This window comes from Schistocerca americana, chromosome 10 (genome assembly GCF_021461395.2).
Source record: "Schistocerca americana isolate TAMUIC-IGC-003095 chromosome 10, iqSchAmer2.1, whole genome shotgun sequence".
Classification (NCBI taxonomy): Eukaryota; Metazoa; Arthropoda; class Insecta; order Orthoptera; family Acrididae; genus Schistocerca; species Schistocerca americana.
Genome location: NC_060128.1, coordinates 85,681,042 through 85,753,130, shown reverse-complemented (window position 1 = coordinate 85,753,130; position 72,089 = coordinate 85,681,042). Strand labels below are relative to the sequence as shown.

General features: G+C 45.6%; 1 pseudogene; it reads right to left on the bottom strand.

Annotated features, from left to right (window-relative positions):
* Positions 1-35,477: 35,477 nt before the first annotated feature.
* LOC124552898 lies at positions 35,478-35,595 on the bottom strand (annotated as a pseudogene).
* Positions 35,596-72,089: the final 36,494 nt, after the last annotated feature.

Here is a 72,089-nt window from a genome sequence, read left to right as displayed (position 1 = left end):
CGCGACACAGTATGTGCGCGTATTGGGAGAGGGTTTAACCACTATCGCGCAGTCTTTCTTAGTTTCCTGAGTGCGCAGTACTTGTGGAAGTATGGCTGAACTTGCGAATCTTATATGGACTCGGATTCTGATGAAGAAATGAACATCCAGATGTTATAAAATAACACTGAAAAACGGAACGAATTGGAATGGAAAAGAGGACACACGAACAAGAGAAATAGTTAAGGCAAATCTGCTTTGACATAAAATGTTTTCTTTGAAAAAGTTAACAAGCTACTTCCGTTTAGGCCGGAATCAACTCCACGAGGCTCACGAGCTTGTGCGGAAATCTGAAGGGTGTAATGCCCAGAAACGAATTGGAAGTGAAGAAAACCTCGCTTTGTTCTTGAGGCAAGTTTCACTGAAATTTATGGAAAAGTACAGTCATAAGTCAAAGTTATATACAGCGGATAGGCAAAATAATGTGAACATCTGTACTTACTTGGGAACGGTTTATTAATAAGGAGTTGGGCCCCTATTTGCCCATAATGCAGCTGCGATTCTTCTTGGAATACTGGCATCTAATGATTGTATAATCTCCAGTGCTCCAGTGGAACCTCATGCCACTCTTCGATCAGAACCTCTTCTAACTCCAGTAGTGACGAGGGAGGCGGAAATCTGCTCCGGAGTCTGCGCTACAATACCGCCCACAAGGGTTCCATCATGTTCAATTCTGGGGACCGTGATGGCCACGGGAGACGCTGCAGTTCAGTTGCATACCATGATTGCACTGTTCTGGCTGTGTGAATTGGCGCATTATCGTCCTGAAAGATGGCATCATTGTTGGGGGAACAACATTTGAATCAGGGAGTGTACCTGATCACCTAAAATGTTCACCTAATCGTTGGCTGTTACACGGCTTTTTAGAGTAGTAATGGGACCAGCAGAATACCATGATATGGCTGCCCGCACCATTACACTTCCATCTCCATTCTTAGCTGTTGCAATCAAGCAATCGCGATTGAAGGCTTCTTTTGGCGTTCTCCAGTCGTAAATCCCGCTCGATGGTGGAAATAACGAAACCATTGACTCGTCGGACCATGTGAACTGTTTCTAATGGCCAGCCGTCCACGATTTATGCTCCTGACACCATGTTTTACACTTCTTTGCGATGGTTGTCGTAGCTAGTGGGTTCGGTATCGCAGATCATCCATGAATATTCGGTATATGGAGCTCTCGGCGGACAGCATTGAGAGATACGAGGTCTCGAATAAGTCTATTGGGCTCTGCAGTCACTTGAGTAGCCGTAGTTTTGTGTTGTTTTGACACATTTCGTGCTAACGTAAGATCTTTGTCATTTAGTTTTGATTTGCGCCCACTACCATTTTGCACGACGATGTATTTCCGCCGGCCGGAGTGGCCGTGCAGTTCTAGGCGTTACAGTCTGGAACTGCGAGACCGCTACGGTCGCAGGTTCGAATCCTGCCTAGGGCATGGATGTGTGTGATGTCCTTAGGTTAGTTAGGTTTAAGTAGTTCTAAGTTCTAGGGGACTGATGACCTCAGAAGTTAAGTCCCATAGTGCTCAGAGCCATTTGAACCATTTTTTGATGTCTTTCCATGTTTCGTGTAGGCTGTCATGACTGTAGAAACAGTTGCTCTTGAAGCATATAATAAGTTGGCTGCCTTGGTTTCTGGTGCTCCAGCTAATCGGGGCCCCACAATCTGCCCTCTCTGGAACTCTGTTAGGCCTTTCGTTGCACGCATAATTCTGCGTCTGAATGGAAATACAAATTGTGCACTACTCGTAAACAACCTGCACTGATGCCTAGTCCGTACTGAACACGCACAGTCCAGCGCGGCACGTGCCTTACCTGAGTTCTTGACCGTCAAACACAACCACCCCATTACTATCTCTGTTCACATTACTTTGCCTATCGTCTGGACGTTACATTGAAAAATTAATTAGGGAAGTTCTTCCTAGTACTCGTGAATTGAGTGTAAGATCGAGCAACTGGGCTTGAAGGCATGTCCACTGAGTTCTGAAGAAGGGTCACAAACGTACCTCTGGCTTCCGACGAGTACCATGCATACGAAGCACTTGTTCCATCGTAATTCCGGAGAGGTTCGTTCTTGAGCTGAAGGGCTGTTAATTCCTAGCAGAGATGCCTCAGTTGGCGAAATCACTTCAGATAACTAATGAAGAAATCTCCATCTCTCTAGGACCGCCAGTCTGAAATGTTGACTCGCTGGTGGCATATTTTTAGTTGCTTGGTTCGTAGACATGAAGAAACGGTAGAGTTGATCGCTGACAGAATTTTGTTCTTCGACTTTTATGTTCTATCGCTATATCCTTTGACCTTTGCCAGGGCTGCACACTGGTAAGTTGTGTAAGTCTGGAAACATCTAGCTTCTTTTTTTGTTGCTCTTTACAACATCAGTGTGGTTAATTAATGAGGAAATGTCCAACTCTGTAGGACCGTCAGTGTGAGACGTAACATCCTCGTAACTATTAGTACAGGGTGTTTCAAAAATGACCGGTATATTTGAAACGGAAATAAAAACTAAACGAGCAGCGATAGAAATACACCGTTTGTTGCAATATGCTTGGGACAACAGTACATTTTCAGGCGGACAAACTTTCGAAATTACAGTAGTTACAATTTTCAACAACAGATGGCGCTGCAAATGATGTGAAAGATATAGAAGACAACGCCGTCTGTGGGTGCGCCATTCTGTACGTCGTCTTTCTGCTGTAAGCGTGTGCTGTTCACAACGTGCAAGTGTGCTGTAGACAACATGGTTCATTCCTTAGAACAGAGGATTTTTCTGGTGTTGGAATTCCACCGCCTAGAACACAGTGTTGTTGCAACAAGACGAAGTTTTCAACGGAGGTTTAATGTAACCAAAGGACCGAAAAGCGATACAATAAAGGATCTGTTTGAAACATTTCAACGGACTGGGAACGTGACTGATGAACGTGCTGGAAAGGTAGGGCGACCGCGTACGGCAACCACAGAGGGCAACGCACAGCTAGTGCAGCAGGTGATCCAACAGCGGCCTCGGGTTTCCGTTCGCCGTGTTGCAGCTGCGGTCCAAATGACGCCAACGTCCACGTATCGTCTCATGCGCCAGAGTTTACACCTCTATCCATACAAAATTCAAACGCGGCAACCCCTCAGCGCCGCTACCATTGCTGCACGAGAGACATTCGCTAACGATATAGTGCACAGGATTGGTTTACTGACGAAGCTTATTTTTACCTGGACGGCTTCGTCAATAAACAGAACTGGCGCATATGGGGAACCGAAAAGCCCCATGTTGCAGTCCCATCGTCCCTGCATCCTCAAAAAGTACTGGTCTGGGCCGCCATTTCTCCCAAAGGAATCATTGGCCCATTTTTCAGATCCGGAACGATTACTGCATCACGCTATCTGGACATTCTTAGTGAATTTGTGGCGGTACAAACTGCCTTAGACGACACTGCGAACACCTCGTGGTTTATGCAAGATGGTGCCCGGCCACATCGCACGGCCGACGTCTTTAATTTCCTGAATGAATATTTCGATGATCGTGTGATTGCTTTGGGCTATCCGAAACATACAGGAGGCGGCGTGAATTGGCCTCCCTATTCGCCAGACGTGAACCCCTGTGACTTCTTTCTGTGGGGACACTTGAAAGACCAGGTGTACCGCCAGAATCCAGAAACAATTGAACGGCTGAAGCAGTACATCTCATCTGCATGTGAAGCCATTCCGCCAGACACGTTGTCAAAGGTTTCGGGTAATTTCATTCAGAGAGTACGCCATATTATTGCTACGCATGGTGGATATGTGGAAAATATCGTACTATAGAGTTTCCCAGACCGCAGCGCCATCTGTTGTTGAAAATTGTAACTACTGTAATTTCGAAAGTTTGTCCGCCTGAAAATGTACTGTTGTCCCAAGCATATTGCAACAAACGGTGTATTTCTATCGCTGCTCGTTTAGTTTTTATTGCTGTTTCAAATATACCGGTCATTTTTGAAACACCCTGTACTTCCAATAGCTTCACCTCCGTTGTCGTCGTTCTGAGACGCCACCCTGCGTTAGGACGCGTGACGCTGGCCCGCATACTGCGCAGCGAGGGTTAAATGCTGTGGGGCTTTGGGGCTTCCGTCAGGTAGACCGATCGCCTGGTGCAAGTCGTTCGAGTTGACGCCACTTCGGCGACTTGCGTTTCGATGGGGAGGAAATGACGATGATAAGGACAACAGAATACCCAGTCCCTGAGCGGAGAAAATCTCTGACCCAGCCGGGAATCGATCCCGGGCCGTTAGGTTGACATTCCGTGACGTTGACCACTCAGCTACCAGGGGGCGGACAGCGAGGGCTGAAGCAGGCCCTGTGCTGCCCTGCGCCTCAGTCTGGGCTCTCGTATTTGCACCCGTGCGATTAGATTAGATTTAGATTACATTAGATTAGATTAATACTAGTTCCATGGATCATGAATACGATATTTCGTAATGATGTGGAACGAGTCGAATTTTCTAATACATGACATAATTAGGTTAATTTAACAACATACTTAAGTCAATATAACAACTTTATTTTTTTGTGTGTTTTTTGTTTTTCTTTATTTTTTATTTTTATTTTTTTTATTTTTTAAATATTTTTTTTCTTTTTTTTCTTAATTTATATCTAAAAATTCCTCTATGGAGTAGAAGGAGTTGTCATTCAGACATTCTTTTAATTTCTTCTTAAATACTTGTTGGTTATCTGTCAGACTTTTGATACTATTTGGTAAGTGACCAAAGACTTTAGTGCCAGTATAATTCACCCCTTTCTGTGCCGAAGTTAGATTTAATCTTGAATAATGAAGATCATCCTTTCTCCTAGTATTGTAGTTATGCACACTGCTATTACTTTTGAATTGGGTTTGGTTGTTAATAACAAATTTCATAAGAGAGTATATATACTGAGAAGCTACTGTGAATATCCCTAGATCCTTAAATAAATGTCTGCAGGATGATCTTGGGTGGACTCCAGCTATTATTCTGATTACACGCTTTTGTGCAATAAATACTTTATTCCTCAGTGATGAATTCCCCCAAAATATGATGCCATATGAAAGCAGTGAGTGAAAATAGGCGTAGTAAGCTATTTTACTAAGATGTTTATCACCAAAATTTGCAATGACCCTTATTGCATAAGTAGCTGAACTCAAGCGTTTCACCAGATCATCAATGTGTTTCTTCCAATTTAATCTCTCATCAATGGACACACCTAAAAATCTGGAATATTCTACCTTAGCTATATGCTTCTGATTAAGGTCTATATTTATTAATGGCGTCATACCATTCCCTGTACGGAACTGTATGTACTGTGTCTTATCAAAATTCAGTGAGAGTCCATTTACAAGGAACCACTTAGTAATTTTCTGAAAGACAGTATTGACAATTTCATCAGTTAATTCTTGTTTGTCAGGTGTGATTACTATACTTGTATCATCAGCAAAGAGAACTAACTTTGCCTCTTCATGAATATAGAATGGCAAGTCATTAATATATAGTAAGAACAACAAAGGACCCAAGACTGACCCTTGTGGAACCCCATTCTTGATAGTTCCCCAGTTTGAGGAATGTGCTGATCATTGCATGTTACGAGAACTACTTATTTCAACTTACTGCACTCTTCCAGTTAGGTACGAATTAAACCATTTGTGCACTGTCCCACTCATGCCACAATACTTGAGCTTGTCTAGCAGAATTTCATGATTTACACAATCAAAAGCCTTTGAGAGATCACAAAAAATCCCAATGGGTGGTGTTCGGTTATTCAGATCATTCAAAATTTGACTGGTGAAAGCATATATGGCATTTTCTGTTGAAAAACCTTTCTGGAAACCAAACTGACATTTTGTTAGTGCTTCATTTTTACAGATATGTGAAGCTACTCTTGAATACATTACTTTCTCAAAAATTTTGGATAAAGCTGTTAGAAGGGAGATTGGACGGTAATTGTTGACATCGCTGCGCTGCGCTGCCATGCCCTTTGTCGGCTACCTCCCAGTGTGCGGCTGGAACACTGTCATCACAGTACACGTGTGTAAGTGCCAATGAGTGAAGGGCCCATTTAGAACCGACACAACCATTATGTCGGCTACAGTATATCGCACCTTGACTTCTTCGCTGTCATTATTCGTAAAACTACCTTCGCTGGTTCAAATGGCTCTGAGCACTATGGGACTTAACATCTGTGGTCATCAGTCCTGTAGAACTTAGAACTACTTAAACCTAACTAACCTAAGGACATCACAAACATCCATGTCCCAGACAGGATTCGAACCTGCGACCGTAGCAGTCGCGCGATTCCGGACTGAGCGCCTAGAACCGCTCGACCACCGCGGCCGGCCCCTTCGCTGGTTATGTCTCATTTTTCCACAGCGGCGTCTGGTGCTTCGCCCTCTGCTGTTCCAGTCGGCAATGATAGTGCCGATTGTTTGTTCGAAAGTATATCGACTGATTTCATTACAGTTTCACTTTCCTCGTCGAAGTATCTCTTCTCCTGTAATCATCACTTTTCTTACTTTTTTTGCGCCACAACAGACTTTCAGCTAGTATCACAGCTACAGAAGCAAACTAAGCGCCTCGTGTAGCAGTTGGCTTATTTGGGTAATAAGGAGGAGGTCCGGCGTTCGATTCTCGGCGACCACTACAAATATTTTTCGTTGGATAAGTCGGGAAATAGATTCACTTATCCCAGTGAGTACGACTGATGATCTACTTGAATAGAAAATCAGCGGAACTGACAGGCAATCCACCCGCCTGAGGGCGCCGGTGCCTTCCCTCCCCCCACCCCCTCCCCTTCTCTCAGGGAAAAGAAAAAGTATAGTGTAGTCAGGTGTTTTCCTTCCACAGTTTTAAAAATACTCCATGCCTCCAGCTCTAACCCCTCACCCCTACAAACGGTCGAATGGCCGCCCTTGCATTCAATTAGTACTACATAGAAATGTCTACACCAGGCAAGGTGACACGTAGCGCTTATTCATTCAGGGCCAAATCATCAGCCGTTATATTCTGCGGGTTAGAATGTGAGAAGCTTGACGTATTACAACTTCGGATCTGGACCGATTGTATAAGATTTAGGTGTCAGTGGGTAGAGAACCATTTCCTCGCTAAGTTTTGCCAGTGGCATAAACAGTACAACATTGCCGCTTCTTATATAACGGCAAAAGAATGACTTTCAAAAATGGTTCAGATGGCTCTGAGTACTATGGAACTTAACACCTGAGGTCATGAGTCCCCTAGAACTTAGAACTAACTAAACCTAACTAACCTAAGGACATCACACATAGCAATGAGCGAGGCAGGATTCGAACCTGCGACCGCAGCAGCCGCGTGGTTCCGGACTGAAGCGCCTAGAACCGCTCGGCCACAACGGCCGGCATTGACTTTTTCTGCCTGTATGTATTTTTCGTCAGAACCTTTCCTTTTAGAGTCATACAGTGGAAATGACCACGCAACAAAACGCCTGATCCATAACAGTGAAACATTGACTGGCACTGTTATCTGACAATATTCGCTGGACGCTGGCACTTTTCAACATTTATTCACAGTGTAGTGTGCATGAAAAGCAGATAAACCACTGGCCATTTTAATCCTGGAGCTACACTTTTTCGTAAAAAAATGTGTTCTCTCTCCATTATGGCCGGCCGCGGTGGTCTCGCGGTTCTAGGCGCGCAGTCCGGAACCGTGCGATTGCTACGGTCGCAGGTTGGAATCCTGCCTCGGGCATGGCTGTGTGTGATGTCCTTAGGTTAGTTAGGTTTAAGTAGTTCTAAGTTCTAGGAGACTGATGACCACAGCAGTTGAGTCCCATAGTGCTCAGAGCCATTTGAACCATCTCCATTATGATGAGTCGTTCATTCTGGCAACCTCCAAAATCAAATTACATTGATGGAACAGTTTTTCTCAGTGTCTGTTTGCCAGCATGGAAGTCCAGTTTTCTACAAGAAAAGCTACGAATTCCCTGCACAGACGTTTTTCTTTGCATTGTTCATTATATCACAGAAATTACTGGCTAATAACACATTTACCTATGTTGTTGTTGTTGTTGTGGTCTTCAGTCCTGAGACTGGTTTGATGCAGCTCTCCATGCTACTCTATCCTGTGCAAGCTTTTTCATCTCCCAGTACCTACTGCAACCTACATCCTTCTGAATCTGCTTAGTGTATTCATCTCTTGGTCTCCCCCTACGATTTTTACCCTCCACGCTGCCCTCCAATACTAAATTGGTGATCCCTTGATGCCTCAGAACATGTCCTACCAACCGATCCCTTCTTCTGGTCAAGTTGTGCCACAAACTTCTCTTCTCCCCAATCCTATTCAATACTTCCTCATTAGTTATGTGATCTACCCATCTAATCTTCAGCATTCTTCTGTAGCACCACATTTACCTATATCATCAACGAAATACTGTCTGTACTGTGACCATTTTACGTTTTACGCTTCAGGACAGACACTTGAACCTTCCTCGACTAGACCTCGTGTTTCTTTTCCCGTAATGTCGACACCACTCACTCACTTCACTTTTTTTTGTCAACCTCTGCTTGCAGCTTGCCTCGCCTTCGCTGTCGGCACTGTCACAATTATCTCGCTCTCGTAGGCAGGAAAATTTATGACAGCAACAGCAAGTTGTTGTTGGTTCCCGCGAAGTTATTTTGCGTGATAACTTTTCACGCCCGCGCTTTGAGATAACAATGGGTGCCACTCTGGATTGCAACACGACAGTACGCAGTTCCTGCTAAGATGGGTTATCACCTGCCTTGTCGACAGTATACACGGTCAAGTCACACTAATGTGAACACCGCCTATGTTCGATGTCAATGTGCAATAACCACTTACAGACTGCAGGTGGCAGCACTAGCAGTGGGGGGGGGGGGGGGGGGGTATATAAAGTGTGTCGGGGGGACGCGGAAAACAGTGCAGTGCTTGTCGTAAGACGGAAACGGAGCAATTTATCTCACATCCAAAGGGCCTGATTTCGGGAGAAGGATGAAAGCATTTCTCAATCGGCTGAGTTTGTAAACTGTTTACGTGCCGCGCAATCCAAAACTGGCGGCGAGGGGCGCGCGGTGCACCAGCTGTGAGCGACGGTTGCAGAGATGCGTATGGGCGAATGGACACGGAAATTTTGAGAGTCTGACCGCCCAGAAGAACCAAGGGCTACCATCAGTGTCTCCTCAGCGACTGTTCATCGAACGTTGCTGGTACTCGTCTCCGCAAAAGGGGCCTGGTTTATATACCTATGGTGACTGCTGTCCATCGGTAACGGAGGCTGGAATTTGGACGCCAGGACTGCAAATGTATCTGACAAGCCGCGAAGACGATGTGTTAGGAAACAGTCTGAAAGAGGAGGTAACCACCGGTCGCTGTGAACACTGTAGGCGTGTACACGACGTTTGGAGAAGGTTAGGTTGAGATGTACAGTAGTGTCCGAGATGGGGGTGCACTTCGCCACATAGCTGACCAGATGGGTAGAGGTGTCCATTTGTGTTTAGACAGATAATAAGGCAGGAGGGCAGACGAGTTCCGCAGTAGAATGAAATTTTCGCTCTACAGCGGAGTGAGCGCTGATATGAATCTTCCTGGCAGATTAAAACTGTGTGCCGGACCGAGACTCTAACTCGGGACCTTTGCCTTCCGCGGGCAAGTGCTCTACCAACTGAGCTACCTAAGCACGACTCACGCCCCGTCCTCACAGCTTTAATTCCGCCAGTAGCTTGGGTAGCTCAGTTGGTAGAGAACTTGCCCGCCAAAGGCAAAGGTCCCGAGTTCGAGTCTCGGTCCGGCACTCAGTTGTAATCTGCCAGAAGGTTTCATATCAGCGCACACTCCGCTGTAGAGTGAAAATTTCATTCTAGAAACACGCCCCAGGCTGTAGGTAAGCCATGTCTCCGCTATATCCTTTCTTCCAGGAGTGCTGGTTCTCCTAGGTTCGCAGGAGAGCTTCCGTGAAGTTTGGAAGGCAGGAGACGAGGTACTGGCAGAAGTAAGACTGTGAGTACCGGGCGTGAATCGTGCTTGGGTAGCTCAGTTGGTAGAGCACTTGCCCGCGAAAGGCAAAGGTCCCGAGTTCGAGTCTCGGTCGGGCACACAGTTTTAATCAGCCAGGAAGTTTCGAGTTCAGTAGTGTTTGAACTGAGCTGTACGTCGCTGGTGGGTGGCCTGGCAGGTTTCTACATTTTACCCCAACCTAAGGTTATCTTCCTCAAATCAGCTGCTACCAATCATTCCATGATCGTGTACATAATTCCCTTCATCTTCATCTGACAAGGTTCAGACACGTGTGACTCGGTATAAGAACCTGTAGCTATGAACACTGCAGGTATGTAGAGGATGTCTGGAGGAAGTGGAGGGATACACTAACCTTTTTACTGGCCTGTACCTTGCCAGATAACCGGGCAATTTTCTAGAGGGGCTACAGTAGCGCTTTGGTCTGGACCATACCCTGCCTCCTATCTCGATATGTCTGTAGAGATGTGTAGCGGTGTTTGAAACCGGCTGTACTTCGCCAGATAATCGGTAAGATCGGTAGAGGCGTCTTGTGGCGTTTAGATTGGGCTGTACTCTGCCAGATAACTGCGCTGGCCACAGAAGTGTACAGTGGTGTTTGGACCAGACTATACCTCGCCAGGTAATCTGGGACGTTGGCAGAGGCGTCTCGGTGGTTCAGACTGCACCTCATTGTGTAACCAGGCAGGTCGGTAGATGTATCCAGTGGAGGTTTGCAGCGTGCTGCACCTTATGTGATAACCGGATAGATAGGCAGAGGCGTTCAGTTGTGGTTAGGACTACGATTGTATCCCACCTGCAAACATCAGAGGCTGGTAGAGGTGCCTGGCGATTTGGACCTCACCATATATCCTGGCAGGTTGCTTCAGGTGTCGAGTAATGATTGGAAGGGGATGTACTTCACCAGCAAGCCGGGCAGGTCGACAGACGCGTGCAACGGTGGTCTGGACCGGACTGTACTTGAGCCCCAGATAACCCGGCAGGTCGCGGTGGCCGTGTCTCCGGTGGGAGGCCTTCAGCCACGGCGCGGTGTGTGTTGGGGGGGGGGGGGGGAGGGAGAGGGGGAGGTGCGGCCATCGCACTGGCGGAGCACGCCAGAAAAAAGTCCGGACGGGCCGGAGCAGAGCGGCAGCGGCACGTGTACTGCAGATAAGGCCGCCGGCTACTCCCGCTCCTATACAGTACAGGGGTCAGCGCCCGCCGAAGGCACCAGCGTCCATCTGGTTGGCCATCTGACACAGAATTCAGAGAAGGGTGCCTTAACGCTTTGAGGAGCTCCAGAAACTTACAAACATTCCAGGACCAGTAAATTATCCATTTGTGGCAGTGTTGAAAATGTTACTAGCACGTTTCTGTTTGGTGTATGTTGAAGGGTAAAACACACTAAAAAACACAAAGCTTCAGGATTAGTTTTCATATTTATCTTAGTTATTTGATAGACTGATGGATTGTTTGACAAACTACAAATTTTACAACAGGGACCACAGCAAGTATATATACTAATTACATTGTGATGTCTATTCTTGCAAACATGTCCGAAACAACAAACACTACATATATATTTCGGACATGTCTGCAAGAATAGACAATACAATGTAATTAAGGCGAGGACGGCCAATAATCTCTTTAGTGCGGATGCACACCATGCTCGAAGTCTTATGGGAATCTCCGGAATGCCGAGAGCAGTGGGTAAATTGAGAATCTGGGTCTGATGGGAGGCATGCTAGTTTAGTCTGCACGGTTGCAATAAACACTGTGTCGTCCAGATAGCTTAGTGCTCTCAGTATCTGCCTAGTAAGCGGGAGACACGGATTCGAATCCCAGTCGAGTACAAATTTTTAACATTCTCCGTTTATTCAAATCATTGTCCACTTACAACCAGAGTCTGTAATTTTTCGAAGTAATTTCTTGAATAGTTTCAAACGTAACTGATTTTTGTACGGAAAATTCTAAAGTATTCTGGAATCCACAGAAATGTGTAGAATATCAGTGTGTTTCCTCCCCACTTTTTTTGCCAGTAAACTGTCTCATACTCTCCGAACGATCTCGAAAACTCGTGATGGATACAGTTTCTCCATACGATTCATCTATAAAAAAAGACGAGATTAACACAGTAAAACAGAACTAAATTGTAATTACAGCAGCAATATCTGTGTGAACAACATTAGCGACGAAAAACTGCAGCAGACTGCAACTTTCACGTATATCAATCATCATGTGATTGTTCCCAAAAAATGGTTCAAATGGTTCTGAGCACTATGGGACTTAACATCTCAGGTCATCAGTCCCCTAGACGTAGAACCACTTAAACCTAACTACGGTAAGGACATCACACACATCCATGCCCGAGGCGGGATTCGAACCTGCAACCGTAGCAGTCGCACGGTTCCGGACTGAAGCGCCTGCAACCGCTCGGCCACACCGGCCGGCTGATTGTTCCCACTTAGGGATTTCTCCCTCCGATTGAGAATCATTGAATTCTTCCTCTTGAGCTTCCAAAATTTCTTGCCCACTCAATAAACGTAGCACATTTGTAGAAAACTGGAAAACGTAACGAATACACGCACAAAACTCACGGAAACGCAATCATACACTGGCTGAGTCAGTCGCGACAGCAACTTTTCCGTTCACTACCGTTGCTTTCTAAATAATAATAGAAAGTGGCAACTGCACCTGTTAAGGATCAGGTAGTGAGACATCTGTACATTGTTTTCATAAGCAATGAGTCCCGTTGTCGATGACAGGTGCTTCGCGCGTCTACAAAATCGCAGCCCGAGATACACGATGTGATCAAAAGTATACGGACACCTCGCTGAAAATCAGTAACAAGTTCGTGACGCCCTCCATCAGCAATGCTGAAATTCAATATGGTGTTGGCCCAGCCTTAGCCTTGATGACAGCTTCCAGTCTCGCAGGCATACGTTCAATCAGGTGCTGGAAGGTTTCTTGGGGAATGGCAGCCCATTCTTCACGGAGTGCTGCACTGAGGAGAAGTATCGACGTCGTTCGGTGAGGCCTGGCACGAAGTCGACGTTCCAAAACACCCCAAAGGTGTTCTACAGGATTCAGGTCAGGACTCTGTGCAGTCCAGTCCATTACAGGGATGTTATTGTCGTGTGACCACTCCGCCACAGGCCGTGCATTATGAGCAGGCTCTCGATCGTGTTGAAAGATGCAATCGCCATCGCCATCGCCAACGGTGGGAAGCAAGAAGGTGCTTAAAACATCAATGTAGGCCTGTGCTGTGATAGTGGCACGCAAAACAACAAGATGTGCAAGCCCCCCCATGGAAGACTCGACCACACCATAACACCAACGCCAGCTGTTATGACAGCACTTCTGAGCAGGGTTTAACACATTATGGCCTGAGACCGAGTTGGACTCGGACAGAGGCAACTGATGTGTAAGAACGGAACCCGAGTCCTGCTCGTGCTGTGCGTAAGAATTCGTAGCGAACATTGTGCCTCCTTCCCTCTATCGTTTACCATGTAGACTGCACAACGAAGGCACTCTGCACTGTTCTACCATGTAGTTGTCCAGTTCTGAACTATCTATACTACACGAAAGTGCTTTGTATCTTTCTGGTCTGTGCTGAATCGCATACTGTTGTTGTCTGATACCTGTTTCTTCTTTGTTGGCTCACCGCTCGCACTCGACAACACTGGGAACTTCGACGATAGCAATGTTTTCAATGCCCAGGAAGAAGAAATGTGCAATTGTGGTTTAGAAGGGGTAATTGATGACTCTGATATTGGTTCAGATTTCTGTGTAGCTGAATAGTCAGGTAAGTAATATACAAAAGAAAATAATGCAGTGAAGCGTTTAGAATATTGTATTGCAAAAGTCAACATTGATGAAATAACTTTGGTAGTACAAAACATTATAAAAACGGAAGTCAATACGTGCCTGGAAACAGTGTTCTCGTACCAGCAACAGAAAAGAAAGCTGTTTGTGTTCCAACTGGGGACTTAGAAACGACGGAGAGGCTTCGTCCCCGCCGTAGCCCTCAGTGGTTCACAACCCGACAACAGGCCACAGCAGTCCACCCACCCCACCGCCGCCCCACACTGAACCCAGGGTTATTGTGTGGTTCGCCCTCCCCTCCCCCACCCCCCCCACCCCTCCACACACACACACACACACACACACACACACACACACACACACACACAAACACACACACACACACACACACTCTGGGAACGTCTCACACCAGACGAGTGTAAGCCCAATGTTTTCGTGGTGGAGCAAAATATGGTGTGCGCGTACGTGGAGAAAGTGTTTGCGCAGCAATCGCCGACATAGTGTAACTGGGGCGGAATAAGGGGAAAACCGCCTTGGAAACCATCCACAGACTGGCCGGCAGACCGGACCTCGACCATAACCCGCCGGGCGGATTCGTGCCGGAGATCGGCAGGCCTTCCCGCCCGGAAAGCAGTGCGTTAGACCGCACGGCTATCCGGGCTGGTTAAAACGGTGTATACAAGATTTTCTTGGGAATGAAAACATGATTCAGTAAAACATTTCGTTTGCCTGCTAATGTTAATGTTTCCTGTATACATAAAAATGGTTCAAATGGCTCTGAGCACTATGGGAGTTAAGCTCTGAGGTCATCAGTCCCTTACAAGGGAACCTCCCCATCGCACCCCCCTCAGATTTAGTTATAAGTTGGCACAGTGGATAGGCCTTGAAAAACTGAACACAGATCAATTGAGAAAACAGGAAGAAGTTGTGTGGAACTGTGAAAAAATAAGCAAAATATACAAACTGAGTAGTCCATGGGAAGATAGGCAACATCAAGGACACTGGGACCGCACGAGTGTCGTGGTCTCGTGGTAACGTGAGTAGCTGCGGAACTAAAGGTCCTTGGTTCAAATCTTCCATCGAGTGAAAAGTTTAATCTTTTATTTTCAGTTTATGTGACAAACTCTTATGTTTTCATCACTTTTTTGGGAGTGATTATCACATCCACAAGAAAACCTAAATCGGGCAAGGTAGAAGAATCTTTTTACCCATTCGCCAAGTGTACAAGTTAGGTGGGTCGAGGGTCGACAACATATTCCTGTCATGTGACGCACATGCCGCCACCAGTGTCGTATAGAATATATCAGATGTATTTTCCTGTGGAGGAATCGGTTGCCCTATGACCTTGCGATCAAATGTTTTCGGTTCCCATTGGAGAGGCACGTCCTTTCGTCTGCTAATCGCACGGTTTTGCGATGCGGTCGCAAAACACACACACTAAACTTATTACAGTGAACAGAGACATCAATGAACGAACGGACAGATAATAACTACGCAAAAATAGAGAAAGTAAAATTTTCACTCGAGGAAAGACTTGAACCAATGACCTCCCGTTCGGCAGATGCTCACGCTACCACGGGACCACGGCGCTCCTGAGCTCACATTGTCCATGATGTTGCCTATGTCGCCGATGGACTACTCAGTTTGTATATTTTGCTTATTTTTTCACAGTTCCACACAACTTCTTCCTGTTTTCTCAATTGATCTGTGTTCAGTTTATCAAGGCCTATCCACTGTGCCAACTTATAACTAAATCTGAGGGGGGTGCGATGGGGAGGTTCCCTTGTTAGAATTTAGAGCTACTTAAACGTAACTAACCTAAGGACAGCACACACATCCATGCCCGAGGCAGGATTCGAACCTGCGACCGTAGCGGTCGAGCCTGTATACATAGTTACTGCAATCACAACCACCAAACAATGATTTTGGAAGAATGTGTTAAAAACAGCGGTCCAGCTGCCCCATTCAGTGTGTCTGAGGCCAGTCTCTGAACATTTATGTAGCTGTCGTGTCGGATAAAATGACCTTAGTAGGAACTTCTTTGCACGTTTCGTGGATAGAAGCCCGTCGATTGTATGTCGGTTTTCGGATTTAATTTCGTTACGTAATTGGAGGTATGAATTAAACGATGCCTTCAGTCACAACTTTTTCGTATTGTATTGACTACACGATGCGTTTCGGACCCTGTGGGTCCATCGACAGTTGTGATTTGTCTTAATACATGTTTTATTTCTTCTCCTGAATGAGGTGAAATGCATATTCCTGTCACGAAAAGGTTTAATGTTAGGTTATGAATTTTGTAAGTCGAACGTGGAAAATAAGTACAAAATAGTGGAAAATGAACAGCGTAAACTTACCACTTAATCCAGAAAAAGCATTTTCAACGTTTTAGTACCGGTAAACATTATTTTCTCCGTCGTTTTAGTACATGTCACTTCATTCAGAATGTATATTTGCACACACATGTTTATAAACTCTTCACGCCACTGATTTTAGCCAATAGCGCGCGCCGGATACCGATCACGTGTGTGGTGCAGAACACACTTGCTCCTCTCTCTTGCAGGAGAACAGACGTCTTCTTCGAAGGTACAGCCTCTGGCTCTGCTCTTCGGGACCGGCCACGAACGTAAGTCAACATGAACCGCTTCTCCTTCCGTTGCCCATTTCATTTACTTGTTCGACCTCCTAGAGTGGCCTAAACCTGCTACCTTCCGACCCCAAGCGCGCCTTTTGTACTCCGTATATTGATATACAGGGTGATTCAAAAAGAATACCACAACTTTAAAAATGTGTATTTAATGAAAGAAACATAATATGACCTTCTGTTATACATCATTACAAAGAGTATTTAAAAAGGTTTTTTTTCACTCAAAAACAAGTTCAGAGATGTTCAATATGGCCCCCTCCAGACACTCGAGCAATATCAACCCGATACTCCAACTCGTTCCACACTCTCTGTAGCATATCAGGCGTAACAGTTTGGATAGCTGCTGTTATTTCTCGTTTCAAATCATCAATGGTGGCTGGGAGAGGTGGCCGAAACACCATATCCTTAACATACCCCCATAAGAAAAAATCGCAGGGGTAAGATCAGGGCTTCTTGGAGGTCAGTGATGAAGTGCTCTGTCACGGGCTGCCTGGCGGCCGATCCATCGCCTCGGGTAGTTGACGTTCAGGTTTCATAACTAACCTTTTTCGTAGGACTCTCCATACAGTTGATTGTGGAATTTGCAGCTCTCTGCTAGCTCTGCGAGTCGATTTTCCTGGGCTGCGAACAAATGCTTGCTGGATGCCTGCTACATTTTCATCACTCGTTCTCGGCCGTCCAGAACTTTTCACTTTGCACAAACACCCATTCTCTGTAAACTGTTTATACCAACGTTTAATACACCACCTATCAGGAGGTTTAACACCATACTTCGTTCGAAGTGTACGCTGAACAACTGTCGTCGATTGACTTCTGCCGTACTCAATAACACAAAAAGCTTTCTGTTGAGCGGTCGCCATCTTAGCATCAACTGACGCTCACGCCTAGTCAACAGCGCCTCAAGCGAACAAATGTACAACTAAATGAAACTTTATAGCTCCCTTAATTCGCCGACAGATAGTGCTTAGCACCGCCTTTTGTCGTTGCAGAGTTTTAAATTCCTAAACTTGTGGTATTCTTTTTGAATCACCCTGTATATCCTCTTTATTGTACTTAAGTCCCTGTTTTGTCATGTAACGACAGCCCTGAATGCCCACTATCAAATTCTGACCGCTCGACCTCCTGCACACTGCCACCACGATGCATATTCAACAACCTTCTTTCCCTTTCCCTGCTATTTTATACATTTAACATTGGTGTCAGAAGTTTCTCTCCTCGTCCACAAACTACGAACTCTTTTACAATACTTTAGCCACAACAGCACGCGAACAGTTTACAGACTCAGCTGTTTCTGAAATGGTTCCGCCCTTGGCCCGAAACTCTAGGACTATGCCGTTTTGGACGTCAGATAAATCACTCCGTTTCCGCATTACGAAAACGACTGCACTGTTTCCCGCGTCTCCCCGACCACGCTTTGTATACCCTCCTCTGCCAGTGCTGCCATCTGCCGTCTGCGAGTCGTTTTTGTACCTTCACGTCCAGCATAGGCGGTGTTCGCATTAATGTGACTTGTGCGTGCAACTGGGCAGTCCAGCAGCAGGTGGACCATATTTGTATGGTAGGTGTATGCCATTCTAACGCAAAGCATCCGCTTTCTGGTAGGTGCACGTATACAGATGTAAAAGTGACGTGATGAATTTACCGTCGCTGCGATAACGGCTCAGCATAGCGTCTTTGTGCCTCTCTCTGACACTGCACTCAGCGAACCTAAACATGCTGCGAATACCGCCCAGCTCTTCACCAGTAAACCTACCCAAACTGCTGTGTATTGTTGTCAACGTACAACTGACACTGCCCCAAAAATAAACGCGAGGCACAACTGAGCTGTACTGAAACAAGTTTGGGTGTGAAGAGGAAAGTTGGCATTTCTGTTGCCAACGGCAAGTACCGTGAGTCAATGAAGCACGCTTGTTTACAAACAGGACAGTAAGCGCATAACGTCAAAACTGCACTCTTGTACAGGTATTTTCTGTGCAATACATACACAAAATTATTTTTGATTAGAAATCAAACCAAGTACAATTACTCCGTAACAAGCCACCAGATACCAGCGATCCCTTGTGCGAAAATATTCGGAAAACATCCGTGGCGAAAAAACAGAAATTTCGTCGTTAGAGCGGGCGTTTCCCGCTGTATAGCGGACCACGCACACGGACCACGTGAAGTACGTCTGCGCGCGCGCTCACACACTCACACACAACACATACATACACACACACACACACAAACACAAACACACACACACACACACACACACACACACACACACACTCGCTCACACTCGCTGTACCTCCACCAAGCCCCCTTATCACAGTTCGGCGGCTCCCTCCTGGTGCGCCAATTAGCAGAGTGGGCCGTTCTGCTGACACTTAGCAGATCCCGCCAGCACTCCTGCACAGCGGGTGTCAGCAATGAAAGTCGCAGGTCTGGCGCCAGCTCTTCCTCTCCGAGGCACGCCTGTCTGTACCAACGTACTTATTAGCGTCTCGCATCCGCAAGGGAAAGGAAAGGAAAGGAAAGCCACCACACGCGGCGAATCGAATATCTTCTTTCGTTGTACAGCTATTGACACAAATTTCTCATTAACGTCTCGTAATAATGAAGCAAATATCAAAAGCAGGATAAGTAGAACATGGAGATAAAATGTGTCTTGTTTAACTAGTGACACAACGAGCATGGCGGCCAACAGTCAGACGTGTGTAACCAGTACCACGACTGTTGAGGAGTCTACCCTACTTTTCACTCCTTACATCTCACCCATCTGCACAGTGAGCGCATTTTGATGATTCGTGGTTTTTCTCCCCTCTAAGCTATGTGAAATTTATCAATAAAAGCCTCTCGGCTTTCAAGCCGCGTCAATTCGAATACAATCCTCGAGCTTGGGGTGGCCATCTGCGCTATGGTGGTTAGGAATAAAAGCACTGATTGCTGGGGCTCGCACAGTTTTCCGCATATATAGCCACGATTTGACGTGTGGCATTTATGTCGTCAATCGCTGTCCACCCCAATAGCTGAGTGGTCAGCGTGACGGAATGCCGTCCTACGGGCCCGGGTTCGATTCCCGTCTGGGTCGGGGATTTTCTCCGCTCAGGGACTGGGTGTTGGGCCCGCAAGGGCCAATGACGCCAAACGCTCATTTCATTTCACTTCATCGTCAATCGTTTCGGGGTAGTAACTTCTTTGAGCAAGGCCCGCTAGTATCCCTTTCACTCGAGCCTTCTAGCTGCAATGGAATGGGTAAACTGTGAGAGGGAAAGCGAATGGTCGACTTTGGTTTATTGGGAGGATTTTAAGAAAGAGTGGTTCACCTGCAAAGGAGACTGCATATAGAACGCTAGTGCGACCTGTTCTCACGTACTGCTCGACTGTTTGGGATCCGTACCAAGTCGGGTTGAAAAAGAGCGTCGAAGCAGTTCAGACGCGGGCTGCTAGATATGTTACTGGTAGCTTCAAATCAACAAGCAAGTATAACGGAGATGCTTCAGGAACAAAAATGGGAATCGTTGGAGAGAAGGCGACGTTCTTTTCCAGAAGCACCATTGAGAAAATTTAGAGAGCCGGCATTTGAAGCTGACTACCCAACGATTCTACCGTCGCCAATATATATAGCAGGTAACAACCACAAAGATAAGATTCATGGTGCTGTGTTGCTGACGGTCAGTGGTGCTCCTGATATCATCAACCTGTCAGTGTGGTTTCTTAGCTGTCTTCGACTCAGCCCATTTGTTGATCGAAGGCATGCATCATGCCTGTATCATTCTCCGCACACTGGCAAGCTGTGATGGGTTGCTGCCCTTTCGGGCAGTAGTCGTACGAGGCTGCTATCCTCTTGAGCTCTAGGCATCTGGGTCCATTGACATCCGGCTTGGCATTGAGTGCACAGTTCCTGAAACCACCGATTTTATACACACATCAAATAAAGTTTTCATCACTCTGTTCCGAGAGTTGAAAACATCTACAGTAGATTGCTACAGAGGTCAACGTAAACATCATTTCCGCCCTTTTTATTGCTCATGTAAACCATACATTGCATGTTGTACCGCCATACAGCGAGACGTTCAGAGGTGGTGGTCCAGACTACTGTGCACACCTGTACCTCTAATACCCAGTAGCACGTCCTCTTGCATGGATGCATGTCTGTAATCGTCGTGCCATACTATCCACAAGTTCATCAAGGCACTGTTCGTCCAGATTGTCCCATTCGTCAACGGCGATTCGGTGTAGATCCCTCAGAGTGGTTGGTGGGACACGTCGTCCATGAACAGCCCTTTCCAATCTATCCCAGGCATGTTCTATACGGTTCATGGCTGGAGAACATGGTGGCCACTCTAGTCGAGTGATGTCGTTATCCTGAAGGAAGTCACTCACAAGATGTGCACGATGGGGTCGCGAAGTGTCGTCTGTGAAGACGAATGCCTCGCCAGTATGCTGCCGATATGGTTGCACTATCGGTCGGAGGATGGAATTCACGTATCGTACAGCCGTTACGGTGCCTTCCATGACCACCAGCGGCATAATTCGGCCCCACGTAATGCCACCCCAAAACAGCAGGGAACCTCCACCTTGCTGCACTCGCTGGACAGTGTGTCTAAGGCGTTCAGCCCGACCATGCTGCCTCCAAACAAGTCTCCGACGATTGTATAGTTGAAGGCATACGCGCCACTCATCGGTGAAGAGAACGTGATGCCAATACTGAGCGGTCCATTCGGCATGTTGTTGGGCCCATCTGTGCCGCACTGCATGACGTCGCGGTTGCAAAGACGGACCTCGCCATGGACGTCGGGAGTGAAGTTGCTCATCATGCAGCCTATTGCGCACAGTTTGAGTCGCAACACGACGTCCTGTGGCTGCACGGAAAGCATTATTCAACATTGTGGCGTTGCTGTTCCTCCGAGCCGTAATCCGTAGGTGGCGGTCATCCACTGCAGTAGTAGCCCTTGGGCGGCCTGAGCGAGGCATGTCATCGACAGTTCCTGTCTCTCTGTATCTCCTCCATGTCCGAACAACATCGCTGTGGTTTACTCCGAAACGCCTGGACACTTTCCTTGTTGAGAGCCCTTCCTGGCACAAAGTAACAATGCGGACGCTATCGAACCGCGGTACTTACCGTCTGGGCATGGTTGAACTACAGACAACACGAGCCGTGTACCTCCTTCCTGGTGGAATGACTGATGCGCTGTCGGATCCTCTCCATCTATTATGCGCTGCCCATGCATGGTTGTTTGGGCGGGTTTAGTGACACCTCTGAGCAGTCGAAGGGACTGAGTCCCTGATACAGTATCCAAAGTCAAGGTTTATCTTCAGGAGTTCTTGGAACTGGGGTGATGCAAAACTTTTTTTGCTGTGTGTATGCGCAAGGGAGTCGTGAGACGCCAACCAAAGCGGGCAGCAGTATGGTTGAATGGTTAACTATAGTCTCAATGGGTCACGACCCTGCCGCTATGCTCGTAGACGTTCTCCATTATACACGAAGCATAAGACCACTCTCTCAGAAACAAACAACATTGAAATGCGATTTCTGTAAGAGAAAAGCGCTGCACAATGTTTTCTAATAAAAGTTGTTAAATTTCGTATTTTGCATGCAGGTAGACGGAGCAAAACAATACAAAAATGTCCAGTAAACACGAGCCTAAAATGCATACATTAACGGCTGTGAGCACTTTTTTAGCTCCGCTACAGTCGAAACAGATCTCTTGTACCGTAGACCCTTCGCTTTCCATATGGGAAAGAACTGTGGTGCTATAGAAGAATGCTGAAGATTAGATGGGTAGATCAGATAACTAATGAGGAGGTACTGAATAGGATTGGGGAGAAGAGAAGTTTGTGGCACAACTTGACTAGAGGAAGGGATCGGTTGGTAGGACATGCGCTGAGGCATCAGGGGATCACGAATTTAGTATTGGAGGGCAGCGTGGAGGGTAAAAATCGTAGAGGGAGACCAAGAGATGAATACACTAAGCAGATTCAGAAGGATGTAGGCAGCAGTAGATACTGGGAGATGAAGAAGCTTACACAGGATAGAGTAGCATGGAGAGCTGCATCAAACCAGCCTCAGGACTGAAGACCACAACAACATGGGAAAGAAGAAAAAATTTCTCGTAAACATGGGCTCTTAAACGCAAACCTTAAGACCTATCAGCACTTGTTTATCTTCACTACTGTGAAAAACATGTGTTCTCCCACGAAGGTGCTCACAGTTCTTAAGGTAACCACTTCAGAGCCCGTGTATACTGGAAATTTTTTCTCCTTTTGGGACAATTTTTCTGAACACCGTGCATGCAAAACGTAGATGACATTATTCACATCTAGGTTGTGCAGCTAAGTTGAAATGTTCATGATTTCATACCCAAGGATAAAGTATGCTTCATGCGAGAATGAATGTTCAGTCGTCGAGCGGAGTGTCTGCTGATTTGAAACTAGTAGCAATTTTTAAATTTGTGCCGCACTGGTACTCGAAACCAGAAATATGGGACGTAGGTGATGAAGTACCGGCGAAAGTAAAGCTGTGAGGACGGGTCGCCCCTGAAGAGCTGTGTCGGTGATAACATTTTCCCGTGGAAGCCGAAGTTCCGGGTTTGTGTCCAAGTCTGGCCGGCAGTTTTAATTTTCCAGGAAGTGTCACACTACACGCCAGTTGTTGCATGGAGTCTATAGGATGTTGTCATTTATAAGGCGACAAAAGTACATGTCCAGAAAGTCTTCCGTGGAGCAGTTGGCGCTCTCACACTGGAATGATTTCAGTTTGTTTCGCACACTACGCGCAAGTGGAGTCGGCAGAGCGGTAAACGGAATCGGTGCGTTACGCAGCTTCCGACGCACACCGTTAGGAGCGTTATTGAGGGCAGCTATGGACAGATACGGATGCTTTTGTTAACTTAGAAGCGTCGGAAGCACTGCGAACGTAGTATCTTTAAATTTCATTTGCGTCTTACCGAGAATGCTCGGTGGGTACGATCTTCAGGTTCTTAGAGCACAACTTCCAAAAATGGCTTGTGAGCGTCGTAAGTTGAGAGGATGGAACTTGATACGGAAAGGGACGGTGTTCCTCTGACACGAGCTGTCGGTACCTCGCCAGATGACCTCACGCCTGGATGACATCACGCTCCTGTTAAGGTTACACTAATGTTAGCTTTCTTAAAACCGGCCGCTGGCCACATATCACAGCAGCTGACAGCGTGTTGACGTGCGAAACAGTCCCGTCTTGAGCAGTATCTGCACTCTCATCAAGGTTTACGTACGTCTATAACACAGATGTTAGAACATCCTAACAAGTAAGCAATGTAATCATTGTCCAAGGTTTCTGCTGAGCTGAAGGAGTGTTCCGCTCTCTACATTAGCACTTACATGGATGCTCTGCAAATCACATTTAAGTGCCTGGCACAAGGTTCGTCGAACCACCTTCACAATAATTCTCTATTATTCCAATCTCGAACCGCGACCGGAAAAAACGGACACCTGTATCTTTCCGTGTCAGTTCTTATTTCCCTCATTTTATACTGATGGTCATTTCTCCCTATGTAGCTCGGCATCAACAAAATATTTCCACATTCGGAAACTTGGTGATTGAAATTTCGTGAGAAGATTCCGCCGCAAAGGATAACGCCTTTGTTTTAATCATGTCCAGCCCAAATCCTGTATCATTTCCGTCACACTCTCTCCCATATTTCGCGATAATACAAAACGTGCTGCCCTTCTTTGAACTTCTTCGATGTACTCCGTCAGTCCTATCTGGTAAGGATCCCACACCGCGCAGCAGTATTCTAAAAGAGGATGGACAAGTTTAGTGTAGGCAGTCTCCTTAGTAGATCTGTCACATTTTCTAAGTGTCCTGCCAATAAAACGCAGAGTTTGGTTAGCCTTCCCCACAACATTCTCTATGTCTTTCTTCCAACTTAAGTTGTTCGTAATTGTAACTCCTACGTATTTAGTTGAATTTATGGCCTTTAGAGTTGACTGATTTGTCGTGTAACTGAAGTTTAACGGAATACTTTTAGCACTCATGTGGATGACCCCACACTTTTCGATATTTGAGGTCAATTGCCAACTTCCGCACCATACAGATATCTTCTTAAAATCGTTTTTCAATTTTTTTATCTTCTGATGACTTTGCTAGTCGATGAACGACAGAATCATCTGCAAACGACCTAAGATGGTTGCTCAGAGTGTCTCCTATATCGTTTTTATAGACAAGAAACAGCACAGGGCCTGTAACACTACTTTGGGGGACGCCAGAAATCACTTCTGTTTTACTCGATTACTTTCCGTCAATTTTTACAAACTGTGACCTCTCTGACAGGAAATCAGAAATCCATTCACATAACTGAGACGATATTCCATAAGCACGCAATTTCACTACAAGCGGCTTGTGAGGTACAGTGTCAAAAGACGTCTGGAAATGTAGAAATACGGAATCAATTTTAAATCACTTCTCAATACCGCTCTACGTATCGTGTGAGTAAAGAGGTAGTTGTGTTTCACAAAAAAGATGCTTTCTAAATCCGTGTTGACTGTGTGTCAATGGAGTGTTCTCTTCGAGATAATGCAGACTAGCCAAACTTGGTACAAACGCCTGCATACTTTGCGTCAGTATTCTACGCTTCTTCCTTGCAACTAATTTCTTAAATATTCAAGACTGACAAACATTTCTCAAGCGTAGGATTCCACAGATATTAAAAAAAAATGGCTCCAAGCACTATGGGACTTAACATCTGAGGTCATCAGTCCCCTAGACTTAGAACAACTTAAACCTAACCAACCTAATTACATCACACACACCCATGCCCGAGGCAGGATTCAAACGTGCGACCGTAGCGGCAGGGCGGTTCCGGACTGAAGCCCTTAGAACCGCTAGACCACAGCGGCTGGCGATATTTTTTCAGACGAGGGGGAGGAGAGAGGAAGCAAGGCTCTAACATTGTCGTCTTAGAGATTATCTACAGCTTAAAGAAATGAAATATACCATAATGGAAAATATTACTAATGTACATGTGCATTTGTGTGCTTTAAATATGAAGAAGCATACCTGTTTCATAAAAATATATTGGAGCCATGGTCGCATCGTCAAATTCTATACCCAGCATCATCATCATCATCATCATCATCACACCACACACCACACACCACACACCGCACACCAAACACCGCACACCAAACACCACACACCAAACACCACACACCAAACACCGCACACCAAACACCGCACACGCACACGCACACGCACACGCACACGCACACGCACACGCACACGCACTCGCACTGGCACTCAAGTATATAATAGTATATACAAGAGTAATACTGTCAGCAGCACTACTGTTCAAAACAAACTGCCGTACAGTAGCCACAAAATGTTTGTGTTGCAAGTTCACCGCCACCCGCTGTGGTCGAGCGGTTCTAGGCGCTTAAGTCCGGAACCGCGCTGCTGCTACGGTCGCAGGTTCGAATCCTACCTCGGGCATGGATGTGTGTGATGTCCTTAGGTTAATTAGGTTTAACTAGTTCTAAGTGTAGGGGACTGCTGACCTCAGATTATAAGTCCCACAGTGCTTAGAGCCATTGAACCATTTGCAAGTTCGCCAGATGTCGCTACTGTAGACGTACACATATTCTTCGGTGATTAATTGTACGATGTAAAACACAGGGGGGATACAACCAGTAAAGTCTGTTATGAGCTTATAAGGTGTAAGAGGCATTACAGTAATAAAAAGCAATGAAATAAAACGTGATAAAAATTAGGTTGTTAAGAAAGACGCTTGTGACCGTAACCGTGAAGTAATGGAAATTTATTCAGTACTCGGGTCGCTGTTCAGTTCGCGACCATGTCGCAACTTGTGAAAATGAAAAACAACTTATTAGGAAGTGGTAGTACAGACTAGAGTAATTCAATTACGTAATCTCGGGTAACATGTGACCAATTTCCATCGGTTGCAAAGATAAAACTATTACAAAGTAAACTACAGAAATACAGAAACTGTTAAGGAACGCCAAATGTTTTAAGTTTTAACTTGATTTTCATCAATTCCATCTCTGACATAAATGCGCGATCAGATTCTTTTGACAATAACAAATGTAGTTGTTATGAGGTCGTCTTGGCATTGTTTTGTCAGAGCACCAAAATTCGTAATTGAAACGATCAATTCGTTTCCTGTGTTTACTTTTTCTCTGCGCAGTTCGCCTTTCAACTATCCTACAGCCAAAACTCTAAAAGAGTAATGTCAGGGTACACTGACGGCTACGAAACGTGACCATTTTAGATTCAGATGCTATGTCACTTGGCGACCAGAAAGTTCAGGGCTTCCGTCACGTAGGAATAACATACTCATCCCTGTGGCCATAGTAATCTCCTTCAATAATGCTGGAAACTTGTCTTGAAGGAAGTCTAGGCAACGGTGCCCTCCCTGTAAGGCGGCGAGGCAATGCAAGAGGCTCAGTCCGCTGTAATACCACGCGCCACACATTCACAGGGAAACGTTCTGAAAAATAGTGTGTCCAAGAAGGTATCGCGTGTCACAAGTGTTACTCAAACTGTCACTGGTGGAAGCGAATTCATCAGTAACTATTCATTACCAAACAGCATCAGTGCGCTTACTTGGCGATTTGGAATTATTCAGCTATAAAATTGCAATCGTCTACCTTCGCCTTAGAAGAAAGATTAAGAACAGGCAAACCTACGTTTCTAGCATTTGTAGACTTAGAGAAAACTTTTGACAACCTTAAATGGAATACTCTCTTTCAAATTCTGAAGGTGGCAGGGGTAAAATACAGGGAGCGAAAGGCTATATACAATTTGTACAGAAACCAGATGGCAGTTATAAGAGTTGAGGGGCATGAAAGGGAAGCAGTGGTTGGGAAAGGAGTGAGACAGGGTTGTAGCTTCTCCCCGATGTTATTCAATCTGTATATTGAGCAAGCAGTAAAGGAAACAAAAGAAAAGTTCGGACTAGGTATTAAAATTCATGGAGAAGAAGTAAAAACTTTGAGGTTCGCCGATGACATTGTAATTCTGTCAGAGACAGCAAAGGACTTGGAAGAGCAGTTGAACGGAATGGACAGTGTCTTGATAGGAGGGTATAAGATGAACATCAACAAAAGCAAAACGAGGATAATGGAATGTAGTCAAATTACATCGGGTGATGCTGAGGGGATTAGATTAGGAAATGAGACACTTAAAGTAGCAAAGGAGTTTTGCTATTTAGGGAGCAAAATAACTGATGATGGTCGAAGTAGAGAGGATATAAAATGTAGACTGGCAATGGCAAGGAAAGCGTTTCTGAAGAAGAGAAATTTGTTAACATCGAGTATAGATTTAAGTGTTAGGAAGTCTTTTCTGAAAGTATTTGTATGGAGTGTAGCCATGTATGGAAGTGAAACATGGACGATAACCAGTTTGGACAAGAAGAGAATAGAAGCTTTCGAAATGTGGTGCTACAGAAGAATTCTGAAGATAAGGTGGGTAGATCACGTAACTAATGAGGAGGTATTGAATAGGATTGGGGAAAAGAGACGTTTGTGGCACAACTTGACTAGAAGAAGGGATCGGTTGGTAGGACATGTTTTTGAGGCATCAAGGGATCAGAAATTTAGCATTGCAGGGCAGTGTGGAGGGTAAAAATCGTAGAGGGAGACCAAGAGATCAATACACTAAGCAGATTCAGAAGGATGTAGGTTTCAGTAGGTACTGGGAGATGAAGAAGCTCGCACAGGATAGAGTAGCATGGAGAGCTGCATCAAACCAGTCTCAGGACTGAAGACCACAACAACAACACACCTTCGCCTCCGTCTGCAAGGTGTTGAATCCGCTGTAAATGATAAGGAAAGACGGCGTCTCTACTTAATGTACGCCGGCCATGTGGCCGAGCGGTTCGAGGCGCTTCAGTCCGGAACCGCGCTGCTGCTACGGTCGTAGGTTCGAATCCTGCCTCGGGCATGGATGTCCTTAGGTTAGATAGGTTTAAGTAGTTCTAAGTCCAGGGGACTGATGACCTCAGATGTTAAGTCTCATAGTGCTTAGACCCATTTGATTAGAATTTAATGTCCGTCATATTGTTGTACGTGGAACACTGGTACGGGTAGAAATTCTGTCCGTCGTTGCTGAAACGATACGTCCTACCATCTGAATAACACCTTCTACTTTATTCATACTGTGTTTACCTGCGCGTTGAGATAAGATGTGAGTGCTCAGCAACGCACCACGTAGTTTGGTGGAAACACGAGGATTCACTCTTGAACCTGGTACTCTGCGATTGGGAAACTGTCTGCAGTAGTACCTGCAGGCAGCATCAGCGTTTCCATTAGTACAAATCTCGAACGCAGATATCGGCGCATTCAACATTTGTAGATACGTGCGGCGTGCTTAAAGGATAGAGAGGAATTGGCCAACAAATGAGAACCAAAATTGAAAAATTCACTTATGTGAACTCAAGCACAAAGTAAAGTTCAAAACAAAAACGATCATCGATAGGTGAACCTACAGCAACTTGAGTACCAACATGTAAAAGGAAAACCCGTCTCTGTAACCATCCTCGTGTCCGCAACAGCAGAAACCAGTAAAATGTTATGCGCAGTGCTGTATTCGAATCAACCTTAAGTATTTAATATTGTTCATCAGACACCTTGTATATGCAGTGGTCGTATTTTTCATGTAAGTTTATTTCTTTCCGTCTTGAGAATAAGCGATCATCGCGAGGGAAAGCTTGTTCCTGCGGCGCGGCGCCCGATTCAAGTTTTTGGACTGGATCGCCGAAGGCGGAGGCATTAAAGTTGCAGGCAGTTGAATGTGTAACATAAAATGGGTACCATTGGAAGGCTCACGAGGTTGTCCGAGGATGACGACGTTGTTGACAGAGAGGTCGCAACGCTAGACAAATGTAGCCTAGTGAAGTGCAGGAAAACGTGGTAGAGGATGTGGTGTTGGGACTCGCAGTTGACGCTCAACATAAACAAATGTAACAGGGAGGAAATAGAGGCAGGAAGATCCTTTATTGTATGATTCAACGGTTGCCGAAAAATCACAAGAAGCAGTGGCTCAGAACGAATATTTGAGATTATGTGTACGTAGCATGCTAAAGTGGGACGACAACACTGAATTAATCGCGAGTAAGGCAGCTGCCGCACAGATTCATTGGAAGAATGTTTAGGAGGTGTAGTTCACTCGCGAAAGAGGTAGGGCCTACCTCCGTCGACCGATGATTTAGTACTGGTCGTCAATACGGGAGCCCTGCGAGATAGAATTGACAGAGGAGAGGTGCAAGATCCAAAGAACAGGAGCGCGTTTCGCCACAGGTTCGTTTAGTAAGCACTAAAGAGTCACGGAGATGCTCATTCAATTCCCGCGCCACTTTACAAGAGACGCTTCGTGACTCACAGCTGGAATTCCGAGAGCGTACGTTCCTAAAAGAGTCGTCCACTATATTGCTTCCCACACCTAGTGAAAAGAAGATAAAATTACAGACTTACTAACAACAGTTCTTCGGGCACTCCCGTCGCGTCTGGAATGGGAAAGGTAGGACGTGACAGTAATACACAAAGTACCCTCCGCCGCACACCAAGACGTGTTGAGGAGTATAAATGTGGATCCACAAATTCAGAAACGAAAGAATAGTTTTATCAAGAAAGAAGAAGGACTGATGTTTGACGTTTGTGAACCTTAGTGCCATACTAATCATCGCGTCAGCAATCATAGGAGTTACTGTATTACGTCACGAGTTGAACCTTGCACGGTTATGTGTGTAGAGGATTCGGCACTTTAAACTGTGTGTGCAAGTACAGGCTACGCCGATTCTCTTTTGAAAGAAGAATCAACCACTGCACCCGAGGATGCCTCCCTGAAAAGAGAGCGAAACATCAGGATTTAAAAAAGCCTTAGTCTACTCCCTATCAACAGAAAACCGGTGTCACGAACGCTTGGCCGTGAAAGCCTCCATTTTGCAAATCTGTGCATTATCTGGATTGCCAGAGTGATTCCGAAGTTATATTGGTACGCTCTGTCGCATAATGTTCGTCAACTACTGGCCTAATGACCTCCAGATACGGCCATAAATGCACGTCACGAGAAGAGAATAAACAGTCCCCCCTTTTTACAGACAGCGCTCATAATTAAAGCAGTAACGCAGGTTACGCTGAGTGCCCCTAGCTTGTAGTGAGCAGCGGCACCAATTAGACACTAGCAGGGGGCGGGGGGGGGGGGGGGGGCTCAAGACGTGTGGTAGTGCGCTTCACCACCAGGCCGCTCTCGCCGAAACGACACGCAGAAACTTGCCATGCACCGCTTTGCGCTCGTGCGATTGGGGGTGTTGTGGCGTCTGTCTAGCGTCACGAGAAGAGAGAGAGAGAGAGAGAGAGAGAGAGAGAGAGAGAGAAAGAGAAAGAGGGAAGGAAGGAGAGTGGGGGGAGAGAGAGAGAAGGGGGGAGGAGAGAGGCTGGGGTAACAAGGTCTATGTCGAGGTCGCTACATGTCACAGGAACCCTTTGTGTGTGTGTGTGTGTGTGTGTGTGGGTGGGTGTGTTGCCGGGTAGGGGAGGGGGGGGGGGGCAACAACTAGGCCTTAGTTTTGTCTCCTTGGCTGGTCGCTGAACTCGAATGACATCCCTGTATTATTTTCTACGACAGTCATCGGGACATTAGAAGATAACCACCCACCGGATGAGAAACAGTGAAACGAATGATGAATCTCTCTTCGGTTGGGTTCAGAGTCGAATGATAATTGGTATAGACAATATTTCGTTTTAAAATACATATTTCCGATTTCGGCTTTTGGTCGTTTCCTAATAGAACATTGCATGTTTTAGCAAATCTTAAAGTTCATGTTCACACACGTATACTGAGTTAATTGTCTAATTTTGCTCCTCCTAATTCGCGAAAGGCCCCAAATATCGGAACGTGGTTTTCGGAAAATTGTAATACAAAGAGGGATACGCAGTTTTGTTGCATATACAGTATTCTGGTGTTCAGAAAATGTTTGCATGGTTGAAAAGGGGGCAATGTATCCACGGCGAGTGACGTTTTGGTGTGGCTTTTGGGCGGTGTAATATTTCTGGCTTAGTCAGCCATCATATTAGGCTCCAAGAAGCTGTTCCCAGAGCAGTGGAGATGCAAGAAGTATATAGATAACGAAATGTGGTGTGAGGTACCTGTGACAGATGTTAGATTCGGTACCATTCCCGTGAGAAAGACCGCCTGCATAATGCTACTGCACTGTGATTGGCTCCTGTGTTCGGAGCAAGGGCGCCAAAACGTTAGAGTATAGTTATTGTTATTAGTTAAACTACTCATTGGAATGACTTCACTTTTTAATATAAATATCTCTCAACAGATGACTATCAATCAGTCATTTCAGAATTATTAAAAGCAATTTAAATCAAAAACAAAAGACTGACGAAATTGCAGACGAAGCACTTCGGAAGCGTTCGGGTCACGCATTTTCTGGTATGGGGCGCGAAGTGTTTCGGGCTGTACGTCACGGCCGGCCGAAGTGGCCGTGCGGTTAAAGGCGCTGCAGTCTGGAACCGCAAGACCGCTACGGTCGCAGGTTCGAATCCTGCCTCGGGCATGGATGTTTGTGATGTCCTTAGGTTAGTTAGGTTTAACTAGTTCTAAGTTCTAGGGGACTAATGACCTCAGGAGTTCAGTCCCATAGTGCTCAGAGCCATTTGAACCATTTTTTTGTACGTCACGCTGGATTAGGCAGTCGAGAAGAACAGACATGTTGTCTGTCGTAGGATTTGTTTTCAATCTTTATTTAAGTTCTTGTTCGTCACTCTGGATTAGGCAGTCGAGATGTACAGTCATGTTGTCTGTGGCAGGATGTGTTTGCCAGTACTCAGTATTAAAATATTCACTCCGGTAGCCATGAGGCACAGACACATTTTCGTAAACACTCTGTTTGATCATGTACTTTGCTGTATCAGTCTTTTCGTGTGGCTATATCAAAATACGCGAGTGGCATCCCAAAGAAGTGATACATTATTTCAGAACAGAACCTCGCTGAAAGTCAGTTTCAGCCTCAAGTTACAGAACCTACTACCGGCGTGCTGTTTCCTGCGCTGAGGACATCAACAGCAGGTTAGTGCACTATAACAGAACCTTCGTATTCCACACAGTGCAGTGGAAACAACTAGGCGCCTCGCGTGTACTGCATGCACAGAACAAACGTGCTCAGTGACTCGTCATCTGCAGTCATGCAGAGGCGGTAAAGGAGGATGGACGTTATTAACACCAACAATCAATTCATTCTTCCTTTCTTGCCGTAGTGGGTGGCAGTTAATGAAAACCGATGCTGTGGGATAATAAGAGATTTTTCTTGTGACCGCCTTTCAGTGAGAAGAACGTTAAAAAGTTGACGTTTCACCCGCCTCCCGGGAAACAACCGATTTTTTCTGAGAGCTGTTTACAGATCCCCTCATTTCTCGCAATGGTGACCAACAATGACCACCGACGTTACGTGACTTAACCCTTTGCGATTTTTTTTCTTTTGGATTATTTTAAATCGTTGGTGTCTGTCAATGAACTCTGAAACATCCGCGAGTTACTGGAGGAAATAAGAAGTATTCATGCCAAAATGCACTTGTAGTCCTTTCACACATGCCATCGAAGCAGAGGGCGCCGAACGCCAGACATCATTTTCCATACTGCAAACGGGAAACGTGTGATGTTATGTTTCTGTATTTTGTTAACCCGTTTTGAAAATACGAGGGTGAGTCAAATGAAAACCTTAATTTTGTAATAACAAACCCAAATTTTGCGCCGTTATTCTGTAAGTAGGTAAGCGTGCTACAAACAGGGTGAAGAATGGCCTGTAGGTGGCAGCATAGTGCAGATGCACACATACCGTCGAAGTATCAGTATAAAGATGGCCGCCCCACTTGCTACTTGCACCAGGGAAGAACACCATTCTGATATTCGGTTTTTGCATAGTGAAGGTGTGAAACCTACTGAAATTCGTCGACGAATGAAGGTTCAGTACTGTGATGCATGTTTGTCGCAGCAGCAAGTCTACGAATGGAGTAGGAAGTTCGCAAGTGGTGTGACTTCAGTGGAAGATGCTCCTCGTCCAGGTCAGGCACAACGATTTGTGACTCCACGGAACATTGCAGCAGTTGAAGCCATAGTGAAGGAAAACCGCCGAGTGACACTGAATTACACTGCAGAATGTTTACAGATTAGTCATGCATGGGTCAGCACACCACATTGTGCATGGTGTGCTCCAGTTTCACAAAGTGTCTGCAAGATGGGTGCCACGGCAGCTCACTCCTGAAATGAGAGAACGACTTGTTGATGCTTGTGAAGAACTTCTTAGGCGCTTTGAACGAGAAGGTGATGGCTTCCTTGCAAGAATCGTTACTGGGGACGAAATCCAGGTTCAATTCCACCAACAGGAAACGAAGAGAGCGAGCAAGGAATGGCGCCATTCCTCATCACCAAAACCAAAGAAGTTTCGAACAGAACCATCAGCAGGGAATGTTATGCTGACACTCTTTCGAGACGAAAAAGGCGTCATTTAGGAGCATTACATGCCTAGAGGGACCACTGTCACCAGTGCATCACACATAGATCTCCTAAAAAATCATCTGCGGCCTGCAATCAAATCAAAGCGACGTGGATTGCTGCCAGCAGGTGTCCTTTTGCAACATGACAATGCAAGGCCCCACACTGCCCGTACAACAGTTGCAACAATCACAGACCCTTATTTTGAGTGTCTTCCTCATCCACCATACTCACCAGACCTTGCCCCAAGTGATTTCCGTATGTTTGGACCACTCAAACAAGCAATGGGAGGAAAGAAGTTCCGTTCTGATGAAGAGGTACGCCACGCGGTGCATGAGTGGTTGCGCGGACTACCAAAAGAATTTTTTTCTAAAGGAATTTATGCACTTTGTAAGCGCTGGAGGACTTGCACTGAGCGTAGGAGAGATTATGTTGAAAAGTCATACAACTTTGTACCACTTCTGCACAATAAATAATATTTAAACAAAAAAAAGTGCTTCAAATGGCTCTGAGCACTATGGGACTTGACATCTACGGTCATCAGTTCCCTAGAACTTAGAACTACTTAAACCTAACTAACCTAAGGACATCATACAAAACCCAGCCATCACGAGGCAGAGAAAATCCCTGACATCGCCGGGAATCGAACCCGGGAACCCGGGCGTGCGAAGCGAGAACGCTACCGCACGACACGAGCTGCGGGCTTTAGACAAATATTTAAGGTTTTCATTCGATTGACCCTCTTAAAAAGTTTATAATTTGATATATTTACACCGGTACGCCTTTTGATGGACTCTGTAATGGAGAGTGTGCCAAAAGAGAAGCAAGCATATCTTTTTTTAATTTTTCTTTTTTTCATACTCGAGGTATATGACGTTTTAGTACTTGTGTCTGCAGGCTCCAGGCCGAGACTTCAGGAAAACAACAATGATATGCTTGCTCTGATCCAGCATTTGTGCAAGGGAACAGACATGCTATAGCTGTTCATGAAACGACGTACATACCTCTGAAGGGAAGACTTTCCGTTGGCAGTAATCCTTCCCTAAGGCTTGACCGAATAGCTGCAAAACCCGGTGCTATTTGCAGGTATTTAGGTATTTTAGTGGCATACCAGAGACGGTGTCGCCAAACGTGTTCTTATTTTCGCTTCCTACAACCGAACAGTAGAGCGATACAAAAATTGGACATGGGATTGCTGGCCTTTGTGGCCGAGCGGTTCTAGGCGCTTCAGTCCGGAACAGCGCTGCTGCTACGGTCGCAGGTTCTAGTCCTGCCTCGGGCATGGATGTGTGTGATGTCCTTAGGTTAGTTAGCACTCCGTCTTCAGGCCACGAGTGGCCTACCGGAACCATCCGACCGCCGTGTCATCCTCAGTGGAGGACGCGAATAGGAGGGGCGTGGGGGTCAGCACATCGTTCTCCTGGTCATTATGATGGTATTCTTTTACCGGAGCAGCTACCATTCGGTCGAGTAGCTCCTACATTGGCATCACGAGGCTGAGTGCACCCCGAAAAATGGCAACAGCGCATGGTGGCCTGGATGGTCACCCATCCAAGTGCCGACCACGTCCGACAGCGCTTAACTTCGGTGATCTCACGGGAAATGGTGTATCCACTGTGGCAAGGCCGTTGCCCTGAGGTTAGTTAGGTTTACATAATTCTAAGTCTAGGGAACTGATGACCTCCCATAGTGCTTAGAGCTATTTAAACAATTTTTGACGTGGGATGGTAGTAAGGATCGAACCAGAGCCAAAGACTATCTACGCTGTGAGAACAAATGACACTAATTGTATCTGTAGGGACACTCGAATTTGCGATTGAATCTGCCTGATAGACTAACGTCAATGTTAGTTAACACGGATACGGCGCAAGGTATCGAATTTTTTCTTAACAATTATTTCTCAGGACAGCCTACCCTGCAACACCGTTAGAAGCTTTTCAGACTGTCTCTGACCACCCTGCAAAACTGTGACAGGTATCGAGCAGAGCTCGGACCGCGGCCGCTGGAGCGCAGTGCTCGGGCAGAGGGCGACGCCGACTTGTAACGGCGCTGCTCTTTCCGCGGCGGGCAGAATGTTTTCGTTGCGCCAAGTGGGGCCACTTAAAGGCGGCGCTCTGCCAATTAAGGAGGCGTCTGTCAGCTGGGCCGCTTGCCGCCTTGTGCGAGTCTGCGGGCCCCGGCCGCTGTCTGCGTCCTGACGATGGGAGCCGACGCCGCGGTCGAAACGACGTCGCGGACGACGAGAAGCGGCACACACGGACTGCCGTCGTACCTTTACACTTCTCAGTGTATACAGGGTGGTACATTGATCGTGACCGGGCCAAATATCTCACGAAATAAGAGTGAACCAAAAAAACTACAAAGAACGAAACTCGTCTAGCTTGAAGGGGGAAACCAGATGCCGCTATGGTTGGCCCGCTAGATTCGCTCCCATGGGTCAAACGGATATCAACTGCGTTTTTTTAAAATAGGAACCCCCATTTTTTATTACATATTCGTGTAGTACGAAAAGAAATATCAATGTTTTAGTTGGACCACTTTTTTTCGCTTTGTGACAGATGGCGCTGTAATAGTCACAAACGTATAAGTACGTGGTATCACGTAACATTCCGACAGTGCGAACGGTACTTGCTTCGTGATGCATTACCCGTGTTAAAATGGACCGTTTACCATTTGCGGGAAAAGTTCGATATCGTGTTAATGTATCAATATTGTGATCAAAATGCCCAACGGGTGTGTGCTATGTGTGCTGCTCGGTATCCTGGACGACATCATCCAAGTGTCCGGACCGTTCGCCGGATAGTTACGTTATTTAAGGAAACAGGAAGTGTTCAGCCACATGTGATGATGCCCAAGTAGGTGTTTTAGCTGCTGTCGCGGCTAATCCGCACATCAGTTGCAGACAAATTGCGCGAGAATCGGGAATCTCAAAAACGTCGGTGTTGAGAATGCTACATCAAGATGAATTGCACCCGTACCATATTTTTATGCACCAGGAATTGCATGGCGACGACTTTCAACGTCGTGTACAATTCTGCGACTGGGCACAAGAGAAATTACGGGACGATGACAGATTTTTTGCACGCTTTCTATTTAGCGACGAAGCGTCATTCCCCAACACCGGGAACGTAAACCGGCATAATATGCACTATTGAGCAACGGAGGTTTACGGACATCATTTTGAGCATTTATTGCATTAATGTGTTGTATTTACAGGTAATCACGCTGTAACTGCACGCGTTCTCAGAAATGACAAGTTCACAAAGGTACATGTATCACATTGGAACAACCGAAATAAAATGTTGAAACGTACCTACGTTCTGTATTTCAATTTAAAAAAGCTACCTGTTACAAACTTTTCGTCTGAAATTGTGAGCCATATGTTTGTTGACTATTACAGCGCCATCTATCACAAAGCGAAAAAAGTGGTCCAACTAAAACATTCATATTTCTTTACGTACTACACGAATATGTAATAAAAATGGGGGTTCCTATTTTAAAAAAAACGCCGTTGATATTCGTTTGACCTATGGCAGTGCCATGTAGCGGGCCGACCATAGCGCCATCTGGTTTCCACCTTCAGGCTAGGCGAGTTTCGTTCTTTGTAGTTTTTTCGTTTGACGCTTTATTTCGTGAGATATTTGGCACGGTCACTATCAATGGACTACCCTGTATACGGTGTTAGGCAGCTACGACGGGCTATCCCAGATGTATCCAGAGTGAATAAACATATCGAGGTGCGGTTTTCGACAACTTGAATGATAGTTACGAAACCTAAGCTTTCAGGTGTTGGCGTGAGCGAGACGATGCTACGGATTAAAAAATTGAAGCAACTGCGGACCGGTTTTCTAAGGAGTAGTAAATCCACGAGATGGTAGCGTACCCACATATCAGATGGACCTATATGTAACGTGGGTAGTTCGACTGCGCGAAATGCTGGGGAAGTTCGTAGATGTGTGAGGTATGGGAGCGTGCGTAAGTGGATCGGCTACCCAGCTAATTAACAGCTTCCGCCTTGTCTCTAAAAATATATTGACTGCGGGGATTCTTTTAATGAGGCGCGACTGTTTTAATGTGGCCAAGTCGACTGTCCCGTGGAATGGATTCTGTTAGAAAAGCGACTGCAGATGGAGCGTGCAGTTAGCACTTTACTGTTACCAGCGAAACTAACAGAAATGAGTAGCTTCAAAATAGTTCAAATGGCTCTAAGCACTATGGGACTTAACATCTGAGGTCATCAGTCCCCTAGACTTGTAACTACTTAAACCTTACTAACCTAAGGACATCACACAAATCCATGCCCGAGGCAGGATTCGAACCTGGCACCATAGCAGCAGCGCGGTTCCAGACTGAGCGTCTAGAACAGTTCGGTCACAGTGGCCGGCTGTCTCTTCCGTATTTTTTTTCCCTTTAGTTATAGTTTTCTTTTGGTTTCTCTTCGGTCTTTTTGTTCTTTCAGCTCTGCATGTAATGTTTAAGAATGTAGTACGTAGCACAAGACCATTGCTCACACAGTCACAATAAGCGGCACGTCTTCGGCGGGCCAAACAGCCCAGATACCGGACAGTAGCAGACTTGAGACGTGTAGTGTGATGTGTGGAGCCACAGTTTCGCCGCTTTCCATATAAACCAATGTGACTCTGCACTGACAGCTCCACGAGGTGTTTGGCTCGCAGTGTGTGGCTGCGTCGACGATGTTTTGTGAGCGTTTTTCGTACCATGACTTGGACCCAGTAAGCTTACTGTTTACTTCAGCATTCTCTGTGACCGTTTTTTTTTTAATTCTGTATCTTCGTGGTGAATGTGAGGTGGGCATTATCGTCTTCCAGCGTGACAAAAGCAAGAGCGCATCTCTGAAAAGATATGTGCACGAAGCATACAACAGCTGCCACCGTCGCACCTTAGAAAAAGATCTTGCTGAGACCGCGAAAAATGCTGGTCCGACATAAAGTCGCTAAGCGTGTCTAAGGCCTATATCGAGTCACTTATTTACCGTCTACATTTACCAGTAGATACTCCGCAAACCTGTACCAATACGAGTCATTCCCTGTCCTGTTTCACTCGCAAATGGAGCGAGGAAAATATGACTGTCTGCATGCCTCCGTATGAGCCCTAATTTCTCGTATCTTCTTACGCGCAGCTGATGTTGCCGGCAGTAGAATGGTTCGGCAGTCACCTTCACAGATGCCGGTTCTCTAAATTTTCTCAATAGTGGTTCTCGAAAAGAACGTCGCCTCTCCTGTAGGGATTTGCATTTCAGTTCCCGAAGCATCTCCGTAACACTTCTGTGTTCTCCCGAACCTACTGGTAATAAATCTAGCAGCCCGCCTCTCAGTTGTTCGATGCCCTCCTGCATTCCGACCTGGTGCTCATCCCAAACACTAGAGCAGTACTCAAGGACAGATCGCACCAGCGTCCTACATGCGGTCTCTCTTGCAGATGAACTCCTCCTTCCTAAAATTCTCCCAGTAAACCGAAGGATAATTCGCCTTCTCTGCCACAGTACTCACATGCTCGTTCCACCTCGTATTGCTTTGCAACGCTACGCCCACATATTTAAACGACTTACCTGTGTCAAGCAGGACACCAGTAATACTGTATCCGAACATCACAGGTTTAGTCTTCCTATTCATCCCCATCAACTTATATTTTACCACATTTACAGCTAGCTGCCGTTCATCACAGCAACTAGAAATTTTGTCTAAATTGTCTTGTAGCTTCCTACACTGACTCAACTTTGACACCTTACCGTACACCACACGATCGTCAGCAAACAACCGCAGATTGCTGCCGACGCTGTGCGCTAAATCATTCGTGTATACAGAGAACAACAGCGGTCCTGTCCCACTTCCCTGGGGCACTCCTGTCGATACCCTTGTCTCTGATGAACATTCGCCGTCGAGGATAACATATTGGGTTCTATTATTTAAGAAGTCTTCGAGCGATCCACATATCTGTGAGCTTATTCCGTATCTTCGTACCTTCGTTAGCAGCCTCTAATGAGTCTCCGTGTCAAATGCCATCCGGAATCTAGAAATATGGAATCGACCTGTTGCCCTTCATCCATAGGTCGTAGTACATAATGTGAGAAAGGCGGGAGCTGAGTTTCGCACGAGCGATGCTTTCTAAAACCACGACGATTCGTGGACAAAAGCTTGTCAGCCTCAAGAAGTTTTAGAATATTCGAACTGAGAAAATGTTCAAGGATTCTGCAGCAAACCAAAGTTATTGGCCTGTAATTTTGCGGGTCCGCCCTTTTGTCCTTCACCTGCACTTTTTCTCCAGGCACTTGGGAAGTTGTGCTGAGTAAGAAATTCTCGATAAATGAAAGCTGGGTAAGGGGCTAATACCTGTCTGGTAACGTAATAGAAGACAGCAAAACGAAAGATAACGTTTTAAATTTCGCGTTTCAAAAGACATTCACGCAGGAGGACAGTACAAACATACCGTCATCCATACTCCCGTGTGGAGGACACAGTAAGGCGGGCCGCAAGATGAGACGCAGGCCCGTGAGGTGAGGCAGGGGGGCTCATGCCAAATTCCTCACGGCAGCGTGAGTCACGGCGACAATCATCCCAAGTTGGGTCGCAGTTTCAGTACGCAGTTTGCTGAGGAACTTTGACTCTGGCAGAGATGGCGACTGCTTCTGCTATGTTAACAGATATAAGTTCAGAATCGGATTGCGATTCTGAGTTTGAGTTCGAAACGGTGTGTTACATCGCTTAGATGAAACTGGCTACAGGTTCTCATGCCGAAGAAGGCACGAGGAGGACCATATGGCGTGAGTCAGAAGGGGCAGAGTAGCTGGTGAGAAAAGCCCTTGCTGTCACCAGGGCTACTGTGTATATGGCGAGAACTGAGCAAATTTCATTATTACCAATTAACAGAAACCGTATTTTCGTAGCAGCAACAGAATCCTATTAGTCATAAGGACTATCCAACAACAAATCAATTTAAACAGTGCTCATAGAACTTCGTGTCATCACTTGGACGACAGTTTCGATTCTACATTGATATCAAAGACGTGGTGAAATCCATCTATTCCGTTTTCACTGGTAGATATGGAGGACTACATGTTAGTAAGGAACGATATTGTAAGGAACCTAGGCATCTTTTTTGATAAACATTAACCAGGAGAGAGCACATCACGAAAATTTTCTACAGAGTTTTAACAATGTCAATGTAGAATGTTAACGTATTACAATGCAACTTACCATTTCGTATGTCCGTTTCCTTGGCCACTTCCTCCCACTTCTCGGCTTTCAGCTTCGTTTTCAAGTAATCTTCATGGCTTGTATCATACAGAACTTTGCGAACACGTACGCCTTCATTATATTTTTGTTTTTATTATTTATTTTATGGCCTTCATTGGACCACTGTAGCCAAAAATACAAAGTTCTAAACAAGTTGTTACACATGGATACAATTTGGTTCGACAATAACTTAATATATTTAGGTAATATAATTATTAGAAGCTATTCTTATATGAAAGGTGTTTTGCTCTTCTGTCTGCCCAATATTTCTTCATTCTTTCAGATATTTTCTTTCTTTCTTCATTTGAGACCACTCTTCCTGTACTCCTTTTATTGAATTTCATTTGTAGTCTGGTTTGCGGGTCTTGCAGTATTCTGGTTTTCTCTGTCTTGTTTTTTAGGTCATCTACTGTAATTTGAAGTTCTTTTATATCTTCCTTAATTTCTGTGATCCATTTAATGTCGCTCTTGCTATTCCACAATTTTTTTATTATTTTTTTACTAATTCTGTTTTCTGGAGTTCTCATCAGATGTCCAAAGAATGAGATGCGTTTCTTCCCGATTGTGCTCATGACTGGTTCTATTTTCTTATATACTGTTTCATTTGATGCTATTCTCCAATGTCCATTTATTTTATACTGTTTATTTATACATGTCCTAATTATTCTTCTTTCTATTTTTAGTATTCTGTCAATTTCTGCTGTATTAGTTGTTTTGAAGATAGTTTCAGCTGCATACGTTATTTCTGGTTGTGTAACTGTTTTATAGTGTTTTAATTTTGCATCTGTAGATAGGCTTTTTTTGTTGTATGTAGTTTTGGTAATGTAATTTGCATAGTTCAGGTTTTTTATTCTATTTTGCCATGATGGCTTCTCATTTAGCTTGTATGTTATTATTTCGCCTAAATATTTAAATTTATCAACAGTTTTGATTTCCTGTTCTCCTATTGTAATTTTGCTTGCAAGTGGTGGATCAGTTAGCATAATCTCCGTTTTTTCAAATGATATTCTAAGGCCTACTTTCTCTGCTATTTCTTGTAGTGATTCCACTTGTTGCCTGGCTTCTTGAACGGTGTTGGCTAGGAGAGCAAGATCATCAGCGAATCCCAAGCAGTTTAAGCTAATATCATCTTTTGCACTTCCAATTCTTATCCTCTTTGGATTGTCCTTGTACCATTCCCTCATTATGTATTGCAGTGCACAGTTGAAAAGTAATGGTGATAGGCAGTCACCTTGTCTTAAGCCTGTTTTTATGAGGAATGGTTCCGAAATTTCTCCTCTAAACTTCACTTTTGATTTGGTGTTGGTTAGAGTGAGTTGTATTATTTTAATTAGTTTTGGATGGAGTCCTAGATTTCTTAAAATTTTTAATACTGAAGGTCTGTGGAGACAATCATATGCCTTCTTAAAATCTACAAATGTTATTGCCAGAGGTTTGTTCCGTTTCTTGTAGTATACCATAATCAATTTTAAACTAATTATCTGCTCTGCACAGCTTCTCCATGGTCTGAAACCTCCCTGATATTCCCCTAACTCCTGTTCTAATTGCTCCTTGATTCTTTCATATAGGATCTTGGATAGAATTTTATATGTGCAATCTAGGAGAGAGATTCCTCTGTAGTTGTCTGGGTTGCCCTTATCTCCCTTTTTGTGTAGTGGGTGGATGATAGCTGTGGTCCAATGTTCGGGAAATTGTTCTGTTACCCAAATTTTTGTTAGAGCCATGTGTAAGGAGGTTTTGACGTACGGCTTCAGTTAGCTTTTCCTCCATTTCGAACTACCAACAGCCAGAACCACTGTGAGCCTCGCAGTAAACTGCGAACAGGAAACTGCGGTCCGCAGGGTCACCAAGCGCAGGAACTGTGTCACGTCACGCTGCGCTCTAACGTGCGCAGGACCATTCGGTTGTGTGGTTCGCAAAAACTCACCGTGAGTCACTCTGCGTCACCTCACGGACCTGCGTCTCATCTTGCGGCCAGCCTAATAGGCACTCCTGGTGCAGAGAAGCAACTCATATAGTTGAAACAAGTAAGTCGCCAGGTCCAGAGGTAATTAAGAATGAGTTTTACACAGAGAACTGTACTCCAGAATCTCTTGCCTACAGGAAATTCCAAGCGACTGGAAAAATAAAGCGAAGGATGACTCCTGTACATAAGAGAGATAAAAGAAAGCGCCCATAAAATTACAGACCTTATTCTTGACACAGGTTTGCTCCAGAACTGCTCAACACGTACCAATTTCGAACACAATAAGTTTCCTTGAGCTGGAAAATCAGCACGGATTTCGAAAGCACCGCTCCTGCGATACTCAGCTTGACCGCTTTTCACATGGTATCCTGCGATGAATGGAGCAAGGGCAACGGGCACATTTCGTTTTTCTTCACTGGAGACTATTAACGAAGGTTCCGTCATAGGGATTAGGTACCCAGATATGTGAGTGGCTCGAAGGTTTCTTAAGTAATAGAACCCGGTACGTTGACCTCGACGGCGAGCGCTCATCAGTGATAAGGGTATCGCCAGAAGCGCCCCAAGAAAGTGTGACAGGACCGATCCTACTCTCTGTATACATAAATAATCTGACGGACGGGGAAAAGCAATTTATGGTTTTTCGGGTATGACGTTAAACTGTACGGGAAGGTTTCGTCGTCTATTTCAAATGTACGAACATGTAATGTGATATACATGAGTACCGAAAACAGTTCCGTAATGTTAGAATACAGCATCAGTTGTGTGCCGTTTGATGCAGCCACGTCGATTAAATATCAAGGCGTAACATTGCAGGGCGATATCAAATGGAACAAGACATAGGAGCCGTACTGGGAAGCCGAATGCTGAACTTCGGTTTATTGTGATTGTTTTGGGAGAGTGTGGTTCACCTGTAAAAGAGGCCGCTTACAAGCACTCGTGGGACCCTTTATTAAGTACTGCTCTAGTGCTTGGGGTCCCAGCAACGTCAGATTAAAGGACGACATCGAAGTAATTCAGAGACGTATTGATAGATTTGTTACAAGTTTTTCGATCAACACGCACGTAGTACGGATGTGTTTCGTGAATTCGAATGGAAATGGCTAGAGTGAAGGCGACGTTCTTTTCGCGGAACGTTGTTGAGGAAAATTTAGAAAACTGGCGTTTGAAGCTGACCAGGACGATAGCATAAGAGAAAATAAGGCTCGTGCGCTGGCAATAGGTTTCCCGCTCTCTATGTGAGTGGGACAGGAAATGAATGACTAGTGGCTGGACGAAGTACCCTCCACTACGCACCATACGGTACCATGTGGGGTATTTATGTAGGCGTAGAATGTTTGCAGTCAAGTTAACAAAACTGATCGAGTACCTTGCCTGTATGAAGAACACTGAGGTACCCTGTTGCAACCTTGAGTGGTCCGCTCAATCACACGATGTCAGTCTCTGTAGGCCTATATAAAAGGCTGTGTTCTGACTGACTGACTGACTGACTGACTTACTTACTAATCATCGCCCAGACGAAGCTGCTAATGACAGAAACATGAAATTTGAAGAAGGTGTGGATTTTACGCTTTAGGTGTCACTTAACAAGGGATTTTTCGAAATTTCAACCCTAAGGGGATGAAAGGGGCTGAAGGGTTTTTTTTTTTTTTAAATGTCGCTATTAAGGCAATTTTGAAGCTACACCTACTAAAATTGGTGACTGGTTTCTCGGTCAGAAACAAAGAAATACGTGTTACAGAATTTTTGGAAATTTAACACTATAGGGGCGAAATAATGGATGAAAGATTTTTTGAAAATAAATACCTACTAAAGAACTATGGAAGTATTTTTAAAGCTACCCCGGAAAAAAAGAAAAAAAAACTGGTGTTTCTGTGTTTTTAGACACTGATTCCAATCCTGCCTCGGGCATGGATATGTCTGATGTCCTTAGGATGGTTAGTTTTAAGTAGTTCTAAGTCTAGGGGACTGATGACCTTAGATGTTAAGTCCCATAGACCCATTTGAACGACTTTTGAACTTCTCGGTTAGATATAAACAAATATTTGTTAGGGGGCGAAAGTTACTGTGGAAATATCTCCACAAGAACGCAAAAAGCGTGATTAACAAAGGCTTTGAACTCCAGCTGCCAGAATCGCTTTTTGGTCAGAAGTACATTCGGAGAAGACCATACTTATATGGTCTTCATCTAAATCTACATTGCGAAGGGCACTTTACGTGCCACTGTCATTACCTCCCTTTCCTGTTCCAGTCGCATATGTTTCGCGGGAAGAACGACAGCCGGAAAGCCTCCGTCCGCGCTCGAATCTCTCTAATTTTACATTCGTGATCTCCTCGGGATGTACACTCCTGGAAATGGAAAAAAGAACACATTGACACCGGTGTGTCAGACCCACCATACTTGCTCCGGACACTGCGTGAGGGCTGTACAAGCAATGATCACACGCACGGCACAGCGGACACACCAGGAACCGCGGTGTTGGCCGTCGAATGGCGCTAGCTGCGCAGCATTTGTGCACCGCCGCCGTCAGTGTCAGCCAGTTTGCCGTGGCATACGGAGCTCCATCGCAGTCTTTAACACCTGCAGGTACCGGAATCCCTGTACAACAGTCTTGTAGACTACTGCAGGGACAGAACAGTCGCTTGGCACATGGACGACAAGAAAGTAATCAAACGCATTACCAAAGGTTGTCCACAAGGATCGATCTGCGGCCCCATCTTCTGGGACATAATGTTAGAACCGCTCCTAGAATTACTTGAGGAGCACAATGCGACAGATGGAGTTGTCGCTTACGCTGACGACCTGCTTGTGGCAGTGTCAGCAAACAACCGTGCCCAGCTAGAAGACAGAGCCAATGATACACTCAAAACAATTACACAATGGTGCACAGACAACAAGCTCAAGGTAGCAGAAAATAAAACAACTTACACACTACTAAAGGGCATCCTGCATAGGAGCCCAGCAGTCAAAATCGGGGACACAAACATTAAAAGATCAAAAGTAACACGCTACCTTGGAGTCTACATAGACGAACGGTTGAACTTCCACGAACACATACGAATATCCACGGACAAAGCAGAAAAAATACTGCACAAACTGGCAAGGCTAAACTCGAAACAATACAGACTACCACTGTCAGTCATACGAACATATCATTGCGCTCTCTTCGAGTCGGTACTATGTTTTGCTGCCAGCACGTGGGCCCATAGACTCAGCCTATCCACTAACAGAACCGCCGTACGGCGGGGGCAAAGAAGCATTCTGCTTCGACTAACAGGGGCCTTCAACACAACCTCAGTCGACGCACTTTGCGTCGTGATGGGAATCTTCCCAATAGACGTAACCATAAGATACCGTGCGGCAAGGTACTGGCTAAAGATGGGGAAACTAGACCAGGTTCGGCAGATCACTGGTGTACCATATGCTACATCACGTCAGCTCAAAGCATGGCGTGTGGATACCTGGCAGAGCGAGTGGGCTAACAGCGATAAGGGCCGACGAGTCTATAGCTTTTTCCCTGACATCAAAGAACGAATAAGACTGAAGCATATCGATCCTAGCCGCGGTATGGTACATTTTCTGACAGGCCACGGCCCTTATCCCACGCACCTGAGCCGCATGAGTCTGCAGCAGACTACCAGATGCACATGTGGGGAAGAAGGCTCCCCAGAACACACTGTCCTATTCTGCGGGCAACGCACAAACATTAGACGCACACTACACATTACCCGGCAGAATACCCAAGATGAAATATACACCATTCTACGAGACCCAGACCTATGTGACAAACTTAATACACTAACTGACGAAATATCCAGGTTCCTGTATACCGAATATCTAAACAATAGACCATTCAGAAGGCAAGGCCGGGGACGCAGACCACAGAGTGCCCATGAGATGGATAGCAGTACAAACACCTCGGGCGAAGACACAGATGTTGAGATAAGCCATGTCGACGACCCATTGTGGCAACCTGCGGATGAGTAGTCTAGGTACCTGAACAACATCCAACACTAAAGAACACACACATGCACACAAAATCACAAATGAGTAATAGTCAAAAGCCAGGCACTTACCCCAGGGACCTACGCATCCTGGCGAGAAGCAACACCCAGCCTGGATGGAAGGATCTTAACTGTGGTTCCCCTTAGCTGGGCCCAACCCGACGGATACTTAACGTAGATCGGGGAAAACCACCGTCCAGGCTGAGTTGCCGCGTAACCAGGAGGCGGGAACTGGTCTTACATGCACATGTACACACATACACACACACGCACATAGCACATATATACAAGAACACACACAAGAGGATATGCAGTCAAAGGTGACATGACACCTGTAAACAAGGGTTAACTCCAAGATAGGCACCTACCATACGATCCTACGCCTCCCGACGAGAGGCAACACTGGGCCTGGATGGAAGGATCTTAATTGTGGTTCCCCTTAGCTGGGCCCAACCCGACAGATACACAATGTAGATCGGGGAAAACCACCGTCCAGGCTGAGTTGCCATATAGCCGGGAGGTGCCAATCATTCATCAAGCGAGAACTTGTCTGACAAGCACACACACACACCCACAACCACACATAATGACACAAACACAGACCTAAACAAATTCAATAAAATCACTCCATCACATCTAGACTAGTTAATATTTAATTGTGCACTATGTAAGTAGTAATAAGCTAATGAAGTATACAAGTACATATGTGAACTGTGAGTGGCGGCCAGCGTCTTGAAGGTCATTCCAAGACCCTGACCGCAACCCACACATAGGTGGTGGTAATTTCTCTATCCTTTTCTTTCCTATCTTTCTGTTTACTCCTTCTTAAATTCAAAATGAAATTGTTTTCCATTTCCGTATTATTTATATTATTTGTAATGTATCTAAAAGCTACACAACGAACAAAAACGAACAAATAACGTAAAAGCCCGCCTCCACGTGGCAAGACTTGGGCAACAGTGTGAGTGGGATCGGGAACAGGGGAGGTAACTCACATAACCACTCCTGGGCCCGAGCCCAGTCACACTGGCTAAGAGGCTTAATACGACCCACCATAAGCAATTAGAAGGTGGGTCAATAAATAAAGAGCAGCAAGTGAAAAAAAAAAAAAAAGAGTCTTTAACACTGGTAGCATGCCGCGACAGCGTGGACGTGAACCGTATGTGCAGTTGACGGACTTTGAGCGAGGGCGTATAGTGGGCATGCGGAAGGCCGGGTGGACGTACCGCCGAATTGCTCAACACGTGGGGCGTGAGGTCTCCACAGTACATCGATGTTGTCGCCAGTGGTCGGCGGAAGGTGCACGTGCCCGTCGACCTGGGACCGGACCGCAGCGACGCACGGATGCACGCCAAGACCGTAGGATCCTACGCAGTGCCGTAGGGGACCGCACCGCCACTTCCCAGCAAATTAGGGACACTGTTGCTCCTGGGGTATCGGCGAGGACCATTCGCAACCGTCTCCATGGAGCTGGGCTACGGTCCCGCACACCGTTAGGCCGTCTTCCGCTCACGCCCCAACATCGTGCAGCCCGCCTCCAGTGGTGTCGCGACAGGCATGAATGGAGGGACGAATGGAGACGTGTCGTCTTCAGCGATGAGAGTCGCTTCTGCCTTGGTGCCAATGATGGTCGTACGCGTGTTTGGCACCGTGCAGGTGAGCGCCACAATCAGGACTGCATACGACCGAAGCACACAGGGCCAACACCCGGCATCATGGTGTGGGGAGCGATCTCCTACACTGGCCGTACACCACTGGTGATCGTCGAGGGGACACTGAATAGTGCACGGTACATCCAAACCGTCATCGAACCCATCGTTCTACCATTCCTAGACCGGCAAGGGAACTTGCTGTTCCAACAGGACAATCCACGTCCGCATGTATCCCGTGCCACCCAACGTGCTCTAGAAGGTGTAAGTCAACTACCCTGGCCAGCAAGATCTCCGGATCTGTCCCCCATTGAGCATGTTTGGGACTGGATGAAGCGTCGTCTCACGCGGTCTGCACGTCCAGCACGAACGCTGGTCCAACTGAGGCGCCAGGTGGAAATGGCATGGCAAGCCGTTCCACAGGACTACATCCAGCATCTCTACGATCGTCTCCATGGGAGAATAGCAGCCTGCATTGCTGCGAAAGGTGGATATACACTGTACTAGTGCCGACATTGTGCATGCTCTGTTGCCTGTGTCTATGTGCCTGTGGTTCTGTCAGTGTGATCATGTGATGTATCTGACCCAACGAATGCGTCAATAAAGTTTAAGCGTCGTCTCACGCGGTCTGCACGTCCAGCACGAACGCTGGTCCAACTGAGGCGCCAGGTGGAAATGGCATGGCAAGCCGTTCCACAGGACTACATCCAGCATCTCTACGATCGTCTCCATGCGAGAATAGCAGCCTGCATTGCTGCGAAAGGTGGATATACACTGTACTAGTGCCGACATTGTGCATGCTCTGTTGCCTGTGTCTATGTGCCTGTGGTTCTGTCAGTGTGATCATGTGATGTATCTGACCCAACGAATGCGTCAATAAAGTTTCCCCTTCCTGGGACAATGAATTCACGGTGTTCTTATTTCAATTTCCAGGAGTGTATAAGTAGGGGGAAGCAATATATTCGATACCTCATCCAGAAACGCACACTCTCGAAACCTGGCCAGCAAGCTACACCGCGATTCAGAGCGCCTCTCTGGCAGAGTCTGCCACTTGAGTTTATTAAACATCTCCGTAACGCTATCACGCTTACCAAATAACCCTGTCACGAAACGCGCCACTCTTCTTTGGATCTTCTCTATCTCCTTTGTCAACCCGACCTGGTACGGATCCCACAATGATGAGCAATACTCAAGTATAGGTCGAACGAGTGATCTGTAAGCTTAGAAAGTGTTTCAGTTTGTTAACAACATAAAAATTCGATTAAATAAAAACGAAAAAATGTCTGCACGCCGTATAGGCTACGCGAGAGAAGCAGCGGGCGCTATGCTAGTCCCACATAAAATGTCCGATGACTATAGTGAACTGCAGATGGAATGCAGCAGTGGTCATCCCTGAAGTTTGATTGCTCTTTTGGAGCTGACGATGAATGAGTGTTTTCAGCTGAGTGTCACAGTCCTCAAAACATTCTGTAAAATATGGACAAGTTCACGTGAGTGTGGGATAGCTGCAGGAACGCTCTACCCCACCGATCTGAGACCATTATTTAAGACGAGGCCGGCGTTACGCGGTATTAGCGCGGTGTCTCCTGGGGGTCACCAACTCTTCATCCAGTGTGCCTACAAACAGCTGTACAAGCAGCGCTAAATAAACAAACAAAATAATTATTTCAGAAAAACCCAAGGTTTCTCCTAAATTACAATCCCGTATTCATCAGAAAAACACTTATCAGTTTAGCCATTTCGGATCTTGGAATGATCTTCGTTGGTTGGTGACGTGCTTCACCTAATGCTGGGAATTTCCTGCAACACGTTGTCATCGTATCAGAAACTTTATTCGCCTGTAGTGCCTGCCGTCATAGTTTATTAAGTGCAGTTTTTGGTGACCCTTTCCCTTGCTCATGAACTTTTGATGACGAATCGGACAGTGAAGGTGGATTCATGTAGGGCGTCAGCAGAGCTGAACATAAGGCAACGTCAACACAACGTCATTACGCTTACTCCACTACTTGTGGCGACAGCGAAACATAGATCTGAAAGCTGTAAGAAGTGTAAATTAAAAAAAAAGAGATGTTATTAGTTTCTTTAAACTTGATACGTTTTGACCCAAAAGAATGCTAATGAAGAGCGTTAGTTAAGCTTTCTCCTTGTGCGACTGCAATGATGATATGCTGAAATAATGATTGTTGGCATCACCAAAGAATGCAAGATTCCCTCTTGTACCACAATACATGTATCTTCGTCGAGCCAGCTGGTAATTCACTACACTTGATTCCTTATTTTTCGCTCTCCAGCAAACATTCACCTCATTATTCATAAGTTACCATACATCTTTTACACTGAAATATATTTTTCACACAGGATAATAAAAAAATCATAATAACTGAGTGCATTGATTGGTACAAAAAGTGCAGACGAATAACACGAGAAAAATAGTTTTTACCTTGTATTTAGATTACTTCCTTCAATAAGCTATGTTCAACAAGATAGTAATTCGCCAGTGCCTATGCTCCTGACCTATATACCACCCCGTCTTCAGGCCACAAGTGGCTCATCGGCACCATCCGACCGCCGTGTCATCCTCAATTGAGGATGAGGTTAGGAGGGGCGTGTGGTCAGCACACCGCTCTCCCGGTCGTTACGATGGTTTTCTGTGACCGGAGCCGCTACTATTCTCCTGACCTACATAGCTCCTGTACAAAAATGAGCCACGCAGCGTAATGGCGACACCAATACCAGCAGATGTGAGGAAGAAGATGGCGCAAGTTGAACATTGCTTAGAAACAGGCGATAAACGAAAAACTATCTGTCCTCTGTCCTTCAAAAATATGCAATTCATCGAATGAATATGCAATTCATCGAATTAATGTTCGATAAAAATATTGAGTAGTAGTAAAAAATGTCGTATGACTAGGGCCTCCCGTCGTGTAGACCGTTCGCCGGGTGCAAGTCTTTCGGCGACTTGCGCGTCGAATTGAGTATTAGTGATACTACATACTGGACGATGAAACTGAGGTTATGACATGCAGAATATCGAAATACACAAAATCACAGTGAGGACAAACGTGAATCAGTAGTCAGGGTGACGTGTAAAGCAACTAGCAATGACTAGTATGCTAACGGCCAAAGCAAAATTCAATACATATGTTCTTGACAAAGATAGAATCGGAAGTTATCCACACTGCTGGAAAGTGAAAGATTAGTAAAAATGCCGTCCAAACTTTTCAAAACTTCGCTTTTCGTCAATAAAATATCAAATATCTTGAATGCATGATGTTAATGTTCCACAATTAATATTGTGTATTCAAGTTTTTATTATGTTGAAACGTCCCCTTAGAAAAATTATAAATGACTGTGCTTAAACTGACACACAATATTTTTAGCGAAACGCAATCTGACTTTCAATAATCCCTACAAAAGAATGGCACTGACTAACATTAACCTATACCTTTCACAAATCACTTACAAATATCTTCGTTACTCGAACTACTGCAATACAGCGAGCGCCACTACTGCCAGCTAAATAAAAGATTCTAACTACTGAAGGCACTAACTACTGATAGGCATAGTTAGCAAATGAAAGATTTTGAGCCGGTCGAAGTAGCCGTGCGGTTAAAGGCGCTGCAGTCTGCAACCGCAAGACCGCTACGGTCGCAGGCTCGAATCCTGCCTCGGGCATAGATGTTTGTGATGTCCTTAGGTTAGTTAGGTTTAACTAGTTCTAAGTTCTAGGGGACCAATGACCTCAGCAGTTGAATCCCATAGTGCTCTGAGCCATTTGAACCAAAGATTTTGATAAAGAACAAACAATGTATTTACCTTAATACTGTTCAAAAATCATAAAATATATGTCAGATCATGACATCCAGTCTTACAAATGTACTGTCTCTGATGGACACACGTTCAAATCGTCCGCTCTCAAAACTCCGCCATTTCTCTCTCCACATCCACCACTGCTGGCGGCTCACCTCCAACTGCCCAAAGCTACGCGCTGTTCACATCCAATTGCCCAACAGTACAATAGCAAAATATTCCAAGAATGCCAACCAGCCACAGACTGCACACAGCACAGCCAGTGATTTTCATACAGAGCGCTACGTGGTGTTACCAACATAAAAACCTAAACAGCCTACTTACAATGTCGATATTCCTCCAAGAACCACATTTAGTACCAACTAAATGTCGCCTATTTTACTTCTTCCGTTGTGTTTTGTTTTCATCTTTGACTAGAGATGACTCCTTTTTTTTCTAACAAAAACTATTACATCTATTTACTTTTCTATTTATCTGCAGCGTACGCTTTTTCTTTACCGAGGTGTTTCAAAACTTGAATCATTTTTCACTTTTAGATATTTGCTTTGTCTTATGGAAGTGCACGTACAGAAAAATATCAATATCTTCGTGAAATCTTATCAGTGTCTCACGGAAACAAAACAAATAATAAAAAAAAGATTAAGAACAGACAAATGAGCGTAATACCCACACCTATAATCAGAACGAGGGTGACGAGGATAGGTTACTTCCGATGTCAGTAAACGACTCTTCTGCTGTCTCCCCTCCCCCCACCAAACGGAAACATCAACGCGACAACTTCCCTCCGGCTCTTCCGCTGACGGTCTGTGTGAACATCACCACTGAAATACATTGTGAGATCTGACGTTCCGTTCCGCGTTCCGCTTATACAGTCCGCTGCGCACACCTGAGGATGGTGTCGATACATGCTGTAGAAACTGTGTTCCTTCGAAGCTCAGTTTCAAGAAGTGACCCTGAATTTGAAATACCAGGAGAAGAAAGCAACGTTCTGCCACATTTCAGAGGTCGTTTGAATGGATTTACAGGACGATATACGACGCCAGCCGCTATATAGCTAAAAAGGATCAGTAAATTCCGGCACCTTTGTGTCGCCTCGACATTCTAATGTTTGTTTGTTGTTGTTAAGAACGTTCCATCCTTTGATCTACATCCACCCGGCTGAAGACGCACGCCATTTAATTGATAAACTGCGGAAAACACGCGTTTTTCAGGTGACGCACTTGACACAGCACAGTGTTTTACAGTGAGAAGCGCGCAATTTATGCGACTGTGTGCGTATTTAAGGGTTGCAGCTAATGGAGCTGGGTGTTTTAAATATGTGCTTCCAGAGCACGTGACGTTTAGTACACAAGTATGTCACACCTATGTGGGTGCGCCACGGTGAATCACACTTTATTGCTTTCTGCATTCGCCACGGGCAGCGATCAATTTTTCGGAAGGCGATTGTCACTGTATCCCTCCACTGTCACCTGTTTCTGCTACGTCAGTGATTTTTCTTTTCTTTTCTTTTCCTTTTCTTTTCTTTGAGAGAGAGAGAGAGAGAGAGAGAGAGAGAGAGAGAGAGAGAGATAGGGAGAGGAGGTCGGATTCAAAAAAGTACACACTTCAAAAATGTTCAAATGTGTGTGAAATCTTAAGGGACTTAACTGCTAAGGTCATCAGTCCCTAAGCTTACACACTACTTAACCTAAATTATCCTAAGGACAAACACACACACCCATGCCCGAGGGAGGACTCGAACCCCGCCGAGACCAGCCGCACAGTCCATGGCTACACACTTCAAAAAAATGTTTCGCGTTACCTCGGATCAGAGTGTTCCGGAACCTGAACAGATCAACATAAACATCATTTCAGACCTTTTTATTGCTCATGAAAATCACCCATTGCTTGTTATACCACCATTCAGTGAGACATTCAGAGGCAGTGGTCCACATTGCTCAACACACCGGTACGGTACCTTTAATACCGAGTAGCACGTCCTTTTGCATAGAAGTATGCCTGTATTCATCGTGGCATACTATCCACAAGTTCCTCTAGGCACTGCTGGTTCAGATTGTCCCACTCCTCAACGCCGATTCGGCGTAGATCCCTCAGAGTGGTTGGTGGGTCATGTCGTCCATAAGCAGCCCTTTTCAATCTATCCCGGGCATGTTCGATAGGGTTCATGTCTGGAGAACATGCCGGCCAGTCCAGTCGATCTCGTTCAGAAGATGTGCACGATGGAGGAGCAAATTGGCGTCCATGAAAATCAATGCCTCGCCAAAATGCTGCCAATATCGTTGCACTATCGGTCGGAGGATGGCATTCACGTGTCGTACAGACTGAAACGTCCCCTTAGAAAAATTATACATGTCTGCGCTTAAACTGACACACAATATTTTTAGCGCAACGCAATATGACTCCCAACAATCCCTACAAAAGAATGGCCCTGACTAACAATAACCTATACTTTTCACAAATCACTTACCTCACGAAAATCTTCGTTACTTGAACTACTGCAATACAGCGAGCGCCACTACTGCCAGCTAAATAAAAGATTCAAACTACTGAAGGTACTAACCACTGATAGGCACAGCTAGCAAATGAAAGACTTTGATAGAGAACAAACAATGTATTTACCTTAATACTGTTCAAAAGTCATAGTATATATATCAGTTCATGATATTCAGTCTTACAAATTTACTGTCTCTGTCCAGATCATCCGCTCTCAAAACTCCGCCATCTCACTCCCCACATCCACCACTGCTGGTGGCTCACCTACAACTGCGCAACGCTACGCGCTGTTAACAGCCAACAGCCCAACACTACAATAGCCAGCAACAATGCAAACCAGCCACAGACTGCACACAGCACGGTCAGTGATTTTCATACAGAGCGCTACGTGGCGTTACCAATATAAAAACCTAAAAAGCCTACTTACAAGACGTTACGGCGCCTTCCATGACCACAAGCGGCGTACGACGGCCTCACATAATGGCACCCGAAAACATCAGAGAGCCTCCACCTTGCTGCATTCCCTGAACAGTGTGTCTAAGCCCTTCAGCCTGATTGGGTTGTCTCCAAACACGTCTCCGACGATTGTCTGGTTGAAGGCCTATGCGACACTCATCGGTGAAGAGAACGTGATGCCAGTCCTGAGCGGTCCATTCGGCAGTCATGGACTGTGCGGCTGGTCCCGGCGGAGGTTCGAGTCCTCCGTCGGGCATGGGCGTGTTCGTCCTTAGGTTAATTTAGGTTAAGTAGTGTGTGAGCTTAAGGACTGATGACCTAAGCAGTTAAGTCCCATAAGATTTCACACACATTTGAACATTTTCGGTTCATTCGCCATGTTGTTGGGCTCATGTGTAATGCTCTACATGGTGTCGTTGTTGGGAAGATGGGCCTCACCTTGGACGTCGGGAGCGAAGTTAACAACCATGCAGCCAACTGTGCACAGTTTGAGTCGTAACACGACGTTCTGTGACTGCACGAAAAGCATTATTCAACATGGTGGCGTTGCTGTCAGGATACTTCAGAGCCATAGTCCGTAGATAGCGGTCATCCACAGTAGTAGTAGTAACCCTTGGGAGGCCTGAGCGAGGCATGTCATCGACAGTTCCTGTCTCTCTGTATCTCCTCCAAGCCCAAACAACATCGCTTTCGTTCACTCCAAGACCCCTGGACACTTCCCTTGTTGAGAGCCCTTCCAGGCACAAACTAACAATGCGGAAGCAATCGAACCGCGGTATTGACCGCCTAGGCATTGTTTAACTACAGACAAGACGAGCCATGTACCTCCTTCTTGGTGGAATGACTGGAACTGTTCGGCTGTCGGAACCCCCTCCGTCTAATAGGAGTTGGTCAAGCATGGATGTTTACATCTTTGGGTAGGTTCAGTAATGTGGTGTCACCGCCAGACACCACACTTGCTAGGTGGTAGCCATTAAATCGACCGCGGTCCATTAGTATACGTCGGACCCGCGTGTCGCCACTGTCAGTGATTGCAGACCGAGCGCCACCACACGGCAGGTCTAAAGAGACTTCCTAGCACTTGCCCCAGTTGTACAGCCGACTTTGCTAGCGATGCTACACTGACAAATTACGCTCTCATTTGCCGAGACGATAGTTAGCATAGCCTTCAGCTACGTCATTTGTTACGACCTAGCAAGGCGCCATTACCAGTGTGTATTGAAATGAAAATTATGTACAGTCAAGAGAGATGTACACCGATTGTGGATTAAAGTTAAGTATTCTACCAGTACCTCCTGTTTTGCTAGTCTTATTTCTCTGACCTGTTCCAGACCTCACGATAATCTGCGTGAGCTTAACGCGTGCCTTTCGGCTACCTCCGAGTGGCTTGGCTGTCTTGCCACGCCACTACAAGTAAGATCTCTGAACAGCCGAAGGAACTGTGTCTGTGATACAATACCCACAGTCAACATCTGTTTCCCGGAGTTCTGGGAACCAGGTTGACGAAAAACTTTTTTTGGTGTGTGTATTTAAATCTGTTGCCACATGTCACACTGGACGATTTTCACGGTTCGATAACATTCGCGGTTGAAAGAGTAGCCAAAGTATGCCACAACTAAAACGATTATAATGATTATAATCGCCAGATAGCGGTGTATGATGTCGCGCCAGATAATAACCACGGGTCATGCCTGCGACAAAAATTTGTCGTTTTCGCAGTTGCATTGCAACCATCTTATTATCCGCACGGAGCAAGGAGAGCTGCTACTCTAAATCTGAACATTTATCTACAGGAGAATTACACACTGTTCAGTCACATTAATGTAAGCACCTGCCGGAGAGTCAGTGAGGTTCTGCAAGGGATGTGGAGCCATACCGACTGCAGTGCCGTGGAAAGGTGCACTGGGTTTCTCGGTTGAGGATCCATGGTGCCAACAGTCCTATCAAGGTGATCCCGCTCATTTCCGATTGGGTTTTAATCAGGTGAGTTTGGTGGCCAGGGGAACACACTTCACTGATCCTTGTGCTCTTCGAACCATACATGTAAGCTGCGGGCTATGTGACACGTTAGTTGTCCTGCTGGTAGATGCCTTCGTGTCGAGGAAAAGCAAACTGCTTGTAGGGGTGGACATAGGATAGATGCATCTACATACACAAATACTTTGCAACCCACCATAAAGTGCTTGGAGGATTATAACGTGTAGTATTTCCTGTTCTACTCGTAAATACAGCGAGAGAAAAACGACTATCTACATGCTGCCTTATGAGCCTAATTTCTCGTATCTTATCTTTGTGGTCCTTACGCGTAGAGTGTGTTGGCGGCAGCGTAATCATTCGGCGGCCAGCTTCAAATGCAGGGTAGCCGTGCGGTCTAAGGCGCCTTGTCACGGTCCGCTCGGCTCCCCCCGTCGGAGGTTCGAATCCCTCGGGCATGGATGACTGTGTTGTCCTTAGCGTAAGATAGTTTAAGTAGTGTGTAAGCTTAGGGATCGATGACCATAGCAGTTTCGTCCTATAAGACCACAAATTTCCAATTTCTAAATTTTCTTAATAGAGTTTCTTGAAAAGAACGTCTCCTTCCCTCCAGGCATTTCCATTTGATTTCTCGAATTATCTCTGTAACTCTGTACACTACTGGCCATTAAAATTGCTACACCAAGAACAAATGCAGATGATAAACGGGTATTCATTGGACAAATAAATTATGCTAGAACTGACATGCAATTACACTTTCACGCAATTTGGGTGCATAGAGCCTCAGAAATCAGTACCCCGAACAACCACCTCTGGCCGTAATAACGGCCTTGATACGCCAGGGCATTGAGTCAAACAGAACTTGGATGGCGTGTACAGATACAGCTGCCCATGCTGCTTCAACACGATACCACAGTTCATCGACAGTAGCGACTGGCGTATTATGACGAGCCAGTTGCTCGGCCACCATTGATCAGACGTTTTCAATTGGTGAGAGATCCGGAGAATGTGCTGGCCAGGCCAACAGTCGAACATTTTCTGTAACCAGAGAGGCCCCTACAGGACCTGCAACATGCGGTCGTGCATTATCCTGCTGAAATGTAGGGTATCGTAGGGATCGAATGAAGGGTAGAGCCACGGGTCGTAACACATCTGAAATGTAACCTCCACTGTTGAAAGTGCCGTCAGTGCGAACAAGAGGTGACCGAGACGTGTAACAAATGGCACCCGATACGCCAGTATGGCGATGACGAATACACACTTCCAATGTGCGTTCACCGCGATGTCGCCAAACACGGATGCGACCATCATGATGCTGTAAATAGAACCTGGATTCATCCAAAAAAATGATGTTCTGCCATTCGTGCACCCAGGTTCGTCGTCGAGTACATCATCGCAGTCGCTGTTGTCTGTGATGCAGCGTCAAGGGTAACCGCAACCATGGTCTCAGAGCTGATAGCCCATGCTGCTGCAAACGTCGTCGAATTGTTCGTGCAGATGGTCGTTGTCTTGCAAACGTCCCCATCTGTTGACTCAGGGATCGAGACGTGGCTGCACGATCCGTTACCGCCGTGCGGATAAGATGCCTGTCATCTCGACTGCTAGTGATACGAGGCCGTTGGGAGTCAGCACGGCGTTCCGTATTACCCTCATGAACCCACCGATTCCATATTCTGCTAACAGTCATTGGATCTCGACCAACGCCAGCAGCAATGTCGCGATACGATAAACCGCAATCGCGATAGGCTACAATCCGACCTTTATCAAAGTCGGAAACGTGACGGTACGCATTTCTCCTCCTTACACGAGGCATCACAACAACGTTTCACCAGGCAACGTCGGTCAACTGCTGTTTGTGTATGAGAAAACGGTTGGAAAGTTTCCTCATGTCAGCACGTTGTAGGTGTCGCCGCCGGCGCCAACTTTGTGTAAATGCTCTGAAAAGCTAATCATTCGCATATCACAGCATCTTCTTCCTATCGGTTAAATTGCGCGTCTGTAGCACGTCATCTTCGTGGTGTAGAAATTTTAATGGCCAGTAGTGTATATAGAAAATAGGAACGGTCCTATCACAGTTCCCTGGGGCACTTCTGATGTTACTGTTGTCTCTGATCAACACTCGCCGTCGAGGATAACACACTGGGTTCTATTATTTAAGAAGTCTTCGAGTCATTCACATATCTGTGAACTTATTCCATACGTTCGTACCTTCGCTGACAGCCTGCTATGGTAAACCGTGCCAAGCGCCTTCCGGAAATCTAGAAATATGCCATTTGCCTGTTGCCCTTTATTCGCAGTTCGCAGTATATCATGTAAGAAAAGGGCAAGCTCAGTTTCGCATGAGCGATGCTTTCCAAAACCATGCTGATTCGTGGACATAAGCTTCTCAGTCTCAAGAAAGTTTATTATATTCGAACTGAGGACATGTTCAAGGATTCTGCAGCAAACGGTAGCTAGGGATATTGGTCTGTAATTTTGCGGGTCTGTTCTTTTATTCTTCTTATACACTAGAGTCACCTGCACTTTTTTCCAGTCACTTGGGACTTTTTACTGCGCGCGAGATTCATGATAAATGCAGGCTAGGTAAGGGCCAATGCTGTATAGTACTCTTCGTAAAATCGAGCTGGAATTCAATCCGGACGTGGTGATTTATTTGCTTTCAAATATTTCAGTTTTTTCTCTATGCTAGGTATGCCTATTGCTATGTTGTCCATACGGGAGTCCGTCCGATGGTCAAACGACGATATGTTCGTTAAATTCTCCTGTGTTAACGATTTCTGGACGTGAAGTTTAAAGCTTCCACTTTCGCTGTTCTATCTTCAGCTGCTACATCAGACTGGTCAACAAGGGACTGAATGGAAGCCTTAGAGACGCTTAGCGGTCTAACATAGGACCAGAATTTTCTTGCGTTCTCTGCCAGATCTTTTGCTAAAGTGTGACACTGGTAGTTGTTTTTATTCTTCACGCGTTCATCTTTTCACAGACGCAGCAATAAATGGCTTATTCTGTGTGTTTATTTGTTTGTGTGGTTATATCTCAGTGTGTGTTGCAGTTTGTTATGAGCTGTGAAAACAGTATGCGGTCTAAAAATTATTTTTTCTTTTGTAGCTGAGTTTGGCTGTGAATGGTACGCAAGCAGTGCATTTCTCTTTCGTTTTGGTCTGTTACTGCTTTTTTTTATTTTCTGTGTGAGGTTGTCAATAAGTGTGTCGTCATAGCTATTTGCTGCAGCTGTTTGTTTGATTGTGCTGACTTCATCAAGCTTCTCGTATTTATCGATTGGTATATTGCTGACATTAGCGTAAAAACTGGGTTAGAAGGCCATGTTTTTTTCCGATGCCAATGTCAATCCCTAATACAGTAAAAACACTGAGCAATTTATATGTATTGCTTTATATAATCGAAAAAAAGACTTCATCATTACTATTATTGGGCTACTTGTAACGGTAAGTTTTGTACAGAAAGGTATAGGAAATCACACAAGTCGCTCGTCATTGGCTAAACCCAAACAAGAACTTCGACCCATTGCAGCTTTTGAATCACGACCGGTATTTCATTTCGCTCTAGGGATTCCTTTGGAATATGAAAATCTATAGAACGTATTCAGACTAAATAACTACCATTTTTACTTTATTAATAATAATTTGAAGTATCCTTCTCTGCATCTGCCTTTAGTAGAACCCATCTTGGGAACGTACGTAGTTGGCATTTATAAATAAATGAATTCCCTTAAAAACTGAAAAATAAGCCAAGTTTTATACGGTGGCTTATTAGCCCAAAGATGGTATGGCCGTATGTCCCAATCGTCAGAGAGAGATGGCCATGGCGCGGCATCGAACATGGTGGACGAAAACGCAAAGACAAATAACATGACAGTATGCAGCTAAGCCCATGCAGCTCTGAAATGTAAGTTTCCGCAACTACTCGAAGTCTAGCTTACGCAAAAGTGGAGAAGTACTGACATGCTATATAATATTGAGGTGTATCAGAAACTAAAATCACGAAAAAATACTTACTTTCTGTTGAAATAAAGGGTCGAGACAAGCATCGACGCTCTGTTCGCGACAAACACTTACTATCAGCTGACCGCCAGCGCAGTCAAGCGGATAGTCGGACAACTAAAGCTCTTGGCCGTCTCCCCTGTATGTCTATCCATCCCTGTTTTACCCTACATGTTGATCGTCACCGAAGAGGAGCTAAGTGCCTACGAAAATAGTGGTTTCATCCGACTGACTGCCAAATGAATGGAAGTATGCGTAGTTACGCAAGGAACATATAGATTAAACTAAACTCAGTCCGAACGGGTCTCGGAAGACCCTAACGGTACTCACCGTCCGCCTTGACATCCTGAGCCTATAGGCGTCGCTGAATGCGGATATGTTCCAGCGTTTGGTCAGCCCACCGCTATAAAGGTCGTTGTCAGTTCGTGACGAGAGCCACTACTTCTCGGTCCTCAGTTTGCCTCACACGGGCTGAGTGCACTCCGCTTGCCAGCAGCGCTCGGCAGACGGGACGGTCACCCATCCAAGTGCTAGCCAAGCCCGAAAGCGCTTAAATTCGATCTAACGGGAATGGGTGTTACCACTGCGGCGCGGTCGTTCGCGAACTAAGAGTCTGTCTAGAATAAATACTTAATTACTAAGGCATGTTTGAAGATTCTCTCATCTTACTGGTGTTGAATACTTCCGAAAGAAAGAAACTAAATTGTGTGATCGTATTGGTGCAGAATAAAAACATTTGGTAACAGGAACAAGTTTTTTGTTATTAAATACAATAGGTAATTTATGAACATAAACATAAAGTTAATATGAAGCATATCGTAATTAACAAGTTTGTGTTACAAGCTCATGTTAACTGTTTAATCACTTCTAATATTCTTCTAAAAACCTCGTGGCTGCAGCGCCACTGGCAATAGAAAACAGCTCATTCGAGGTACAGTCGCCCGCGACTGTCGCCGTGAAAAGAACCAGCCAGTCCTGTTACTGACGCGACAAAAATCGCTCAAATTTCTCCGAGAAAATCGTCCAGTTTGGCGTGCTGATTTGTGAACAAAAGCTTTGACTAAAGCTTTTATGTCTCAAAGAAATTTGTTATATTCGAACTCAGAATGTGTTCAAGAATTCTGTAGCAAATCGATTTTAAGCATACTGGCATGTAATTTTTGCGGATCCACTCTTTTACCCTTCTGAGTCACCTGCGCCCTTTCCCAGTCGCTTGAGCGCCGGGCGATAGGTTCGCGATAAATGCAAGCTAAGTCAGGGGCCAATACCGCAAACAGTAGAACCGATCTGGTATTCCGTCGTGAACAGCTTGGGACCCATCCCACGTCTGCAACACCCCAGTACCAAGTTCTTAAAAAGCTGCCACATTCTGTGATTTTTGTATTTTGAGATTCTTTTGGTGGCAACAGCTCTGACTGATATAATCACAAGGAAAAGTGTGACGCTGTTGTGGTCTTCAGCCCGATGACTCGTTTCATTCAGCTCCCCATGCTACTCAGTCCTGTGCAGGGCGCAGCTTCGAATCCTGCGGCGGTCAGAAAAATGGTACCGAGTCTTCCCAAGCCCGCAAAGGTCTGAAAAACTATGGGACTGAATACTCCCGCTTGAAGCAGGTAGCAGTTTTAAACGTTATGAATACTCCAAGCAGGCAAAGGGAAGCATATGAAGTTACAATAGAAGATGTAAAAAAAATTTCGCGTGTATTGTATGTTTAAAAGTTTTATCTTTAATTTTATTGAGATAAAGTCCAGCCGGCATAGCGCCAGCGACTAAGTCCCGCTCAAGGTCACGCGCAAAGCGTGCATAAGTGAACCAATATTTTTTGTTTAAAACGTGGGAGGAGTAGGGGAAAGAGATAACGAACATACTATATTATTGTCTACAATACAGCATACAATGTGTCAGTTTGGGAGGATTCGATCCTGTTACCTGCTTACTTATCTGGTTTCGGGAGGATTCGGGGCTGCACCCCCGTGTGCTAGCCTCTCCAACTCTGTATAACTACTGTGGCCTGCATCTTTCTGAATTCCCTTATTGTATTCCTCTACAATTTTTACCCTCCATACGTATCTCCATTACCTAATTCACTATTCTTTGGTACCACAGGACGTGTCCTATACCTTCTTCTAGTATTCTTTTGCTACAGATTTCTTTTCTGCGAGATTTAAGTCACTACCTGTTCATTAGTTATCTAGGCAACACATCTAACCTTCAGCATGCTGCTTTCCGTCACAATTCAATGGCCTTTATTCTCTTCTTGTTTAAACCATACATCGTCCACGTTTCACTTCCGTACAAGGTTACGCTCCATATACTTTCAGAATAAATTCCTAGCACAAAAATTTCTGTTCGATACCAACAAATTTCCCGTTTTCAGAAATGGTTTCCTTGCTATTGCCAGTCTGCATTTTATATCCTCTCTAATTCCAGCTAAAAAAACTAAACTAAACTCCTCCCGAACAGGCCATGAAGGCCCATCGCTGCATGCGGATATGGAGGGGCGCGTGGTCAGCACACCGCTCTCCCGACCGTATGTCAGTTTACGAGACCGGAGCCGCTACTTCTCAGTCAAGTAGCTCCTCAGTTTGCCTCACAAGGGCTGAGCGCACCCCGCTTGCCAACAGCGCTCGGCAGACCGGATGGTCACCCATCCAAGTGCTAGCCCAGCCCGACAGCGCTTAAATGATTGGAAAAGAGCACAGGTAGTCCCAGTCTTCAAGAAGGGTCGTCGAGCAGATGCGCAAAACTATAGACCTATATCTCTGACGTCGATCTGTTGTAGAATTTTAGAACATGTTTTTTACTCGAGTATCATGTTTTTGGAAACCCAGAATCTACTCTGTAGGAATCAACATGGATTCCGGAAACAGCGATCGTGTGAGACCCAAGTCGCTTTATTTGTTCATGAGACCCAGAAAATATTAGATACAGGCTCCTAGGTAGATGCCGTTTTCCTTGACTTCCGGAATGCGTTCGATACAGTTCCGCAGTGTCGCCTGATAAACAAAGTAAGAGCCTACGGAATATCAGTCCAGCTTTGTGGCTGGATTGAAGAGTTTTTAGCAAACAGAACACAGCATGTTCTTAATGGAGAGACGTCTACAGACTTTAAAGTAACCTCTGGCGTGCCACAGGGGAGTGTTATGGGACCATTGCTTTTCACAATATATATAAATGATCTACCAGATAGTGTAGGAAGTTCCATGCGGCTTTTTCGAGGATGATGCTGTAGTAAACAGAAAATTGCAGCGAAATGCAGGAAGATCTGCAGCGGACAGGCACTTGGTGCAGGGAGTGGCAACTGACCCTTAACATAGACAAATGTAATGTATTGCGAATACATAGAAAGAAGGATCCTTTATTGTATGATTATATGATGGCGGAACAAACACGGGTAGCAGTTACTTCTGTAAAATATCTGGGAGTATGGGTACGAAACGATTTGAAGTGGAATGATCATACAAAATTAATTGTTGGTAAGGCGTGTGCCAGGTTGAGATTCATTGGGAGAGTCCTTAGAAAATGTAGTCCATCAACAAAGGAGGTGGCTTACAAAATACTCGTCCGACCTATACTTGACTATTGCTCATTAGTGTGGGATCCCTACCAGGTCGGGTTGACGGAGGAGATAGAGAAGATCCAAAGAAGAGCGGCGCGTTTCGTCACAGGGTTATTTGGTAACCGTGACAGCGTTACGGAGATGTTTAGCAAACTCGAGTGGCAGACTCTGCAAGAAAGGCGCTCTGCATCGCGGTGTAGCTTGCTGTCCAGGTTTCAAGAGGGTGCGTTTCTGGATGAGGTATCGAATATATTGCTTCCCCCTGCTTATACCTCCCGAGGAGATCACGAATGTAAAATTAGAGAGATCAGAGAGCGCACGGAGGCTTTCCGGCAGTCGTTGTTCCCGCGAACCATGCGCGACTGGAACAGGAAAGGGCGGTAATGACAGTGGCACGTAAAGTGCCCTCCGCCACACACCGTTGAGTGGCTTGCGGAGTATAAATGTAGATGTAGATGTAGAACTTCTGTGATTTGGCGGGATCCGGTGTAAGCACTGCGGCAAGGCTGTTGGGTCTCTACTTCCAGCAGTGTCAGTTAATTTGTCTAATAGGCTACTCTGAGTGTCTAATTTCCTAATATAATTCCCTCAGCGTCACCTGATTTAATTATACTACGCTGCATCACACTCGTTTAACTTTTTTGATATTCATCTTATCTATTTTCAGACAGTATCCATTCCGTTTGACTGATATTGCAAGCTCTTCTGCCGTCTCAGAACACAAATGCGACGTCTCTGACAAATTTCTAAGCTTTTACTTTTTCTCCCTAAACTTTGATGCTCTTTCCATGTTTTTCCTTGGTTTCCCTTCTTGTTTGCTCGATGTATAGACTGAATAAAATCAGGGATAGACTACAACCTTCTTTTACATCCTTCTCACCTGTTACCTTCCATGTTCTTCGACTCTTACAACTGGAGAGTGTTTACATCTACATCTACATCCATACCCCGCAAGCCACCTGACGGTGCGTGGCGGAGGGTACCTTGAGTACCTCTATCGGTTCTCCCTTCTGTTCCAGTCTCGTGTTGTTCGTGGAAAGAAAGATTGTCGGTATGCCTCTGTGTGGGCTCTAATCTCTCTGATTTTATCCTCATGGTCTCTTCGCGAGATATACGTAGGAGGGAGCAATATACTGCTTGACTCTTCGGTGAAGGTATGTTCTCGAAGCTTTAACAAAAGCCCGTACCGAGCTACTAAGCGTCTCTCCTGCAGAGTCTTCCACTGGAGTTTATCTATCATCTCCTTAACGCTTTCACGATTACTAAATGATCCTGTAACGAAGAGCGCTGCTCTCCGTTGGATCTTCTCTATCTCTTCTATCAACCCTATCTGGTACGGATCCCACACTGCTGAGCAGTATTCAAGCAGTGGACGAACAAGCGTACTGTAACCTACTTCCTTTGTTTTCGTATTGCATTTCCTTTGGATTCTTCCAATGAATCTCAGTGTGGCATCTGCTATACCGACGATCAACTTTATATGATCATTCCATTTTAAATCACTCCTAATGCGTACTCCCAAATAATTTATGGAATTAACTGCTTCCAGTTGCTGACCTGCTATATTGTAGCTACATGATAAAGGATCTTTCTTTCTATGTATTCGCAGCACATTACACTTTTTTGCATTGAGATTCGCCGGCCGAAGTGGCCGTGCGGTTAAAGGCGCTGCAGTCTGGAACCGCAAGACCGCTACGGTCGCAGGTTCGAATCCTGCCTCGGGCATGGATGTTTGTGACGTCCTTAGGTTAGTTAGGTTTAACTAGTTCTAAGTTCTAGGGGACTAATGACCTCAGCAGTTGAGTCCCATAGTGCTCAGAGCCATTTGAACCAACCATTGAGATTCAATTGCCATTCCCTGCACCATGCGTCAATTCGCTGCAGATCCTCCTGCAATTCAGTACAATTTTCCATTGTTACAACCTCTCGATACGCCACAGCATCATCTGCAAAAAGCCTCAGTGAACTTCCGATGTCATCCACAAGGTCATTTATGTATATTGTGAATAGCAACGGTCCTATGACACTCCCCTGCGGCACACCTGAAATCACTCTTACTTCGGAAGACTTCTCTTCATTGAGAATGACATGCTGCGTTCTGTTATCTAGGAACTCCTCAATCCAATCACACAATTGGTCTGATAGTCCATATGCTCTTACTTCGTTTATTCAACGACTGTGGGGAACTGTATCGAACGCCTTGCGGAAGTCAAGAAACACGGCATCTACCTGTGAACCCGTGTCTATGGCCCTCTGAGTCTCGCGGACGAATAGCGCAAGCTGGGTTCCACAAGACCGTCTTTTTCGAAACCCATGCTGATTCCTACAGAGTAGATTTCTAGTCTCCAGAAAAGTCATTATACTCGAACACAATACGTGTTCCAAAATTCTACAACTGATCGACGTTAGAGATATAGGTCTATAGTTCTGCACATCTGTTCGACGTCCCTTCTTGAAAACTGGGATGACCTGTGCCCTTTTCAAATCCTTTGGAACGCTACGCTCTTCTAGAGACCTACGGTACACCGCTGCAAGAAGGGGGGGGGGGGGGCAAGTTCCTTCGCGTACTCTGTGTAAAATCGAACTGGTATCCGATCAGGTCCAGAGGCCTTTCCTCTTTTGAGCGATTTTAATTGTTTCTCTATCCCTCTGTCGTCTATTTCGATATCTACCATTTTGTCATCTGTGCGACAATCTAGAGAAGGAACTACAGTGCAGTTTTCCTCTGTGAAACAACTTTGGAAAAAGACATTTAATATTTCGACCTTTAGTCTGTCATCCTCTGTTTCAGTACCATTTTGGCACAGAGTGTCTGGACATTTTGTTTTGATCCACCTACCACTTTGACATAAGACCATAATTTCTTAGGATTTTCTGCCAAGTCAGTACATAGAACTTTACTTTCGAATTCATTGAACGCCTCTCGCATAGCCCTCCTCACACTACATTTCGCTTCGCGTAATTTTTGTTTGTCTGCAAGGCTTTGGCTATGTTTATGTTTGCTGTGAAGTTCCCTTTGCTTCCGCAGCAGTTTTCTAACTCGGTTGTTGTACCACGGTGGCTCTTTTCCATCTCTTACGATCTTGCTTGGCACATACTCATCTAACGCATAATGTACGACGGTTTTGAACTTTGTCCACTGATCCTCAACACTATCTGTACTTGAGACAAAACTTTTGTGTTGAGCCGTCAGGTACTCTGAAATCTGCTTTTTGTCACTTTTGCTAAACAGAAAAATCTTCCTACCTTTTTTTAATATTTCTATTTACGGCTGAAATCATCGATGCCGTAACCGCTTTATGACCGCTGATTCCCTGTTCTGCGTTAACTTTTTCAAATAGTTGGGGTTTGTTTGTCACCAGAAGGTCTAATATGTTATCGCCATGAGTCGGTTCTCTGTTTAACTGTTTAAGGTAGTTTTCAGATAAAGCACTTAATAAAAATTTCACTGGATTCTTTGTCCCTGCCACCCTTTATGAACGTTTGAGTCTCCCAGTCTATATCCGGCAAATTAAAATCTCCACCCAGAACTATAACATGGTGAGGAAATCTACTCGAAATATTTTCCAAATAATCCTTCAGGTGCTCAGCCACAACAGCTGCTGAGCCAGGGGGCCTATAAAGACATCCAATTACCATGTCTGAGCCTGCTTTAACCGTGACCTTCACCCAAATCATTTCACATTTCGGATCTCCGTCAATTTCCTTCGATACTATTGCACTTCTTATCGCTATAAACACGCCTCCCCCTTCACTGTCCAGCCTGTCTCTGCGATATACATTCCAGTCTGAGTTTAAGTTTTCCTTACTGTTTACGTCTGGTTTCAGCCGACTTTCTGTCCATGGTACTATATGGGCGTTGTGACCGCTTATTAATGAGAGCAGTTCTGGGACCTTTCTATAGACGCTCCTGCAGTTTACTATTAGCACATTAATATTGTTATTCCCTTTTGCATCTTGCCTACTCCTACCTTGCCGCGTCTCAGGAGGCGTCTTGTCGAGCCTAGGGAGGGAATTCTCTAGCCTAAAAAACCCCCATGTGCACTCCACACGTACTCCGCTACCCTTGCAGCCGCTTCCGGCGTGTAGTGCACACCTGACCTATTCAGGGGGACCCTGCATTTCTCCACCCAATAGCGGAAGTCGAGAAATTTGCACCCCAGGTCTCCGCAGAATCGTCTGAGCCTCTGGTTTAAGCCTTCTACTCGGCTCCAAACCAGAGGACCGCGATCGGTTCTGGGAGCGATACTGCAAATATTTAGCTCTGATTCCACCCCGCGAGCGAGGCTTTCCGCCTTCACCAATTCCGCCAACCGCCTGTACGAACTGAGGATGACGTCTGAACCCAGACGGCAGGAGTCATTGATGCCGACATGAGCAACAATTTGCCGGTAGGGCCTCCTCCACATCTCGGATGAGACCCCCCGGCAAGCAGACTGAGTGAAAACTGGCCTTCTTCCCCGACCTTTCCGCTATTTCCCTAAGGGGCTCCATCACTCGCCTAACGTTTAAGTTGTATATGTCTACTCCAGTCAACACAGGAGGAGGAGGAGGAGGAGATTGTTTTTTTGCGCCCCGTCGACAACGAGGTCATTAGCGACAGAGCACAAGCTCGGATTATAAGGATGCGAGAGAAAATCGGCCGTGCCCTTTAAAAGAAACTATCCCGGAATTTGCCTGAAGTGATTCAGGGAAATCACCGGAAACCTAAATCAGGATGACCGGACGCCGGTTTGAACCGTCGTCCTCCCGAATGCGAGTCCAGTGTGCTAACCGCTGCGCCACCTCGCTCGGTAGTCTACATTGTCCAGAGCACAGAAATGTAAGGGGCGTTGAAAAAGAGGCGAGCCGGAGTCTGGAATGCGCAAACAGGTGACCGGAGGGTAATATCGTGGCGTGTGTAGCGAGGTGTGGTTCCGACCAGAGCGTGGAAGTTCATAGCGCATCGTTAGAGGACACGCGTCCACATCACGTGACCATTCAGAGCTAGCAGCAGCATGCACCAATCGTCCACCGCTACCAGGCGCATTGCAAACAACGAATTCGAGGCGTCAACTGAAGACCAAGATGGATCCCTTCTGACTCACTTCTTGCAGCACGGGACAACAGCGAATGCCCAGCGATACTCGCAAACCTTGACCACTCTTCGCCAAGCGATCAAATCAGAATGACCAGGCAATCTCACCTGTGGGGTCATTCTGCTCCACGACAATGCAAAGCCTCATACGGCCAACACAGTAGCGGCACCCCTGCAGAAATTCAAATGGGAGGTTCGCGGCCACCCTCCATACACTCCGTACCTCTCTCCCTGTGAGTACGCAATTTTTGGTCCCCTTAAAAAGCCTCTGAGGGGCAGTCGATTCACCTGTCCAGCTGTACGTGCGGGACTGGTTAACATCGCAGCCCCGGGAATTTAATGAGGCAGCCATTCACCGCCTTGTGTCACAATGGAACAGGTGTCTCAACAGCTATTGTCAGTACTTCTAACATACAGGTACTGGTTTCTGTAATTATGCCTCCGGCTCGTTTCGTTTTTGAACGCCCCTTGTACAGGTTGGTCCATTGATAACGACCGGGCCAAATATCTCACGAAGTAAGCGTGAAACGAAAAAACTACAAAGAACGAAACTCGTCTAGCTTGAAGGGGGAAACCATATGGGTCTATGGTTGGCCCGCTAGATGGCGCTGCCACAGGTCAAACGGATATCAACTGTGTTTTTTTAAATAGAAGCCCGCATTTTAATTACATATTCGTGTAGTACGAAAAGAAATATTAATGTTTTAGTTGTATTACTTTTTTCGCATTGTGACATATGGCGCTGTAATAGTCACAAACGTATAAGTACGTGGTATCACGTAACATTCCGCCAGTGCGGACGGTATTTGCTTCGTGATACATTACCCGTGTTAAAATGGACCGTTTAACAATTGCGGAAAAGGCCGACTTCGTGTTGATGTATGGCGTCTGCTATGTATGCTGCTCGGTATCCTGGACGACATCATCCAAGTGTCCGGACCGTTCGCCGCATAGTTACGTTATTTAAGGAAACAGGATGTGTTCAGCCACATGTGAAACGTCAACCACGACCTGCAACAAATGATGATGCCCAAGTAGGTGTTTTAGTTGCTGCCGCGGCTAATCCGCACATCAGTAGCAGACAAACTGGGCGAGAATCGGGAATCTCAAAAACGTCCGTGTTGAGAATGCTACATCAACATCGATTGCACCCGTACCATATTTCTATGCACCGGGAATTGTATGGCGACGACTTTTATCGTCGTGTACAGTTCTGCCACTGGGCACAAGCGAAATTACGGGACGATGACAGTTTTTTGCACGCGTTCTATTTAGCGACGAACCGTCATTCACCAACAGCGGTAACGTAAACCGGCATAATATGGACTACTGCGCAACCGAAAATCGACAATGGCTGCGATAAGTGGAACATCAGCGACCTTGGCAGGTTAATGTATGGTGATGGTGCGGCATTATGGGAGAAAGGATAATTGGCCCCAATTTTATCGAGGGCAATCTAAATTGTTGCAATGTATGCTGATTTCCTACGTAATGTTCTACCGATGTTACTACAACATGTTTCACTGCATGACAGAATGGCGATGTATTTCCAACATGATCGATATCCGGCACATAGCTCGCGTGCGGTTGAATCGGTATTGAATAGCATATTTCATGACAGGTGGATTCGTCGTCGAAGCACCATACCATGGCCCGCACATTCACCGGATCTGACGTCCCCGGATTTCTTTCTGTGGGGAAAGTTGAAGGATATTTGCTATCGTGATCCACCGACAACGCCTGACAACATGCGTCAGCACATTGTCAATGCATGTGCGAACATTACGGAACGCGAACTACTCGCTGTTGAGACGAATTTCGTTACACGTACTGCCAAATGCATTGAGGTTGACGGATATCATTTTGAGCATTTATTGCATTAATGTG